General features: G+C 43.6%; 1 protein-coding gene across 1 annotated transcript; it reads right to left on the bottom strand.

The window, feature by feature from the left end:
• Positions 1-16291: 16291 nt before the first annotated feature.
• LOC148037041 (isopentenyl-diphosphate Delta-isomerase I-like) lies at positions 16292-71261 on the bottom strand. The gene is made up of 6 exons (XM_087675980.1): positions 70939-71261; positions 70708-70763; positions 17700-17791; positions 17398-17500; positions 17172-17309; positions 16292-17029 (listed from the first exon to the last, which is right to left on the bottom strand). Exons 1-6 carry the CDS (start codon positions 71154-71156, stop codon positions 16779-16781), a joined length of 858 nt encoding a protein of 285 aa, XP_087532106.1. The 5' UTR covers positions 71157-71261; the 3' UTR covers positions 16292-16778.
• Between the last annotated feature and the right edge of the window lie 828 nt (positions 71262-72089).

Below are 72089 nucleotides of genomic sequence, written 5' to 3'. Positions count from 1 at the left end.
GAGCGAAGTCGAGGAGGATCCGGCACGCTTCTCTTTGGCAAGTTCGAATGGCGGCCGACGGCTTTACTGAAGGTGGTACTGGCCGACAGTGCAGCTGGAGACGAGCGACTGTTTGATAGCCTGATCATTGACACTGAAGAGTCTGTGATGTTTGTAGATGCGGGTGATTCAGACAATTTGGTTGTTTGCAATATAACAAACTCAAGACCTTTCAGATTTGGTTGCAGGTGGTTGCTAATTATGCTCTAGCTGATTGTGAGTATTTGGGACTATAAGAGGCCGCTGATGTTATTTCGTGGTCAGTTCGCTCGTCTTTTGCTATGGATTGTGGAGTTTCCAGTTTTGTGTATAGCGCATTGTCAAAGGATCTTTGTGGGTTAGAACTTACACTTGTTTGGGCCAAGCATCCAGCCACAAACCTAAAGATGGTGCTTGCAAAGGAATAGACAAACCTTTGTTTCACATTTCATATGCCATCAACACTTTAAATCAAGAATTTTGAAAATTCTCATGAGAAAAAACATGCTAGTATAGTCTTCTCAAATGAGATTTGTTGGCTCGGAAAAGATGAAAGGACAACAAAGAATCAAAGAGTCGAGGCCCATACCTTTGTGTTTGCCAAATTTGATGCTTTGAAGAAGCAACCAATACACTTTGTGTAGGTGGATTTGTTCTGGATGCAATGGAGAAGTTTGTTTGCCTTCAAATGAGCCTTAGAAGTCATAAAATGGTCCTTAACTCAAAAAATTGGAATAAAATGCTGAATTTTATCTTGAGTTTAAAGAAAAGAGCATTGAGAATATCTATAAAAGTGCCATTTAATTGCATATGTGGTGATGTAACTCCCTCCTTATGCCTTAAAAATAGCCCCACATATGAGGGAATGCTTCAAGGAGCCTCAAAAAAGGGGGAAAGAAAAGGGAGATCCCTTTTCGGGTGAGTAAACAACCTTTTCAGCACAAGTTCCGAAAAATAGTAGCTCTATTATTGATTTATTTTTTTTAAGTCAATAGTAGGATCTCACATAAGCTTACTATTTTCATGCCCAATATTCTTGTATCCCCACCAAGCTTTAACATAACCCTCCCATTTCATGGTGCATATTCGATATCTCTATGCACCATTCCAGTAAAAAGCAGAGCATCATAGCATCTAGTCCTCCACAATATCAACATATCAAAACACATAACAAACCAAATTTTTTAACTCTATTTTTTTGTTTTGTCTTGTGAAATGTGAGTTTCTTTCTAAGGAATCATCTTTCTATCCTCAAATTTCATGTTTCATCCAATAAGGGGCATAATAAAGAACTTTAATGCCTTTGTCTTATAAAACGTGAGTCTAGGTGTACGTTTTTCTTTTTCTTGTGTTGTATCTCACATTTCACTCCGCAAGGAGATTGTAGCTTTGTTCTTATCAGTTAAAACATGATTTTCCATTAAGTTGGAAGGTTTCCACCATCTTGTTTTTGCATTTCATAAGACTAGGTAGTGTTCTTCTTTCTCAATTCGATTTTTGTGTTTTTGCAATTGCAAGTTGTTGCAAGATTAGAATGGAAAAGGAAGAATTGGAGGACACAAGCAATTATAGACTCTTTGATTTTCTTCACAAGACAAGGCACTCATCCAAGTTTGTCTACATTAGGGATACGCTAAATGTTCATTTTGACTAGGAAGAGCTCTTGGGAGATCTTGAAGATAAACTAAACTTCAGGTGTACAAGAAATATTATGCTAGACATGCAAAGTCTTACAATTGATAATTATTTCATTTACGCAACCAATGCTCCTAGGACACTTTGCTTACCAAGTGGAATCTTATTGATGAGGAATTATAAAGCATAAAACAACTGAAAGGTGAGAAGGATCGAAGCTTGCACGCGAGCTATGGCGGGAGAGCAAGAGCAAGAAAGAGAGAGACAAGAAATGGGAACTCCAACAGTCACAATGTGTGACCGGGCCTTCCTTTATTCAAACTGTCACTAAAAGAATAAAGAATAAAGTGACGTGACGGGCGCCCGCCACCTGCAGTGTGCAGTGGCGGGTACTGTCAGTGTAGTAATACACGGGGCGGCACGGCGGAGGCGCCTTTACCCCCAACAACCTCCCACTTAAAGGCGAATCTGCCCTAGTGAGAGAGAAAAGAAAAAGAAAAGACAGTACAAATGTACATAGGTGAGGAAAGGTGACATCTCATCCAACGCCCATCAACCTCCTGAGGAAGGCAAAGCGCTCAGTAGTGAGGCTCTTCGTGAGCAAATCTGCAGGATTCTCGTCAGTGGAGATCTTGACAAGGTCAACAAACCTGTCCTCCACGACACCACGTATGAAGTGATACCTCACCTCAATGTGTTTCGTCTTCGCATGGAAGACCGGATTCTTAGCCAACTGAATGGCACTCATAGAATCCGAATGCAGTGTAGGTGTAGCATCAATCCCAAGGTCAGCAACTAGACGGCCTAACCATATGGCCTCCTTGCAAGCCTCAGTGGCTGCAACATACTCGGCCTCAGTGGTAGACAAAGCCGTACACTTCTGAACCCTGGACATCCAAGAGATAGCCCCTCCAGCATAGGTGAATACATAGCCAGAAGTGGACTTCCTACTATCTGCATGTCCTGCATAATCGGAGTCAGTGTACCCCACGACCCCTGTATCCTGGCTGCCATAGCAAATACACATATCTGCTGTGCCCTTCAGGTACCTCATGATACCCTTCACGGCATCCCAATGTCTGCTGCCAGGTGTAGCCATATAGCGTGCCACAACACCAACTGCATGTGCAATATCTGGACGAGTGGCTATCATGGCATACATCAAACTGCCCACGGCTGATGCATAAGGGATCTTGGCCATCTCGGCCCTCTGCTCATCTGTCTGCGGACAATCGGCCTGTGATACCTTTACATAAGAAGGTAATGGACAGCCAATAGGCTTTACGTCCTGCATGCGGAAGCGCTCAAGGACTTTATGAATGTACTCCCACTGTGAGAGATACAAAAGTCCCTGATGCCTATCGCGCTTAATGCGCATCCCAAGTATATGTGAGGCCTGTCCCAAATCCTTCATCTCAAAGCTCTTCTTTAGCTGAGATTTAAGAGCATCTAGCTCATCATGAGCTTTCCCTACTATCAGCATATCATCAACATAGAGTACCAAGATAAGCAAACTGCCATCACGGGCTTTCTTCGTGTAAAGACACGGATCCATAGCACTCCTGCTGTAGCCCTGTGACTGCATAAAGGCATCAAACTTATGATACCATTCCCTAGGTGCCTGCTTCAAGCCATACAAGCTCTTCTTCAACTTGCACACTAGGTGCTCCCTGCCAGGTTCTGCAAAGCCCTTAGGCTGATCCATATAGATCTCATCATGCAAGTCCCCATGTAGAAAAGCCGTCTTGACATCCATCTGATATAGATCTAAGTCAAGCTGTGCAACCAAAGCCAAGACTAAGCGCAGGGTGGTCATCTTAACCACAAGAGAGAAGACCTCATCAAAGTCCACACCATGTTCCTGCTTAAAACCCTTTGCTACCAATCTAGCCTTGTATGCCGGCTTGGGGTGTCCAGGGGTACTTTTCAGCTTGTACACCCACTTGCATGGCAAAGCCTTCTTGCCCTTAGGCAAGGCAACCAAATCCCAAGTCTCATTCTTATGCAGGGAGTCTATCTCAGACTGCATAGCCCTCTCCCAGGAGTGACTGTCACCCCTGCGCATAGCCTCATCATAAGTGAAAGGCTCTCCTGCATCTGTAACCAAAACATAATGCATAGAGGGCTGAAATCTGTCAGGTGGACGTCTATCTCTAGCAGACCGTCTCACCGCAGGCTCTGCTGCCTGTCTAACTACTTGTCCAACATCCTGGCCCTGTGGAGGAACTACTGCAGGCTGTACTACTGGCTGTGCTGGAGCTTTAGGCTCCTCCTGAAAGATCACTCTGCGGATCTCAACCACCTTCTCAGGCTGCCTGTGCATCTTGTCTTCATGGAAGACGACATCATGGCTGCGTACTATTTTCCGCGCCTGCGGATCCCATAGGCGATAGCCCATCTCTCCTGACTCACCATAGCCAAGGAATATGCATTTAATGCTCTTTGGATCCAATTTACTCCTCTTGTCCTTGGGCACATGGCAGAATGCCTCACATCCAAAGACACGGAGATGCGCATAAGAGGGTGGCTTACCAGCCCAAACTTCCTCTGCAACCTGGAAATCCAATCCACTGGAAGGCGATCGGTTTATGACATGCACTGACGTACTAACTGCCTCAGCCCAAAAACTCGGGGGTAGGCCTGCATGGCTAAGCATAGAGCGCACACGCTCCTGAATAGTCTTGTTCATGCGCTCAGCCAAACCATTCTGGGGTGGGGTGTAAGGGGCGGTCAACTGACGCTTAATACCCCTGTCATCACAAAACTGCTCAAAAGCATGCGAGACATATTCTCCCCCATTATCTGTCCTAAGGCATTTCAGCCTATACCCAGTCTGGTTCTCAACAAGAGCAAGCCATCTCTGAAAAACTGCCAAGACATCGGACTTCTGCTTTATGGGATAAGCCCACACTTTCCTAGAAAAATCATCAATGAAGGTAACGAAGTACTTCGCGCCACCCATAGACATGCAAGGCATAGGCCCACAAACATCGGAATGCACCAATGCCAAGGGCTCACTCATGCGTGGCCTACCCGATTTCTTATACGTAGACCTATTCTGCTTACCATAAAGACAATGATCACACGAGTCAAAACATGCATAATCCAAAGGTGGAAGATACTGCAAACCAGATAACATTTTCATTCCTTTCAAAGACATATGCCCCAAACGGGCATGCCAAAGTGATACATGTGGGATAGAGCCCACTACCAAAACATGGTCTACAGAAGACCCAGATACAACAAGAGGATAGAGGCTGCCAGCCTTGGCGCCTCTAGCAAGCACAAGTCTGCCTTTGGTAATCTTCCAGGTAGAATCCCCAAAACAGACATGAAATCCTGCATCATCCAACTGTCCTGCAGACATAAGACTACGCGTAAGCGCAGGTACATGACGTACATCCCTGAGCAAAAAGGAACTGCCAGTGGAAAACTGCAACTGAATATCTCCACAGCCCACAATATCAAGAGACCTGTCATCTCCAAGTTTGACTGATCCAGATACAGTACGGTAAGAGTGAAACCACTCACGGTAAGGCGTCACATGGAAGGACGCACCTGAATCCAATAACCAGCACTGTGCATACATACTAGGTGTCTCAGTCAAGTGTGAAGCATCAGAAGAACTAGTTGCAAGTATAAACTCATCACCACCATCGGACTCTTCAGTCTGCGTGACATTAATTTTCTCAATCTTGACGTTGGACTTCGCAGGTACTATGCTGCGATCAGAGGACTTCTCCTGCACTTTATCTTTCCCCTTATCCTTGCGCTTCTCATTGCGCAACTCATGACACTGTGGTCTAATATGGCCCTTTTTCCCACAATGATGACAAGTGACACTTGCATTGCGTCCACGCGACTTACTACGCGACTTGCCACCACGAGATTTAGACCGACCCTTCTGCGAGTCACGGCCTCGGCCATTACCACGGTCATACATGTCATTCCTGCCTCTAACTGTCAAAGCATGACTACCACGAGAGGCATCCAAGTTTTTGCGATTCACCTCTTCCTGAAGAAGAGCACTCTCAACATCTGCCAATTTTAGAGTAGCACTAGAGGCACAAAGAGCAGTGCGGAATACATCCCATGACTCATTCAGAGTTCCAAGCAAGAAAAGAGGAGTTACTTCCTCTCCAAAGGTGATATCCTGCGAAGTCAGGTTCTTCAGTATAGCATGGAACTGGCTCAAGTGAGCAGACATAGTCGCATTATCCTTCATGCGCAGATCCATAAGCTGCTTCAACCAGTACATCTGACTCGCCGGACTTTTCTTATCATAAAGATTCTTGATCTTATTCCATAGATCCCATGCACTCTGTGCTTCCTCAAATACATTATAATGTACCTGTTCAGTGAGAGACAATACAATCGTGGACTTGCATAGCTCATCAAGTTCAAGCCAGTCGTCAATGTCCATAGTTTCAGGCTGCTCCCCACTCAACCGAAGTGGCTTAATCTGAGATTTCTGCACCAAAACCTGCCATATTTGACTTTTCCAGTAAGAGTAGTTGGTACCATCCAACTTTGTAATGTTAAAGATGGCACTATCATGCGAAGATGACGCCATTATGCAGGCTGGAAATGCCCAAACAGTCCAAAACTGCTTGCTATTTTACTGCAGAAACTGCCCAAAAATGACCAAAACGGGGTCCAAAGGGTGAGCAAAGTGTGCCAAAAGTTGCTGCCCACTTAGTACTAGGTGCGGTACACCAAATCAGGATATTTCAGTATGAAAAGTACACCTCAGTCCACCAATAACTGCTTGCTGTAATAAATTGCAAGTATGCAGTCTAGAGAGCAAACTGTCCCAAAATAGGATCCAATGTCAAGCAAACAATGCTAGGTCCAAAGCCGGCATGAAACGGACATAAGCAAGGCCAATGACAGTGAAAAGAACATGAGCTCAACACCAAGCATGTCAAAATAACATCTGCCAGTGAAAGGCACACCCCCAGACACTCTAGGCAAAGTGTTCCTGTAACTGCCAAAACCTGACACAAATAGGTATCTGCTCAAAGAGAAAGATCCAAATATGAGACTCAGCTCATAAGCATCCCGTGAACCAAGAGTACATCAATGCATATCCATAAAGATCGGAGTATGATCCCAAAGTCTCAATGTGTATGTAGCTGCTCAAGACATAAACTGCTTCAAATACATGTAAGTGCTCCAATAGCATGCAACTGTCAAAGGTCAAGAAAGCATGTAAAATGCTCCCACTGGCACAAAAGGCATACAAAGCGAGCTCAGAAGCTCAAACAACCCAAGAGAAAGCACCAGTGATAAGTGACCCTGTCAATGCATCAAGCGCATCCGAGAGAGCATGACATACATGAAGCACCGGTCGTATTAACCATGAAGCAATACATAAGCCCAAATAAGCTCTCGGTCAACTCAATGACATCCAAATAGCAACCAAGATCAGTGATCAAGTAAGCCGGGAATGCTCAAATACATCCAAATCCAAGCTCCAAATGTCGGTATGGCATACACGAACCAAATAGCATATGTCACGAACCAAAGCATGTAATGCAAAAGCCTAACTGTCAAGCAGAGACATGAGGCATAGGTGGTCCACGAGCATGCCGAGTCGGTCCAAATGCCAGTGAAGACGGAGCTAATGCGAAGCTCAAAAGCATCCCATAATCTCATACATATGCTCCAAGTCGTCCCCAAATGTCAGAGATATCATGCCAAAGCTCAAAGCATACATCCGGTATCGGTAGGTAAGTGCCAAAGCATGTAAAGTACCTTCAGCCCACTGTTATTCCAGCATGTATTTACTGTTCTAAACAGTAGATTTCAGCCCCAAATTCAAGCCAAAATCATGGTCAAACCAAATGCATACATCCCCAATACATCCGGGTAGGAAGTAGACCGCATACGGGCATCAAACAAGGTAACCGGAGTAGAGTATAAGCATTAAATGCCAATGCCAAGTGTGGCTGCCCTGTTTCCAGCACTGTATAACAGTAAATAACAGTCCCAAATCAGCCAATATTTCAAGCCAAAATCATGGCATAATCATGTGCATACATTCCCAAGGCACTAGGCATCATGTAGACCGCATACGGGCATCAAATAGCACAACCGGAATGGAGTATAAGCAACAAATGCTAATGCCAATGGTGCTGCCCTGTTTTCAGCCTGTTATGACAGTTTATGACAGTCCCAAATCTGAAGAAATCAGCCCCGAAAGATCAAGACCAATACCCAAAGCTTGAATGACATCAAACATGAAGTCTATAGCCCTCTTGATCAAGGTAGAGAGCAAGAAGCAATGGCCAAGTGTGGAGCTGAAGTAGATGAGTGCTCACAGCCTGGAAAAAAATGATGCAATCTGCCCTGTTGGTGCTGAACTTGCTGTTGCTCCACATGGGATGAAAAGGGGGTAATGGGGGGCTCAATGATGGCCCAAGGTAGGCACATACCAAGCCATGAAGGCCCAATGCAAAGGGGAGGGAAGATATGAGCTATGGAGCTCAAGAAGAGTGGCTGCCCTTTGTTCCTGCCCTGTTTCAATCTGAGAATACACTCAAATGCCTGCAAATGCTGAAGCAATACCTCAAGGGCAAGGCCCTGATGAAGCTCAAGAAGGCCAGGATGGAGCTCGGGAAGCCGGGGAGAGTCGGGAGCTCAAGAAGTCGGCTATGGCTGCCGGGATGGAGACCCAATGCGTGAAGCGAGTCGATGCGAAGGTCAGGAAGCACCGAGTCGAGCTCGAGCAAGAGAATGCCAAGCTCTAATACCAGTTGAAAGGTGAGAAGGATCGAAGCTTGCACGCGAGCTATGGCGGGAGAGCAAGAGCAAGAAAGAGAGAGACAAGAAATGGGAACTCCAACAGTCACAATGTGTGACCGGGCCTTCCTTTATTCAAACTGTCACTAAAAGAATAAAGAATAAAGTGACGTGACGGGCGCCCGCCACCTGCAGTGTGCAGTGGCGGGTACTGTCAGTGTAGTAATACACGGGGCGGCACGGCGGAGGCGCCTTTACCCCCAACAACAACCTGCCCTTATCATAGGAATCAACAATAATGTCTTTTGATTTAAAAAAAAAGACATTAGATTTCTTGTGTATCTTCAATATATGAAAGATTCTTCTTCAAATAAAGTGCAAAGAAAAAGGGAGAAGATGATGCATACATAGATGAAGAGATTAAAGAGAAAGTAGAGATGTTTCAAGAGAATGTTGAGAACCAAGTGCAAGGTTTTGATGATGTTGTATTTAAGAGAGAACATCACAAAGGTAGAAGAAAAAGAGATGGAATTGAGTGTGGAGACTGAGGAAGGCCCTTTCGATTGTGTCCTACATTTTCTACTTACCTCATTAACAAAAAAGGATATGTATTGCTCAATGCAATAATATTCAACACCTTTTTTATCTTAGAGAATATTATTGCTTAGCTATCCTTGTGGGGTGGACCTAGATTAACAAGGATTTCATAAGTTATGAACCATGTTCACTAGCAGCTCTTGATGTTGAGGGGGAGAATTTCCAAGATAGCTCCAAAGCATTGCATTCATGTATTGATCAGATTGGAATATGCAAAGAAGGGGTTATCCACCATAGAAGAAGAGTTCTTAGAGGTCCAAAAAAGACTTGAAATGAAGGTATGGGGTATGAAGACAAACTAAAGCCTCCATCAGAGGAGAAGCCAAAGAACTCAATAAATGTTTATGATGGGATCCTTCTTAAAGATGATGAAAATCCCAATGTATGAAAGATATTTCAAAGATTTTTATTAGGCTAATAGGTATGAGGTTATACGAGGAAAATACGTGATCACATTGATGGGTATCTAAAGTATTGAGATACTCAATTATGGCATCTGTCTATGAATAATCAAGTCTCGTCACCTTCCTTTTCAGCTTTCATGGTTTTCTCTCCTTTGTCTCTCCTATTCTCTCTCTTTCTCTTTTCTCTCTACAGTCTTCTCTCTCTTCCTTTCTCCCATCTAGTGCTCTTCACTATCATTAGTATCAAAGCACATTGCTTTGTTCATTTCTTTCCTTTTTTTCTTCAAATCTACTTTCCTTTTCAAGTTGTAAAACCCCATTTTACTCACATAGAGAGAGACTACTACAAGCAAGATGGCAACCTTATTGAAGAAGGAGCTGATCTATGGTAGGAGCTAGAGGCTTATTTGGAGGTAAGAGGACTAAATTAGCAATGTTGTCGGGTGGATCACCCCATTGATTTGGAGCCCTATTCAAAGCTTATGAATAAGCCACCCTATAGACTCTCCAAGGGTCGACACAAGAAGTTGCAAAGCACGTCAATGCATTACTTGAGATGGGGTTTATTGAGCCAAGTTCTTCTCCTTATGCATCCCTAGTCCTACTAGGCAAGCAAGAAGACAGATGGATCTTTCAAGGTGCATTGACTATAGAGACTTGAACAAAATTATGGTTAAGAACCAATATCCCATCCCTAGGATTGGTTACTTGCTTGATGAGCTAAAAGGGGCAAAGTACTTTATCAAGATAGATCTAAGATCTAGGCTACCATTAAATAAGCATAAGAGACAGTGATGAGATAAAAATAGTATTTCAAACTAATCAGGGGCTTTATCATTTCCTTGCAATGCCATTTGGGTTGATGAATGTCCCTATCACTTTTCATAGCCTCTTGAACAAGATCTTACACCCCTTTCTTTTTCAGTTTGTGCTTATATTCTTTGACAATATTCTTATTTATAATAGATCATTGAAAGAGCACTTACTACATATCAAGAGGGTGTTTGACATATTATGGGAACATAGAATGTTTACAAAGGAGAGCGGATGTATATTCTTGTAGACTGAGATAGAGTACTTGGTCACATTGTGAGTGAAAATGAGATACAAGCTGACCCCCAAAATAAGCAATGTATCAATGATTGGCGAACACCATCTACTACCACTTCTTTACATGGGTTTCTTAGTCTCTTCTCATTCTATCAGAGATTTATTCTCCATTATGCAATAATTGTAGCACTCTTGACTGATAGGCTAAAGAAGGAGGTATTCTTTTGGGATGCTCTAGTTGATTGCAACTTCAACCAACTAAATGAATAGCTTACTTCAGCCCCCATACTTATTTGCTCAAACTTCTTGAAAGAATTCACTATTCAGTGTGATGCTATAGTGGAAGGGGTATAGGTACTATCTTATTGCAAAAATATGGTGCTATTGCATTTGAAAGTCACAAACTTGATGAAAAAGAGAGGCAAATTCATGTTCATGACCAAGAAATATTGGCCATCCTTCATGCTATCAAGAAATGGCACCACTATCTCTATGGCAACCAATTTAGAGTGGAAATTGGCCATCGAGTGCTCAAACACTTTCTAATGCAATCAAATTTGACTCCTAAGCAATGAAGGTGGACACCAACCTTACAAAATAAGGATTTTGGGATACTCACACACTATGGGAAAGGATAATATTATGGCTAATTCACATCGAGGTACTAAGGAAGATAACTCCCAACCTCAACTCAAAAATGGCCTCATATGGTCATATGGCAAGATTATAATCCCTCACACCTGTCCTTTTATACAAAAGGTAATGAAAAATATACATTCTTTTCCTATTGCTAATCACTTGGGTGTCTTTAAGACCTATGATAGAATCTCAAAGAGTTTCCACTGGAAGGGCCTATGGAAGGATGTCAAGATATTTGTATCTACATGTGTACCATGCCAACAAGACAAGAATAGCACTCTTAAGCCATGGGGTTTATTGCAACCATTGCCTATCCTTGAGGGAGAATGGATACACATTATGATGGATTTCATCACTTGCTTGCCCTTGCCCATGACCAAGAAGGGTTGGAATAGCATCTATGTGGTAGTGGATTGGCTCAGCAATGCAGCCCACTTTATCCCCACCAAGATGCAAATATAAAACATCTCAATTAGCCATTTATGGAGCATGCCTTTAAGTTGCATGGACTTCCACATGTCATTGTGCATGATTAGGATACTAAATTTATGAGCCACTTTTGGTAGATAGTTTTCAACTCCATGGGGACAAAATTAGCTCCATCTATAGCATATTCTCCCTAGATTGCTGGCTAGACTGAGAGGGTCAACAAGTGGCTTGACACCTACTTTTGAGACATTTTAGTCATGATGTATAACATATGTGGGATTCATGGCTCCATTTGGCTAAGTTTACATATAATGACTCCACTAATGATAGCATTGGAGTGTACCACTTTGAGGCCATATACGGTTACAAAGTGCCCCTTTCTACAATCATATTTAGCGAGAATTTGAACCCTCATGGAAGAGAAGAATTGGATTGCATAAAAGCTCTACTTCAATAATGTAAGATGAATCTCAAGAAGGCCCAAGAATACATGAAGCTATATATTGATGAGAAAAGTCGCTCTCTTGAGTTTCAAAAATATGATTTGATATTTCGAAAAGTAACCAAGTCACAATACTCCACACTAAAGGATGGCTCTAGCAACACGTTGACACACCCACTATATCATGGGCCATACAAGATAGTCAGAAGAGTGGGTGATTTGGCTTATCGACTCCAACTCCCTCCCTCCACTAATATTCATGATGTTTTTCACTTGAGTTAACTAAAACCTTTTGTTGGGTCCCCTGAGGACTATGTGGAGGAGCTATCATCCATAGATGGAGAGGGCATTATTCAATACATTCTTGAGGCAATCATTGAACAAAGAGAAAAGCTTAGAACTCTGTCAATCCAAGAAAATTTGATTAAATGGCAAGGTTTATCCTTGAAAGATTCCTCTTTTAGACCAGTAACTATTTTGAAAGAGTTATTCTATCTCAAAGATGCAACCTTGGCTGAAGACTAGCTAATTTTGGCCCAATTTAAACTAGAGATAGTTTATAGACAACATTGTTTTGAAATTTTTATACCATTTATTAATCACGGCCAAGTGTAGCTTATATGGGCTGAAAATACACTTCAAGATCTCTATTTTGACACACATCTCATTCAAAGCTTCACATTGAAAGTTATGGCCAATTTCCTACAACATGCCTATTCTAGATAGTATATTGTTCAATATTTGTAAGACCCTAGCTGTCAAGAATTGGTGGCCAAACTCATATATTGCTAACTCTAATATGATGTACATATCATATACATATTTATATGTCCCAATTTCACGTGGATTTGAGCTTTTCGCATATATATTATCCTTTGTAATGCTAAATAGAGTACTACACTCTACAGCCCCACTGTTGAGCCACACCAATAAGTTCTCTTTTTGTTTTTAAAGGCAAAAAGAGTAGGGGTCATGATGAAATATAAAGAGTGGGATAGAGGAGATAAACATAAGGTAAGTACATGAAAAATATCCGATCACATCGACGGGGTATATAAAGTGTTAAGAGACTCAATTAGGACATCAGTTTATGAATAATCAAGTCTCTTCACCTTCCTTTCCAACTTTCATGGCTTCCTCTCCTTTCTCTCTCTTCCTGTCTTTCTCTCTCTTTCTCTAGTCTCTCTCTCTCTCTTTCTCTCTCCTCTATACAGTCTTCTCTTTTTCTTTCTTTCTCTCTAGTCCTCTTAATTACAACTTAATGCTAGAATGACTTTTAGATTTTCATCTATTTTCAAAGGAAACTTTTATGGTTGCTACGCAGATTGAAATTGAAGACCTTGATAACTTTCTTCAAAGCGCCAAGGGCTCCATGCCACTAAAGCTTGCGAAAAGTCAAGCAACCCACTTTATTGGAAGTTTAAATAATTAAACTATTGCAATTTTATCATAGCTAATTGTCAAGCTCTCCAAGTTTACCAATGATAGGTTTAAAAGCTATTTCCAAAGTCATTAGATCTCACATTTTTAACAAAGGAGTAGATTATGTAAGTTTGGTGGAGAACAAACAAGGTATAAGAGTTTTTTGCTCCATGTCTGGTTATAGTGGATCTAGAGCTAGATCTTTGAAGTTCTCAGCTCATATTTATTCTCCCATGTTGACGATTGAAAAGATTTGAAGCTCATCCTAGGTTTTAAAAAACAAGAGCTTTTAAAATGTAGAGGCCTTATTCAGTGGAATGAAACCAAAGATTCATCCACAACAAATTCAAACTAAAAGATATCAAAGAGTTGTTGAGATATCAAGCTCAACATGAGCCAACACTCACACACTTAGATGACCATTTTTGCATTTATATCACTGACCTGGTTGGTACCTACATTGACATATCATTCCAGTGATACTTTACAATTGGACATTAGTTCACCTACCTGAGTCACAGGATATCTATCTAGTTATCTTTCTAGAAAGTGTGCTCACACTATGGACCACTCGCATATTATGTATTTGCACTCTCTTTTATTCTTGGTAGACTTATATAGTAAAGAAGAAGAAAAATGAGAAAAAGAAAGACTAGGGTTTCAGCTTACTATCTTGTGTGCATTCTCTCTCTCTCTCTCTCTCTCTCTCTCTCTCTCTCTCTCTCTCTCTCTCTCTCTCTCTCCATGGTATCAAAGCGGTGTTCAAGCAAGGAGCTATGAGCTGTAAGCACAAAAGTCTACAAAGAAACTCTACTATGGAGTACAACTGTGGAGATCTCTCTCATACAATCTTCAATTGGCGAGCCATCTTCAACTTAGTTAGCCACTTGGAAAATCCCACGATAAGAATAAAGGGAAGCACATATACACATACGTGCACGCGCACACACACAGCATGTTTCTAAATGATACAAAAAGTTATTAAGATTAGTGGGAATAACTTTATTTAGAATCTTCAAATGACTTAATTCAGTTTTCAATGTAAGTCATCCTTTGGAAAATTTCTTTTGAATTATTAAATATTAATGGCAAGTATCTTGAAAATTTTCTTATTAATCACATCATATACATAAAACATGGAATAATGATGTCAAAAATGTAACTTTGCCTTAGATCTAGATTTAGATTTAGATTTTTTGCATATTGCTCTCTTATTCATCTATTCACTAGTCTTGTGATTAGTGAAATTTAAAGCTTTGAAAATGTGTTGTGTTTTTCACAATGATGTGTGCAAAAGGAAAAGTTTTATCAAGCTATAAGCGCCATGCACAAACAACTAAATAGCAATATCAACAAAAATTTTGTATTAAAACACACAAGAATTTATCATAAATCAACTATAAAGCTTCTTTAGTGGCTAGTGACCACAGATTTTCACTTCCATAAATCACTACCACATAACTACACTAAACCCTATATTATCTTAATAGACACATATTATGAACTATTGGAGTTTGTTCTAGGACCATTACTTAGCATATGATGGGCAATGCTATTTATAAAAAAACCATGGTTTTATGCTTTCTCTATAAAGGTAAAATGAAGTATCTACAGTATCATGCATGCAACAAGCACCCAAGACAAGCAACTTGATGCTACTAATGATTTTCCTTGTGCACAATGTTTCGTAACATGCACCAACCTATGCATATGTCCATTCTCTTCAACTAACATTTCAAAAACTTCTTCCATATTTGTCACATTCAAGGTGTGCTTCGACTAACATTTCACAAATTTCTTCCAAATGGGCCACACATTCAAGGTGTGCAATGGGATGTTCGTTGGCAAGCACTACCAAAAAGCACTAATCATGCTACAAGCAACAATCACAATGATGAATAATAAAAACCAAAAAGTACTACAAAACAAGGTGCTTCATTAGCAATGATCCCAATAATAATCGAAAAAATGAAAAGGAAGATCCAAGACCAAATTCATTATGAGAGCTTACATAGGAAAATTTACTTATTAATTAGAGCACAAATTGAATCTAGGCTCTCCACAAAAATTTCTTATGAGAATATAGTCTTCAAACATTTTAGTAAAACCCAAAAGCCAACAATGCCTATTGTCTCACACAAACATCGAAGCTATTTCCAACATATTAAAGCCATGTAACAATCTAACCATGCATTCACCATGCCAATGCATTGAATCGATTGAAAAGAACGCGTTCTTAAAAAACAACATAACAATGTCCAAAGGCTTTCTCGCCAAACTAACTATCATTAAACCCAATGTACAATAATATTTTTCTCCCTGTAGGAATATAGGCCACTCGCAAGGTTGCTCTATGGCAATCAAAATATATTTAGCATGGTACACTACCCCTAGCAATTGCACACTAATGTGCCCATGGCACTTTGTACTACACAATGAAGCCAATGCCAAAATGGAAACACAACACTACAACTCAGTCACTCATCAAAAACTACCTAGTTCCCAGCATTCCTACATTTTGGACCTTTTCATCCAGCAAATAATTATCTAGATGATCATAGGATGAAGTGCATCACCATAGAGTCTCTATGAAATCAATTTCAAGCTGTGCTCCCAATGCCTGTATTGATTGTGAGACTTGTGTGTATTCTCGTGGAACCTCCATAACCAGTTTGGCATCTGTGGCATTCTGTTCTCTATGCCATTGAACCAGTACTTAGCGATATTGGATTTATTATTCAAAGCATTCAACCTAATTTTATGTAAGCCTGTCAGGCTTGGCCACTGTAGAAGCTTGCACTGCTTGCTCTGATTGCTTACATGACAGTGTAAGCATTATAATGATGTTCAACTGTGTATTGTGTGAGTCAAGAGGCCGCCAAGCAAATTACTGGACATTGGGGACACTTAGTATACGCATGGTTATTTCACCATAGGTCTGAGCTCCTTATCTCTGCTGTTCATCTCAACACATTTCTGACATGTCATTTCTAAGCATCAGGGATACTTTTCATCTCTCATCTGTATGTGTTGCACATGAGTACACACATGTCCATTCGGGCACATGCTGCTGGCACTTGTGAGAGAGATCATTGGCATTATTATATTTGACATTTTGTCCTGGGCTAACAGTATTATAAACCAAAGCAACAATATATCCATTTGCACGTATTTACATTGTGGGGAAACTGTGTGGCAAATCACAGTGAGCCTGTAATTTCATTCATCAAACTTTATGGGAGCGCAAAGAGTCTCAGATATTTATCAGTACAAGGGTTCTTGTGAAACCTTGCTTTCCCACTGTTCAAATTGAGTAAGAAAGCATATCCAGCCACATCAGGTCAATAAGATTTTCATAATGCTTGTGAATGCATAAAATGGATTTCTTTGGTCATCCTTCAAGATAACTTGTGGATATTCAAATTGACAGCATCAGTAAGTGTGTTGTTGTCAAGTTTGTTCCACCAGTCAAAAAGATAGTTGTCCACCACAAGCCTAAACCATGGTGAGAGTTTGACTCCATCAAGGCCAGTATCAGCTTTCTTGACGAGTTCTTTAAGCTGCATTCTGTTCACATACATTACGTCTGCCACTTCATCTGGATTTGGCTTTAGTTTCACATCCCCAACAAGAAAGAGTAAATAGTCCACTGCACATGAAGCTTTGCCAAGTTAGTTTTTCCTAATGAAGACTCCTTAAAAAGATATCATAAGGCCAATCACCATTGCAACAAAAAACATCAAGTATTATCATAGTACAAACAAAACAGAAAATTTTCAGTCAACAGTTACATTCATGTTCTCCCCATTTTCCATCTGATGGAGCCTTGTATAATATGCGACCAAGAGAAGTGAACTGATCCACAGGTGCATCTTCCGCTAAAATGCCAAGTTCATCATAGAGCTTCCTTTGAGCAGCATTCTTAACGCCTGGAAAGGAAAACTAAGTGATTTAAACAGTTGCCCTCATGGAATGATCAAACAAATCTTGTCTATGGCTAGAGCCATCAGGTCATACCCAAAAAGTTTTCTTGAATCAGTTCAGAATCTCTGTACAGAGGATGACTACAGCATGTATTTGTCCATACCAATGGAAAAGTAACTTTTGTCGCTGAGCGTTTCTGTTCCCCATTTCAGAATACACTTTCAGTGACTGCACCAGACAAGCATTCTAGGTGCATGCATTGTATGCACACATGTGTGTGTACATGGGCACGTGCACACACACGTGTGCACATGCACGTGCGCACGCGCACAGAGAGAGAGAGAGACAGAGAGAGAGAGAGAGAGAGAGAGAGAGAGAGAGAGAGAGAGAGAGACCTGAAGTAGCAACTCATGCTTTGTGTTGAACAAGAAAACACTAAAAGCTCTGTGAAGGGCTTTTCCTGCATTGATGTTCTCCATCAGGTGGCCTGCATACAGTCACAGCTGTGTGCATTATAATTAAAGAATGTGTGACCTCTAGTACTCAAAGTCCAAAAATCTTATGTTCAGGCTTTTGTACAAATCACAAGAATTTGTAACCTCTTAAAGAGCCCAAATAAATTGGCTTGAGGCTCAATGTACACAATTTTATTATGCAATTGTTACCACAAATACCCAACAAGGAGAAATATCACTGTTGTACCTTACTGGCCTTGGATTTAAGAGTTGCTGCCTGGAATCAAACATACCACTTTTCCATGACGGTTAAGTATATAAGAGAACTCTGAAATGGAAGACCTCTGACCACCTAGGAGGGGATTATCAAATGTTGTGATTCGTGAAAGAGCTGTATAAACCATGAATTATCTGTGGAGACCATCATTGAAGGAATGGTTTCAAAGTGAATTGCAAGAAAACCATCATCTCTAGCATATTGGGCCTTAATATTTGCTTATGTATCGTATTCCACGCAAGAACATCAAATTTTCTTTATAGGTTTTCTAAGCCAAGGGAGGTGTGTTGTATATGGTCTTGATTCAATTAGCATCGAGTTTCTGGATTTTACACATACTGACAAGTATCTCAATTTGACAAGATCTGTTCTGCATGTAAAAGATATGAATTGTCCATCTCTCCATAGTTGAAAAGAGTGAAAGTTGAGTCAAGAACTCTCGCCAATCAAACATGAGAGTCAAGATGAAACTTGCTGCACCCACAACTGTGTGGTGCCCTTAACATAGAGAGGGTATGGTATAATGGTTAGAAGTGCAACACATAGCAGAATAATGAAAAAGAGAGTGCTCAAATTGTAAATGCAGAAAACCAACATACATGGATAGGAATACGCTATGTGAGTCAATCATAAGTATACACAATGATAGTCAAAACTTCAACAATATGCCAATCTATAGTACAGGTTGGGGTCATCTCTGACCACCAGAAGCCATTTTAAAGAAAGAAACCATCAATTACTGACACCAAGCTCAAGATGCTTGCTTCTAAGCCATAGTACCAAACCCAGGGTGCTCTTTTCAAGCCATGAGAACCTCCCACAAGCAATAAACACAATCCAGCGGTACTAGGACAGTGAATCTTGGTGGCTGCTCAACATACATATCCCCTTAAATAAACACATTCAAGAATGATGGCTTCACATCCATCTGATAAATGGGCCAATTATGATGTCCAGTCAGCCCTTCACTTCATCAGATAGACCCATCCACAAGATGGATGCTCTTCTCTCACCTTAAGACTTTGTGCAGAGTTGCTGCAATGCTTCTGACTTACACCTCATTGAGACATGCGGGTTAGGAAATGACATCCAAACATATTTCATGATCTTGCTTAGGGGAAGAAAGAGAGAAATCCAACTTCTCCTGCATGACACACTACTGTGAGAGTGCTGCAATGCTTCTGACTTACACGTCATTGAGACATGCGGGTTGGGAAATGACATCCAAATATATTTCACGAACTTGCTTAGGGGAAGAAAGAGAGAAATCCAACTTCTCCTGCATGACACACTACTATGAGAGTGCACAATGAAAGAGAATCGTGAACATGGAGAGAAAAGGAGAGAAGAAGAGAAAGCAAGAAGAGAAGAATGATCTGCACTGAACAAAGAAGAAAGCTGAACACCATGAGGACTGATCAGTCCCTGCACACAGCCCAAGGCATCAGTGAAGGTACCGGATCAGGTTGAATAATGATGACAGCACTTGTGAGGGTGATGGAGACAGAGTATGCAGCCAGTAGTCCTCACCAGAGATGGAGAAGAATGCAGCAATCTGACTGTGTGCATACCTACCAAAAAGAAGAATGACCACTCAAATAGGAGGGGCAGCGATATATAGCTAAAAATCCCCAAAACTGGCTGACTGCTGAAATAGGAGACCATAAATGCTGGCTAACCTGCAATAAATTCTGCATAAAATGCAATTGCTAATAAAAAATGCAGATCATCCTCATCTTGTGGTGTGAACGCAGCCAAAGACTATTGGAAAAGAAATGCACTAAGCTGGAAAATAACTAGCTAGTGTGAACACACCCAAACCAACTGAAAAAGAAACGCATCCTCATGAATGAGTTGCCTCCTCCATCAAAACACGACAGACATGTCAAAGCTCCTAATGTCCCCGTCTGCCTTAGACTAAGGCTCACATGCAAGAGATGACACTACATGATAAACATGAGTGCTAACACCCCCTCTCAAATCCTGGATGTGGCTGAAGGCTGAAGATGATGCAGATCCGAGGGTGACAGGAGGGGTGCCAAGGCTGATAAAGTTCATTGAGGTAGCCTACCGATGAAGAGCTCACGATCCTAGGAATCCCCCTCTAAAACACTAGGAACCAAGTAATCCACAACCGCATCACCAATATTGTCCCCCTCTAAAGGTGATGGGCGTATACGAGGGGACCATTGAAGGACAGGGTGGGGGATGGAAAGGATGTTAGCAGTATGTGTGTCTTGTGAGGTCATCTCCTACCTGTGAGTCTCAATCTGAGTCAGACGAGGATACTAGGAGCCTCGACATTGTCTTTGTCTATAATTTTATGTGTTTTACACTTTAGATGGAGGGCACATTACTGCATTTCTTTTTGGGCACTTTTGGCCATTTTTAAGGTTTTGACCCTATTTTGGGTTTTGCCACTTTTTGCCTATATATATAGACAATCTATCCTCCCACTCTCATTATCCATCATTGATCCTTTGTGATCAGCCAACCCTCCTCATTCTCTCATCCCCCCTACTACCATCTAGTGCCCACATTGATGCATAGAGCTACATGTTGGGCCTAACTGTTGCAACCTTGTACCTTCAGCCATTGCAATCACATTGTTCCTTCTCTCACCTACATTATTTCTTTGTCTCCTCTCTATGTTCACTTTTCTTTTTCTATTGCGCACATGGTATTAGACCTATGCATGGGAGCTAGAGATCTTGAAGAGAAGCATGTTGTCCACAATGAAACTTGTTGGGCACCTTCCACACATGCTGTAGACCTTGCATTTGGAGTCAAACAAGGCAGGGCAGCCTGTTTCCAGCCTTTTACTGTCTGCATTTGATAGGAATTTGCTGTGTTCTGCTCCTGGGCAGTCTCTACCAGGTTGGGCAACACCATTACTGCACTCGGGCAGCACCATAGAGGCCTACATTTTCTGCCTACATTTTCTGCAAGCAGTCCCCCCTCAGCATTTGTGTTTTATAGCAATACACCCTCCGTCTAGGCGGCACCTATTCTCTGTTGGGCGGCCTGTTTACAAGTAGAAAATCTTCTTTCTTTGCTGCGTTTACATATTGGCTGTTCTTTTCTGACTAGGGCGACTTCTTTTCGGTGCTAGGCAGCCTCTTTGTCAGGCCTAACGTAGGGCAGATCTGCGTTTACTACACGCATTGTACTTTCAAGCACTCCTAGTATGATACCAGCACTTGGATAGGCTGCGTTTACATGTTGAGGACCACTATTTATCTGTGTTTATTGCTCCCTCCTTTTGCTCCGCATTGAGTTGTTTCTCTCACCTCGGATGCTCCCCATCTACAATGCTGTCCATCAGTGCTTTCTAATCAGCAAGCCGATGGACCCCCTACATGTGGAGGATATCCTAGTTGCAACATCTTCTTTGTTTTCTTGCAAGTATTTCTTGAAGGACATCTATGGCTAACACGTATGCTACGGGGATTGTGCGGTTCGTCTAGGACGATTCGGACCGACCAGCATCCTATCTCTCTTTCCCGTAATATTCTTGCGAGGCTTCTAGTCCTTGACTCTTATTGATGGCATCTCCTGAGCAAGTGCCCATCCTACCCTCTCTACCCGCATTCAACAAGCTCAATGGGACAAACTACCTTCTATGGTCGTGCCACATGGAGCGTCTCCTTGCCTACTGTGACCTTTGGGAATTTGTTACTATCCATATACCCCGACTAAATTCGGTAACTTCTTGGGATTGCTTGAATGCTAGAGCTCACTCTTTTTCCTTTTTGAGTTATACAGATTTTGTGCTCGTGCATGTTTGACATATCCGCACCACTGCAAAGGTTTGGCAAAGATTGGCATCTCTCCACTGCATCCAAACCTTTGGACATCAATTTCTCTTGATTGAAGCTACGATAGTTTTCTATCGTCGGAGATTCCCCTACGATGAGGGATCACATCCATAGGATAAAGAGATTCTAGACAAGCTTACATCCCTTGGTACGGACATTTCTTCGCAGGACCTAGTTGTGACACCTCTCTCAGATCTTCCGTCACCGATGTATAATGTGTTCTGCACTATTCTTCTCATCTCATAGCACGGAGTCACCCACTTGGGAGGAGCTAAACCCCTTGGTGCTTCAGCAAGATGTGTGTCACAGTGAGATAGATTCTTGCGGGTCCCATACACATGGCCATGCTCATGCGGCCTTATCTCCAAGTACAAGATAAGCCAAGCATAAGATAGAGAAGAGGAAGAAGTTGGAGTCATCTTCCGACTCTAATACAAATTTTGTGGGAAAGCATAGAGGATATACCACGTGTCCTCATTGTGGGAAGACTTCACACCCCAAGGAGAAGTGCTAGAGGAAATACTCTCACCTTTGTCTAGGAGCAAAGGGTGGAACTGCACCAGAGCCTTTGTCTACCTCTACTTTATCACCCGCTATTACCACCAAGTTTGTGTTTCTACATATTTATCAAGTGGAGGAGCCTTCTTCGACTGTCTCATATTGTGCAAAACCTTGGCTCATTAACAATGGTGCGTCGAGTCATATGACTCCGCGATATGATTTATTTCAAGATCTCCGTTCTTCAAAGGATACCATCACTATTGGTGACCTCTCTTCGGTGCCTATTAGTGGTATTGGCACCTTGCCTCTATTTTCTAACCATCCATCGAGCTCTATTTCTTAGGTCCTACATGTTCCGAACTTGGGCTTTCCTTTTCTCTCAATTTATGGCATTTCTAGACTCAAGACCCACATTGTCTTTGTGACAAGTTGGTAGAAGACGAGGCTATCTATACTCCATTCCCCTTTCGCCGCTCCTATTCTCGATTGTGCATCATTTATCCCACAAGTTCTTTCCCATCCCCCACCCTCTCCTTAAGTGGTTAACTCATACCTCCCATCATTTTCAGAGAGGGACAATATTGATGATGCAGCTGTGGATTTCCTAGCCCTTTGTGTTTCAGAGGAAACTTCCCAAGATCGTAAGAAGCTTCAACAGGAATTTCAATCTACTTTGGGTCTTTCCTTTCTATGGCAACCTCTTTTCTTCGTCATCAAACCGCCATCCCCTATATCTTGGCCCTTGGTCCCTGTTATTTCTATGCAACTTATGGCGTCTTCGATAGTTCCTCTACTATTATCTCAAAGTTGGGTCAAAAGTTTGATTCACCCATTCCCGATCGGAATTTTTAGGAGTGATCTGTTTGAGAACTCTTCGTTTCTATTGCCCTTTGGTAGCCTTTTATTTATTCAATTTTTTATCTAGAGAGGGGTCTTGCTCTTTGGCTAGCTTTCTTCATCAACGGACTTCATCAGCATTGGCAATCTTCCTGCCAACCTCGATCTGCATCTCCTTTGGCCTTCCGTCACATCGAGGATGAAACCGACCTTTCTTCTCAAAGAGAGTGGTAACACATGATCAAGCACTAAATTACAACAATTAATAAATGAGCATAAATTGAAATGCACACATTATATTATCAATCTTGGACAATAGACACCCGGTTGGCCCCAAAACTAGTGCAACTTTCAGTATTTCTTTAACTTTAATTACTAATGGATTGAGTACAAGTTGAGATTCCACAATCTCCTTTGTTGATCCAAAAGCCCCTTGCTGTCAACAATCATCAAGCAATTTGGGCCAATGGCCCCTTGATTTTCACCCAAGGCTTGCACAAATGCAACCGTCAACTAGCAATGTTGCCCCCAATTCACAATGGATGGCCTGGCATCTAAAATCCTTGTCAATTCCATGAATTTCAGGTGTTGATTTCAATCTACAATGCCTTCTCCCATTGGCACGAGTCCTAAGGTGGCTGTTAAACCTTGATTTCTGCAAAAATTTAGGGCTTACAATAGAGATCCCTATGCTATCCACCAAATTTGGTTGAGATCTACTAAAAAATGACTAAGAAATACTGAGATATTCTAAGGAGTTGGAGGTGAGAGAAAGTCAAGATAAGAGAGAAATTTGATTTTCTTCATGAGAAAAACCTAAAATCTGCTTATTGCCTACTCTAGCCTGCATTTAATGCAATCACCTACTGCCAAGCACCTCCAAAATGTTGTCACCTGATCAACAATGCTATTGCTATCCCCTAGAAGGTGTCTTTCTACTATCTCTTGTCTATTGAGGCCCCCAAATGGCCGTCTTCTGCAACAAATTGTTGTTCTTTGATCAGAAAAGTGACCAGCAGCTCCCTCTCTCTCTCTCTCTCTCTCTCTCTCCCCCCCATGCTATAAACTGACTGAATGGCTAAGACCCAGCCCCAAAAACGTTTTCTCAATTTGCATGGACATTTTTGACAAGTGGCTGCCTTCTAAACCCATTTTTCAGCATTATCCAACCATTTAATAAATATTCAAAATTAAATAATCTTGAAAATTAATTTCAATCCTTCCGACCTTGCCCAACATTAAATGTGCCCATCCAAATCTAAGATGGAGTCTTGTGTGGTCATCTCATACTTGTTAGCGTCAGTTTGAGTCAGATGAGGACATTAGGAGCTCTAACATTGTTTGTCAGTCATTTTATGTGTTTTAAACACTTTAGATAAAGGGCACATTAGTGCATTTCTTTTTAGGCACTTTTAGCTATTTTTAGGATTTTGACCCTAATTAGGATTTTACCACTTTTTGCCTATATATAGGCGGCTTGCCCTCCCACTCTCATCATCCATCATTTATTCTTCGTGATCAACCATCCTTCCTCATTCTCTCATCCCCCTGTTACCATCTAGCACTCTCACTAACGCTTAGAGCTGTGTTGGGGCTAACTATTGCAACCATGTATCTTTAGCCATTGCAGTCACATTGTTCCTTCTCTCATCTGCATTATTTATTTATCTCCTCCTCTCCATATCCACTTTTCTCTTTTCGTTGCGCATATATGGTACACAAGCAGGAATGGGTGTAGCAATAGACAATTGACTCGAAGGACCCTGCATAAGAGAAGGGGAATGGAGCCGACAAAGCCTCCTCTCCTGCTAACCTATCGCTAAAACAACTCCTAAAGAAGAATCCTTAATAAACACAGCCTCCTCAATGAAAACAACCCAAGTACCAAGTCTAGTAAGACTGTAACCAGATAGGAGTGGAAAGCCCAAGGCTGAAACATGTAGGACTTCGAATCAGAACTCAAGGAATGGTTTGGTAATAACAACAAAATGCCAACACCACTAATAGGCACTGAACAAATGTCACCAACAATAACAAGACCCTCAAACAAACGAAGATGTTGTAGCATATCTTCTCATGGAGTCATATGACTGAAAGCACCACTATCAATAAGCCAAGGTCTCTCGGAAGAAAAAAGCATCCATTGAAGAAGGCTCCTTCGACACATGTATATAAAAGAACATAAACTTATGGGTGACAGTGTTAGAGATCACAGCCAGGCAGGTGCAGTCGGACAGGTACAGCAGTGTGCAGTCGGACTGCACAGTCGGACTGCCACGTGGCAGTCCGACCTGTGCAGGCAGTCGGCTGCAGCCGACAGGCAGTTTTCTGGCGCCTCATTTTTCCCCAGATTTCTAGCTATAAATAGCCGACATCTCCAGCAGTCTCCTACACTTCTTTGCTCGCAGATTACAGACCGGTGACATGCGCAGATTCCGTCTCTGTTCGCAGATTTCAGACAGGAGACAGTGCAGACTATAGCGGACTTCGAGGTGAACAGCAGGTTGCATCGTCGAGGTGGAGACACGCAGTCCAGCGCACTGCGCCCATGTATATATCTGCATATCTTTGTATTCAGCACACTTTATACAGCAGATTTTCATCTTCCACTGTCTCTTTCTCTCTCCTCTCTCTCTACGTTCTCTCTCTCTCAGTCCTACGCTTCCGCACCGCTGCACTCTGACATGGTATCAGAGCAGTGTTAGAGGGCTGACTGAGTGCAGAATCAACCTGAAGAGGATTTTCTATCGCGACACAAATTTGCGTTTTCAGCGTTTGAGGGCTGCGCCTCGGAACAAGGCTGAGGCAAGCGTGGGCGCACAGGAAGGGAGTCCAGGTGGTGGATTTGCTGCTGTTTACTGCTGTTTGACGTGGAGGAAGTTTGAGTTTTCAGCCTACAAGTGCAGGTTTTGCTTTTTCATCGCTTCCGGCGGGTGAAGAAGATTCAGGACGCGGAAGAGCCTTAGCAGGCTGAGTTTTCACAGTCAGAGGGGGCTGCTTTTGCGTTTGTGAAGGCATTACAGGTGAAGATGTCTACAGAGATTGACTTGGAGTTCCAATCGATTATGGACCGGAAGGTGCTTGTCTTACCGGCTCTTCCCGCAGATCAGAAGCTCGACGGCGACAACTACCGCATTTGGCGCGTTATGATGTTGGCCATCCTTGAGTCCTATGATTTGGAGTAGCTGGTACAGGAGGAGATCGACCGGCCCTCGGTAAGAGATGAGTCCAAACTCTCTTCCGATGCTTGTGCGGAGTTGGCCAAGGCTCAGTCTCATTGGGACAAACTGAATGCCAGGATTCGTTCCTTTCTTTTTCTATCATGTACTACAGCCGTGATCGCTCATATCGAGCACTTGACGGTGGCTCGGGAGAAGCTTGATCAGATGTACAATCGGATGACCCTTGTGAAGCGGGTTTCTTTGGAGGTACAAATGCGGATCTTGTCCGTAAACAAGTCTTCTTCGCTGCGGGAGCACATCAACAAGCTAAGGCAGCTTCAAATGCAGGTTCAGAATGCGGGGAAGCCGATTTCCTCCGAAGACATGGCGATCACACTATTGTCCCAGTTGCCGCCACGATTCGGTACATTCTACTCTGCCCTCATTGCTTCGGGGCAGGAGTCTACTCTTCAGTGGGAAGAGTTGGTTCCTATGGGTCTCGGACCAAGAGGAACAGCTAAAGGGACAGAATGCTTCCAAGAGGAACAGCTAAAGGGACAGAATGCTTCCAAGTCGGAGGCGCTGACAGGTCAAGCCTCTCAGAAGAAGGGGAAAGACCAAAAGAATAAGAAGGGAGATAACAAGTCAAAGAAGGACAAGTACAAGGACAAGGACAAAGAATCCACATGTCATATTTGTGGAAAGACTGGCCATTGGAAGAAGGATTGCCCTGACAAAGACAAGAAGGACACAAAGGATTCTGGAGCGGTGGCTGCACCCTCATCAACTGCATTTCTTCATCTAGCTATCATTGAGGACTCTTCACCGAATGCTTCTGATGCTGCGATAACGGCTCCCCAGGCTTGAGAGTGGATAGTTGATAGTGGTGCCTCCCGGCACATGACTCCTTCATCAGATGGTGTTGCCCAATTGCGACCCTCGCGTGGGCAAATTCTCATTGGAGATAGCTCTTCAGTATCTAATGCAGGTCGGGGTAAGATGCAGCTTATTCCAGATGGACAAGGTGGTATCCATACCTCAGAGGTTTTGCATGTACCAAACTTACGGTACCATCTCCTGTCAGTTCATAAGATTTGCTCCCTTGGCCTTTTGGTGGAGTTTGACAGTACTACGGTGCAAGTCCTTGATCGTGGATCGAGGAAGGTTCTATGATCCGGATATGAGGAGAACGGCATTTATAAGTTGAAGTCTTCCACCGCCCTCTCTACTCTTCTTCTTACCTCTCAGTCACAGTCAGAGTTATGGCATGCTCGGTTTGGTCACCTCAACTATGATTATCTTCGGAGGGCGTCACATGGACAGCTTGTTCGAGGGTTGCCGGATATAGTGGTGAGCCAGCAGCCATGTGTCTCCTGCATTCGGGGGAAGCAGCATAGGGATGCCATTCCCCACACAGCTTCGCGGCGGTCTACTACACCGATGGAGCTTGTATCTACGGATCTATGCGGCCCTATGAGGACTGAGTCCTTGCGTGGGAGCTCGTACTTCATGCTGATCGTAGATGACTACAGCAGGATGACATGGGCCTATTTTTTGGCATTAAAGTCAGAAGCTTTCTCACACTTCAAGGATTGGCTTCTCTTTGAGGAGAACCGATCGGGCCGGATGTTGAAGACCTTGCGATCCGACAAGGGCGGTGCATTTGTTTCTAATGAGTTTGCTCAGTTTTGTGCAGATAAAGGTATTCACCAGGAGTTTGCCAATACCAACACTCCTCAAGAAAATGGCATTCTTGAACGGAAAAACCGCAGTGTGATCGAGATGGCGCGCACCATGATAGAGCACCGACAAACCCCTCAGGTTCTGTGGGCCGAGGCTGTGGCTACTGCAGTCCACATCCTTAATCGATCCCCCACTTCGGCCGTTGAAGGGATGACCCCTTTTGAGGCTTACTTTGGAACCAAGCCCGATGTTTCTTACTTTAGGGTCTTTGGGTGTGATGCCTATGTTCACATTCCCAAGGCTCACCGTGATAAATTTGAAGCAGCTTCCCGAAGACAGGTATTTGTTGGCTACAGCTCCCAGTCCCAAGACTATCGCTTGTATGATCCCATCAAGCAGGATGTGTACACTAGTCGAGATATGCGGTTTGTGGAGGTTCCAGCTATATCAACGGGTGAGGAGCATCCCGTTCTTGGAAATCCAGGGGAGAGTTGGGCTCCTGCTACTGTTCCACTGGAGCCTGTGCCTTTTGATTATGATTCTGTTTCTGACACAGAGTCTACTGTTCCACCGGTCGCCCCTAAGGAGTTACCACCGGTGGATATTCCAGAGTCTTCTGCTGATGGAGAGAGTCGAGGGGAGGTTCGGCCTCCTCTTCAATGGGCCCGTGACACACTCCGAGATTCAGGGATCGAGGGGGTTCCTAAGGAGTGGGGACCGCAAGATGGTCCGCGGCAGTCACGGCGGCACCAGGCACATTCTACGGAGCTTGTTTGCTCTAACTATTGTTTGATGACCCATGTTATGCAGGATCGAGAGCCCACCTCCGTGAAGGAGGCTTTACAGTCCACACCATGGAAGAAAGCTATGGAAGCCGAGTTGAAGGCTATTGAGAGGAATGGCACTTGGTCACTCATGCCCCGCCCCCCGAATAAGAAGGTGATTGGCGTCAAGTGGGTCTTCAAGACCAAATACCTTAGCACTGGTTCTTTGGATAAGCACAAGGCTCGCCTTGTTGCTAAAGGTTTTGCACAGCGCCCAGGGATTGATTGTCATGATACTTTTGCCCCCACAGCTCGTATGGCAACCATTAGAGCTGTTCTTGCCTTGGCTGGCCATAGGAGATGGCCTGTTTACCAGTTGGATGTGAAGTCGGCCTTCCTTAATGGTGATTTGAAGGAGGAGATCTATGTTGAGCAGCCTCCTGGCATTGGATCTTCAGATGGGAAAGTCTACACGTTGAAGAAGGCCTTGTATGGCCTCAAGCAGGCTCCGCGTGCATGGAACGAGAAGATTGATTCGTTCCTCCAGTCTCAGTTGGGATATTGGCGTTCCAAGGCCGATCCGCAGCTTTATGTTCACACTTCCGAGGATGGTTGTGTGCTTTTTGTATTATATGTTGATGATTTGATTGTCACAGGTGATGATGCACAGCAGGTTCAAGAGACGAAGTCAGCTTTACATCGGACATTCGAGATGACGGACTTGGGTCTACTCCATTTCTTTTTGGGCCATGAGATTTATCAGTCTCAGAGGGGGATCTTCATCTCTCAACAGAGATATGTACAGGAGCTCTTGGTGTCTTTTGAGATGGAGGATTGTCGGACCCTTTCTACTCCTATGGATCCGAACTGGAAGGCCACTTCCCATTCAGCTTCTCCTATGGCGGATGCTTCCCGCTATCGTCAGTTGATTGGGTCCTTGATTTGGCTTCTCAACACTCGGGTTGATCTTTGTTTTGCTGTTGGGCTCTTGGCAGGGTTCATGAGTGAACCTAAGACGGTGCATTGGCAGGCTACTCAAAGGATACTTCGGTATTTGAAGGGGATGTCTGATTTAGGGATTCATTATCCCGCAGGGACAGATGGTTCAGATCTTGTACTTGCAGGTTGGAGCGACTCGGATTGGGCCGGTGATGTGGACCATAGGCGGTCTACTACAGGTTACTGTTTTACCTTGGGTGCAGGTGTTATCTCATGGAGTAGCAAGAAGCAGCCCACGGTAGCCCTTTCGTCTACTGAGGCGGAGTATCGGGCTGCGTCTTCCACCATATGTGAGGCTGTGTGGCTTCGGAGATTATTGGAGGAGCTTGGGTGCCCCCAGACTCGTCCTACTTTGCTGCAATGTGACAATGAGAGTTGCATTGCCTTGGCACGGAACCTTGTTTTTCATGCCCGGACGAAGCACATAGTGATCCAATACCACTTCATCAGAGAGAAGCTTCTGGATGAGACCATCACTGTGGAGTACTGCAAGACGGAGGACAATCTTGCGGATTTGTTTACGAAGGCACTTCCCCAAGCTCTACTTCGGAGACATTCCAGATCCCTCAGGATTCTACCCTGCCCAGGCTCTGAGAGGGGGTGTTAGAGATCACAGCCAGGCAGGTGCAGTCGGACAGGTACAGCAGTGTGCAGTCGGACTGCACAGTCGGACTGCCACGTGGCAGTCCGACCTGTGCAGGCAGTCGGCTGCATTTAATGCAGCCGACAGGCAGTTTTCTGGCGCCTCATTTTTCCCCAGATTTCTGGCTATAAATAGTCGACATCTCCAGCAGTCTCCTACACTTCTCTGCTCACAGATTACAGACAGTGACACGCGCAGATTCCGTCTCTATTCGCAGATTTCAGACAGGAGACAGTGCAGACTGTAGCGGACTTCGAGGTGAACAGCAGGTTGCATCGTCGAGGTGGAGACACGCAGTCCAGCGCACTGCGCCCATGTATATATCTGCATATCTTTGTATTCAGCACACTTTATACAACAGATTTTCATCTTCCACTGTCTCTTTCTCTCTCCTCTCTCTCTGCGTTCTCTCTCTCTTAGTCCTACGCTTCCGCACCGCTGCACTCTGACAGACAGTTAGTGTGGAGGCAAAGGAAGGCTTACATAATTTAGATGCATCCTTCACTCCGGAATGAAGATAAGGGTGCTTCTTTCAACATCTCTCCTCAAGATGTGTCCCCTTCCCATAATGTGGGCATCCTAGCGTCATTGAATCTGTATTAAAGCCTAAAGAATTCTCTTGTTTCTCCTTGTTGGGCGTGGCCTTTGTTTTTTTCCTCTTCATCTTCCCACCTAGGCCCTCCAATACCTACAATGAAAACTTTCATGGAGTTGGATCCACTCGCTACCTCTTTGAGATGCTCGTCATTGCTCTAAGACAAGCAGGGTCAGCTCCTCCTGTAGAAGTCTCTCTCGGATCCTCGATGTAAGAAGGCTGGTGTAGAAGACATCATACTGGGGGGATGGTTACTGAGTCAAAAGAACCATGCCCATATCCTCTAAACCTTGAAGATATCATCCTGCCAAGGGAGCAAAGCTCATCCCTCATGTCCTCCAGCCTATTGATGTGATTATTCATGAAAGGAGAGTCATCCATAGCAAGCATCCATAATTTCTTCTCAAAAGTAATCCAGTGGAAAAATGTCTTCTAATGGTACAAAGAAGCAAGCTTTGTTCACAATTCCATTGCTTGCCACAACTTGTGTTGGAAGAGAGGGGCACAGCTGAGAGAGATGGAGGTCGAGCAGGAGTGGGCGTGAGTGTGACGGTTGGAGAGAGTGAGCAGAATGAAAGTACGAGTCGATTAGAGTGAACCAACAATGTGTTGGTACACAAAGAATAAAATGTATTTATACTTAGGGCACGTAAAGGGTGTGTTCACATGTACAATGTGCATGTACTATACACGAAGGTTACCGGCCCTTTATATCCCAACAACCTCCCACTTAAAGGTCCAATATGAACCTCTAGCTAACCAACTCCCACTAGTCGAATGCAATGCTCGTGTTGAGCTTTGCTTAGACTTTTAGTGAGAACATTTGCAAGGTTATCTTGTGTTTTAATCTTGGTCAATGTCATTTGACCATCTTCCAGAATCTATCAGATGAAGTGATATCGCACATCTATATGCTTTATGCGTGTATGATACATGGCATTCTTAGCCAGATACACAACACTCTGGCTATCACATCCCAAAACTGCAATACCCATAGACATGCCAAGATCATCTGCAAGTCTGCTCAACCATATAGCTTCCTTAGAAGCTTCAGTAGCTGATATGTATTCAGCTTCAGTGGTACTCAGTGCAACAATGTTCTGCAACCTGGAACACCAAGAAACAGCCCCACTAGCAACTGTAAAGACGTACCCGTTGGTGGACCTACAAGTGTCCAAGTCACCTGCCATGTCTGCATTACAATAACCCTACAAACTAAGTGCACCCTGCCCATAGCAAATACTTTTTTTTTGTGTACCCTTAAGGTATCGAAGAATACACTTGACAACCTCCCAATGTGCTTTGCCAAGATTTGGCATAAACCTGCTAACAACTCCCACTGCATGAGCAATGTCTGGACGAGTAGCAACCATAACATACATAAGAGAGCCACAAGCTGATGCATAAGGAACTCCCTTCATAGCATTTGCTTCCACGTCATCTTTCGGGCTGTTGGCTTTGCTAAGCTTGAGATAAGGAGGTAAGGGTACCCCAAAAGGCTTAGCTTCAGCCATGTTAAATCTGTCCATTACCTTTCCAATGTACTTTTCTTGAGATAAAAACAGCAATTTCTGCATTCTATCTCTACAAATCCTCATGCCCAAAATATGCTCTGCATTCCCCAAATCTTTCATGGAGAAAGCTCATTTCAGCTGATTTTTGAGAGCATCCAAGCTAGTCTTTCTTTTCCAAGCTAGTAACATATCATCCACATACAAAACAAGTACGATGGGGCTGCCATCTGTATCCTTTTTCATGTACAAGCAATGATCTGTATGGCTGCGTGTAAACTCATGAGATAGCATAAAAGTGTCAATCTTTTTGTACCACTGCCGTGGTGCTTGCTTCAGCCCATACAGGCTGCGTTTTAGTTTACACACCATTTGCTCTTTTCCAGAAACTACAAAGCCTTCGGGCTGTTTCTTGTAGATTTCCTCATCAATGTCACTATGCAAGAAAGCTATTTTTACATCCATTTGATACAGCTCTAAATCCAAAACAGCATTAAGAGCAAAAAGCACACGTAAAGTGTTCATCTTCACAATAGGTGAGAAGACCTCTTGGAAGTCAATCCCTTTCTTTTGTGCATACCCTTTGGCAACTAGCCTTGCCTTGTACTTGGGTTCCCCATCAACTGTCTTTACTTTGTACACCCATTTGTTTGGAAGTGGCTTCCTTCCCTTGGGTAGTGACACAATATCCCAAGTATCATTTGCATATAGAGATTTAATCTTTTCCTGCATAGCTAGCTCCCACTTACTGTTGAACTCACATGACTTGGCCTCTTTGTATGTAAGAGGCTCACCCTCATTTGTAAGCATCACATAATGCAAGTGTAATATATTTTATATATATATATATATATATATATAAAATTCGCCTTCGCGGCAGCGCATCAAGCTGGAGCGGGAGAGGGCGGATAGAGGAGCCAGCAAGCTCCTCGCTGGAGCTTGCTCGGCTCCATCTTCATGCATAGGGACACGTCGAGGGGGGAGGATTCCCTCCCCTCCCCTATAAAATTAGGGATGGGCGGCTGAGACAGGGAGACCGGGAGAGAGTAGAAGGAAGCTTTGGCACTGCTGGTGCTGCTATCGAGGGAGGACGAAGACAAGGAGAAGCCGCCTGGTGTTGCCGAGCTGCCGCTGCCGCCTATCACCTCTAGCCTCTCTCCCCACGGCGCCATCGTCGGCCACCGGCAGATTTTTCCATCCCCATCGCCGCCAGATTGTTCCCCCCTCCTGCCACGTGGGATAAAGGAAGCTTCCTTGAGGAAGCTTCCTAAGGGGGGGCTAATTAAGCCTCCTTTCACCCCCTCATATCCCTTCTACTCCATAAATGCCCCCCTCCCTCCCCCCATGCCTAAATCTATAAGTCCCTTCATGTGTTGAAACCCCTTGTTTTTCTCCCCTCATATTCTTTTTTTCTTAACACAACCCCTAAGCCCTTTCTAACCCCGTGTTCCCTTTTTCTTACACACCCTTTTCTCTCTTCCCCCTACTATAAGCCTTCACCCTTCACCTTTCCCTCTCACTCCGGGTTAAAATCCCAAAAACCTTTACTACTCAAAAAATTCCCTTTCTATACCTTTTACTCCAAGCCCAAAGTTCCCCAAAGGTTCATGTGGTCGCGAAGCCACACTTACCCATAACCTTTTTGCCGTGTATATAACCTATAGGGCCTTCTTAGGCTTTATAAACCTTTCCCTCTCCGAAGAAGCTAAGACTTAAAAAGTCTTATTATCCCTCTCTCGTGGTCAATCTTTTGAACGGCTCCTTGCCTCGAAAGAGAGACGGTGGAAACCCGGAAAGGAGAGTAAAAGCTGCCTTCACATCCGAAGGATTACAACTGCGATGCCGCCTAAGAAAGTCCAAGGAGTAGCTGCGGGAGGGTCATTTCCCAGTATCCATGTGGATATCTCACCCCAATACCAGGTTTTTTCTTCTTGGTTTTATATCGGTTTTAAGTCAATCATGCAAAGATGAATTGTTAGGGATAAGATATATTTTTCCGAGTTATTTACGATGGAGGAGTTTAGTTTAATTGAACAAATGATATTGTATAGAACATAGTTTCCTTCGAATAGCATCATGCATTAAAACGAATTACGAGCAAGATTATCTACTTACTATAATAGTATATTTCGGTTAAATCTTGAAGGTATAAAAACTGCATCTTGCACCATTAACCCCTATTCTTTTTTTGACGAATCATCATAGAAGATGAAATTCATGAAAAGTTTCGTACGTTGCTTAAACTCTAAGAAGTTATCATTGCTAACTGCATATATTAGCAAGGAAAAGATTGTTATTTGGCATGAGTTTCGTTTGCAAGGAAAAAGGAGGATTAATTGAATTTACCTAACCTCAAAGCATTAAAGTTTAGGATTGAAAAATCAATTATCACAAGGATAACAAATCGTGTCGAGGTGATCTCAATATTACTTTCTAAAAGATAACCGAATTAATGTAAACTTCGAAATACCTATGCTGCGAAATATGCCTTGGGAATGATTTAAAGGCCAAGAAATGTTTATATCTTAAACACTTGACTATCTTCCCTGATTGTAGGGTCAATAAATTCGTAAATATAAAAGAACTAGGATTTGTCCCTGAGGTTCTTAAAAAGAGACCCTAGGTCCGACAAACATCAGCTTAAAGAAACTAAAACGGATTATTTCATTGTATATTACAATGGAGAACTTGCGCAGCAAGTACGAAGTCATATAGTCTTGTGATCGATTCACAAGAAGAAAGGTTAAATACCCTCAACAAGGATGGCGGATCCTTATGCAAGTTATCTTGAAAAAGGATGTATTCTTTGATATCCTTCTAAATAAGAAAGTTAAAAACCGGAAACTAAAGTATCCAATGAACTTTAGGGTTGACCAAGTTGGGTTAATAAGGTACGCCCTAACCCAGAATATAAGGGATCTTGCCAAGTTGCAAATCACCCTGGAACGAGTGCTGATGCATTCAAAAGGAAAGAATCACTCCTTAGCAGTTTGCCAACAACAAAGATCGATTAAATGGAAATGTTTGTACTTGCTAGAGATTTTAGAGCACTGTTTGATTTATGAATTACAAATTAAATAAATATCTATACTTCAGGTTGAAGGCCTAAAAGGAGAGGCAGCTTCAGTTACCCCCGACTGCCTGCCTGACCCTAACCAAGAGGGTTGTTGACCGCGCCGAGAACGTAGACCGAACCCGCTGCGAGAGGTCTTTCCGTTGAGCTCTACTTGGAGCAGGAGGACGCTTGGGTGCCAGGGGGAGCTCTGACCATAAATCCCTCACCTTCCGAATCCTGCACAAGAGGCTAATGTGACTCGGGATTGGATCTCAAGACCCGCATACTAGTTTACGGGTGGAAACTTGGAACAGTGATCCCTCTGAATTACTGGATAGCCTTCGGGCGGAATATGGACAAGCCTACGGGCGGAACTCCTTGTATTTCAAAGATAAAAATGATGATATGTTAATAAAGAACTTGTTTGATATTGTTTTTCTATGTCACGTGATAAGATTACGTGAAGGAACCAGTGCTTAACGGATTAATTAAAGAAGCTGATTGTTACATGTCAAATTAATGTGTTAGATAATTACATAACTAAAACAAACCGAGGAAAGTGCGGAGGATGGGCCATGGGTCTGTCCTACGGTTGGGTGGTCCCAGTTAGCCGGAAACTTTTCTCAAAATCTCAAAGAACAGCGGGATGATCGTCAAAGGAAACGAATAATGAAAGCGATGACCTAGAGTTATGTCTTAACCGATTTACGATGTTTTAGGGGAACGGAAAGAGACTATGCCTTATAGCAGAGAGGTTGAGCTTTGCATCCCTCTCGTTTCCCTTTCTCCTTGAACCAAGTGCAGTGTGAATCCGCTTCGGACCTAACGTTTCTGCGTAAAGTAGTTCGCTTGGGTCCGACGCTAGTTGCTGTTAGGTAATGACCAATCAAGAAAACCCTAATTCCGGTCGATCCTAAGTGGGAATGGTGAGGATACTTCCGCTACGTGGCAGACACGGGAAGACCTAGATCGCAAATCCCGTAACATTCCATGGGAGTGCCCGGCGGAGCTTTCTAGACATTCTTTCCGTTATGAAATCTCAAAGAAATAAAGTAAAGCAATTGTTACTGTCCAAACATTTTCTTACCTTCAATGCTGTCTTGCAGAATTATGAAGCGTGCAACAAGTTTTTGGTATTTCGAGTCATGTTTATGACTGCAATGCATTCTCCGCTTTATAGACAAAGAATTGGGATGATGAACATCCTGGAGCAAATTTATAATCCATCACCTTTATACATGGAACGAAGATGGACGGGTGCTTCAGGAATCTACTATATAGCCGCCCACCAGTTTGCTTATCTACAGACCAACCTAAAGAGGATCAAGTGGTTGGAAGACTTGAAAGTCGTGAAGCTGTTCGTTTTTGTGAAAGCTCACGTAAATTCGACTTTACATATTCAAGGTCGGAGGGTTGAGATGAACTCATATGTATATGAGGAAGTAACCCGTGTAATCATAGCCGACAGGATTAAAGTGTTGGGCCGCCATGAGAAGTATGGATTCCAACGGAAAGGATATCCTCAACTTTCAATAACTTATCGATTCCTGAAAATCCATGACCCAAAACCCTACTATTACTCAGTTCTTGTAGATAAATGCAATACAACGTTGTTCTCCCCAAACTAAATGTAACAACTGACTTATCATCACACGGAACGTTGTATTCAAAAGGGCTATGCCCATGTAAATACAAATAAAGACTTCTTTTTATCAATGTCTGGCTGTGCATAAGAGTTGATAAAAAGTTAAGTAGCTACATTGTTTACGAGATAGCTGAATTAAAGATAAGATAACGTCGATTATCGTATAATAACGTTAAGAAAACCTTTATTCAGGCACAACCCCAGGTACAGGTTCCAAACTCGCCTCCTACATCAAGTACTGCTGTGATCCAGGAGAAAAAGTTCCTCCTCAAGCAAATTAAGCCACCCGAGTTTGACGGGAGAGACAAATTCGTTCAGGCTGATGCTGAAATTTGGATTGAATCCATGGAGGATTACTTCGAAGCAGTTGGTACTACACCCACCAATCTGGCTATGCTCGCCAAGTTAAAACTCACTGGCGAAGCCAGACTTTGGTGGAAGCAATGGTACAGGGATCAAGGGATCGCAGAGGGATCCGTTACCTGGGAGAAGCTGAAGAAAGCCGTGCAGGGAAGATACTTACCACCTGCATATCGCACGCAGAAAATGAACGAGTTCTACGAGCTAAAACAGCTAGGACTCACTCTTAACGCATACTACTCTAAATTTGTCTTACTTTTAAAGTATGCGCCACAGATGGACATGACACAGCAGATGTCCAAATTTTGTGCGGGCTTAAATCCACCAGTAAATACCCGTCTCGAATCTATGCGTCCATCAGATCTTTAGGATGCACTCATTCGAGCGGTGCCTATAATTCAAGAGGTGCAAGCTAGACCAAGGGGTAACAAAACTTGGTTTTATAGTGACCCGAACAGAGAAGCATTCAGACCTCAAATAAAGAGAGTTCAAGGTCATAATTAGGGACAAAGAAAGAAAGCAAGGATGAATAACGTCAACAACTTTGTTCTTACTCAAAGTAATGCCCGAAACCTCCGTTGCTTCCACTGCAACGAACCCGGTCATTTCAAGAGGCAATGTCCCAAGCTCGGCGGAGGACATCGCCAAGCGCCTTTCCAAGGAACAGGCCGTGGTCAAGGAGTCGCTATCCGTGGAAGAGGAAGAACCGTCTGCATTGCCAATAGGCAAATGTGCGAAGAAGGGAAAGAAGAAGATTCGACCATGGAAGCAAAGCCGAATCGCCAGTTCTCGGTGATTCAGATACTATCAGACTATCAAGGTAAAGGTTTCAAGACCTTGATTGATTGTGGTAGTACACATTCCTTTATCTCACCAGCATGTGCAAAAAGATTAGGAATAGCCACAGTAGAAGCACCTACCCTGCTTGTGGAATTGGCAAATGGTCGTGAAGTAACTTGTATCAGGCAAACTGCTAAGGTGGAATTCTTTCTGGGAGAAAAGAAGACTTCAGTTAAATTCAAAGTTATGAATTTAGGTATCCATGAGTGTCTACTCGGAATGGATTGGCTTAAGCCCAACGATGCCCACATTCACTATGGAAAGGGTCAAGTTTCCTTTCGAAACTCTGAAAGGGAATTTGTCACAACTCAAGGTGAGGCAGGAGTGCCAAAAATCCAATTGGCCAAAGTATCTCGGATCATAAAAGGAGTCAGAAAAGGATTACCCGTTTACTTGATCAAACTCAACAAGTTAGATCAAAAGCAAGAGTCTCATGAAGGACCTTCTTGGCTAAAGGAATACGCTGACGTATTCCCTGAAGAATTGACCGAACTTCCGCCTCAAAGAGAAGTAGATCATGAGATTAGGTTAGTGCCTGGAGCTGCACCAATTGCAAAGAGACCTTATAGAATGTCCATACCAGAAGCAATTGAGCTGAAGGAACAACTCAAGCAACTCTTAGATCAGGGCTACATCCGGCCTAGCAATTCACCGTGGGGAGCTCCAGTACTATTCCAGAAAAAGAAAGATGGGACACTTCGACTATGTATTGATTACCGAGGGTTGAACCAATCAACAGTCAAGAATAAGTATCCCATTCCTAGAATAGATGAGCTTCTTGATCGTTTTCAGGGTGCAAAGATCTTTTCCAAGATTGATCTCAGGTCAGGTTACTATCAGATAAGGATCAAGGAAGAAGATATCCCAAAGACGGCCTTCAATACAAAATATGGACACTTTGAGTTCCTGGTTATGTCATTCGGGCTTACGAATGCACCTGCCACCTTCAATAGATTAATGCAGAATATCTTTAGGCCATATCTTCTTCGATGATACTTTAGTCTATTCTAAACAGGAAGAAGATCATGAACTTCAACTTCGGATTGTCCTTGAGACAATGAGGTCACATAAGCTGTATGCAAAAATGAAAAAGTGTGCATTCTTCAAGCGTCAAATCGAATATCTGGGATTCATAATATCATCAGAATGAATTTTAGTAGACCCAGCCAAGGTCAGAGATGTGCTTGAATAGCCAACACCAGTATCTGTCAAAGAAATACGCAGCTTTCTTGGATTGACAGGATGGTATAGGGTCTTCATCAAAAACTATGCTTTGATTGCAGCACCTCTGACGGACTTACTAAAGAAGCAAACTTCCATTACATGGTCAACTTCAGAACAAAATAGCTTCGACAGATTGAAGCAAAGTTTGGTATCAGCACCTATTCTAAAACTTCCTGACCTCAATAAGGAGTTCGAGGTAGTAACTGATGCTAGCATTCTTGCCTTGGGGTGTGTACTTATGCATGAAGGTCATCTAGTAACATACTCTTCAAGGAAATTGAAGAGTCATGAAAAGAATTATGCCACGCATGATCTGGAATTACTAGCTGTCATCCATACTCTAAAGCTTTGGAGACACTACCTGTTATGTAACAAGTTTACTCTAACCGATCATAAGAGCCTCAAATGGATCTTTACCCAGAACGAGCTCAACATGAGGCAACGGCAGTGGATTGAAGTATTGCAGGAATATGACTTTGAAATCAAGTACCGACCAGGGAAAGAAAATGTAGTTGCCGATGCACTTAGTCGCAAGGCATTCCTAAATTCCCTAATCTTGCAGAATCCATCAACGGCTAGATCTCTGGCTACAAAAGTATCTATGCCAAACAACCCTATACTTGAATTAGCTAGAGAGGAAGCATGCTATGATTTGGCCTACCAAACAATGCTAAAGGAAATATCTACCAAGGAGCAAAATCAAAAGTTGCAAGCTAAGTATCAGGAATTTTCCATTGATAATAGACTTGTCTACTACAGAACAAAGCTATGTATACCAGCAAGCCAGTCACTTAAGCAGAAGATAATGTGGGAGGCTCATGATTCCCCCTTCGCAGGACATCTTGGCTATGCTAAGACTCTTAATGCAGTTAGGAAGAGCTACCATTGGGAGAGGCTCAAGGGTGACGTTCTCAAATATGTCACTGAGTGTTTGTCTTGCCAACGTATCAAAGCCGAACATGTCATGATACCAGGGAAACTGCAACCGCTTGACATCCCCCAAATGAAGTGGGAATTCATCAGTATGGATTTTGTTGTAGGCTTACCCCAAGTCCAGGGAGGATACAACTCCATCATGGTTGTGGTTGACATGCTTACCAAGGTTGCACACCTGATTCCAGTAAAAACAAACTATAAAGCCTCCGACATTGCAAGATTGTTTATCAAGGAGATATTCAAGCTACATGGTTTACCTAGAAGAATCATTAGTAATCGAGATTCTCTTTTCACATCACACTTCTGGAGAGCTATCTTTGAAGCTATTGGGACTCAACTCTGTTTTAGTACCGCCTACCATCCCCAAACGGATGGCCAAACAGAGCGAGTAAATCAAGTCATCGAGGATATGCTTAGGGCATACTGCTGTCAAGAGCCGAAAAGGTGGATTCAATACTTGTCATTGGTTAAATTTGCCTACAATGCTTCTTACCAGCAGAGCATTCAGATGACTCCTTTCCAAGCATTGTATGGTCATGATTGTCGAAGTCCCCTAAACTTTTTTTATCCAACCCTAAGGGTTGAAGCGACAAGACAGATGTTGAAAGACATGGATGATCAAATAAAGTCAATAAGACAAGACATACAAGCGGCCAAGGATAGACAGAAGGCATACGCGGATTTGAAGCGTCAAGAAAAAGTCTTCGAAGAAGGAGACATGGTCTTCATTCGCGTACGCCCTAAAAAGAGTTCTCTATCCCTTGGAGATTGCAAGAAGCTAAGTCCAAGGTATTGTGGGCTGTACAAAATCCTCAAATGCCTAGGACCCAATGCTTATAGATTGCAACTCCCTAAGAACCTAAAGGTTCACAATGTATTCCATATCAGCCTATTGAAAAAATATGTACCCAACCCTAACCATGTACTTGATGACCAACAAATTGTAATGCCTAGTCAAGGAGTCGTTGAACTAAGGCCGGATAGGATCTTAGATGTTAGAGAGAGACAGTTAAGATCCAGAACCTTGAGAGAATGCCTCGTCCAGTGGAAAGATTATCCCGAAGAGGATGCCACTTGGGTAGATGAAGGCACTCTCAACCATCAATATCCCCAATTTATCTCGAGATGAGGACATCTCGATTCTTCTAAGAGGGAGAGAATGTAATATATTAAATATATATATATTAAAAAATTCGCCTTCCCAGCGGCGCATCGAGCTGGAGCGGGAGAGGGGGGATAGAGGAGCCAACAAGCTCCTCGTTGGAGCTTGCTCGGCTCCATCTTCATGCATAGGGACACATCAAGAGGGGAGGATTCCCTCCCCTCCCCTATAAAATCAAGGGTGGGTGGCTGAGACAGGGAGGCCGGGAGAGAGTAGAAGGAAGCTTTGGCGCTGCTAGTGCTGCTATCGAGGGAGGACGAAGACAAGGAGAAGCCGCCTGGTGCTGCCGGGCTGCCACTGCCGCCTATCACCTCTAGCCTCTCTTCCCACGGTACCATCGTCGGCCACTGACAGATTTTTCCACCCCCATCGCCGCCAGATTGTTCCCCCCTCCTGCCACGTGGGATAAAGGAAACTTCCTTGAGGAAGCTTCCTAAGGGGGGGCTAATTAAGCCCCCTTTCACCCCCTCATATCCCTTCTACTCCATAAATTCCCCCCCCCCCCCCTCCCCCGGGTTTTTAAAACCCTCAAGTTCCCCTTACTATACCCTTCCTTTATCCTTTCACCCCCTCCCGATTCTAACCCTTAGAAATCCTTTTCACACCCGCAACGGTCTTAAGGCCTTAAACCCTTCCCGAGGGCCGTTAAACCCCACAAACCTTGGCCTCATAACCCATAAATCCCCCCCCCCCCCCCCCCATGCCTAAATCTATAAGTCCCTTCATGTGTTGAAACCCCTTGTTTTTCTCCCCTCATATTCTTTTTTTCTTAACACAACCCCTAAGCCCTTTCTAACCCTGTGTTCCCTTTTTCTTACGCACCCTTTTCTCTCTTTCCCCTACTATAAGCCTTCACCCTTCACCTTTCCCTCTCACTCCGGGTTAAAATCCCAAAAACCTTTACTACTCAAAAAATTCCCTTTCTATACCTTTTACTCCAAGCCCAAAGTTCCCCAAAGGTTCATGTGGTCGCGAAGCCACACTTACCCATAACCTTTTTGCCGTGTATATAACCTATAGGGCCTTCTTAGGCTTTATAAACCTTTCCCTCTCCGAAGAAGCTAAGACTTAAAAAGTCTTATTATCCCTCTCTCGTGGTCAATCTTTTGAATGGCTCCTTGCCTCGAAAGAGAGATGGTGGAAATCCGGAAAGGAGAGTAAAAGCTGCCTTCACATCCGAAGGATTACAACTGCGATGCCGCCTAAGAAAGTCCAAGGAGTAGCTGCGGGAGGGTCATCTCCCGGTATCCATGTGGATATCTCACCCCAAAACCAGGTTTTTTCTTCTTGGTTTTATATCGGTTTTAAGTCAATCATGCAAAGATGAATTGTTAGGGATAAGATATATTTTTCCGAGTTATTTATGATGAAGGAGTTTAGTTTAATTGAACAAATAATATTGTATAGAACATAGTTTCCTTCGAATAGCATCATGCATTAAAACGAATTACGAGCAAGATTATCTACTTACTATAATAGTATATTTCGGTTAAATCTTGAAGGTATAAAAACTGCATCTTGCACCATTAACCCCTATTCTTTTTTTGCAACGAATCATCATAGAAGATGAAATTCATGAAAAGTTTCGTACGTTGCTTGAACTCTAAGAAGTTATCATTGCTAACTGCATATCTTAGCAAGGAAAAGATTGTTATTTGGCATGAGTTTCGTTTGCAAGGAAAAAGGAGGATTAATTGAATTTACCTAACCTCAAAGCATTAAAGTTTAGGACTGAAAAATCAATTGTCACAAGGATAACAAATCGTGTCGAGGTGATCTTAATATTACCTTCTAAAAGATAACCGAATTAATGTAAACTTAGAAATACCTATGCTGTGAAATATGCCTTGGGAATGATTTAAAGGCCAAGAAACGTTTATACCTTAAACACTTAACTATCTTCCCTGATTGTAGGGTCAATAAATTCGTAAATATAAAAGAACTAGGGTTTGTCCCTGAGGTTCTTAAAAAGAGACCCTAGGTCCGACAAACGTCAGCTTAAAGAAACTAAAACGGATTATTTCATTGTATATTACGATGCAAGACTTGCACAGCAAGTACGAAGTCATATAGTCTTGTGATTGATTCACAAGAAGAAAGGTTAAATACCCTCAACAAGGATGGCGAATCCTTACGCAAGTTATCTTGAAAAATGATGTATTCTTTGATATCCTTCTAAATAAGGAAAGTTAAAAACCGGAAACTAAAGTATCCAATGAACTTTAGGGTTGACCAAGTTGGGTTAATAAGGTACGCCCTAACCCAGAATATAAGGGATCTTGCCAAGTTGCAAGACACCCTGGAACGAGTGTTGATGCATTCGAAAGGAAAGAATCATTCCTTAGCAGTTTGCCAACAACAAAGATCGATTAAATGGAAATGTTTATGCTTGCTAGAGATTTTAGAGCATTGTTTGATTTATGAATTATAAATTAAATGAATATCTATACTTCAGGTTGAAGGCCTGAAAGGAGAGGCAGCTTCAGTTACCTCCGACTGCTTGCCTGACCCTAACCAAGGGGGTTGTTGACCGCGCCGGGAACGTAGACCGAATCCGCCGCGAGAGCAGGAGGACGCTTAGGTGCCAGGGGGGGCTCTGACCGTAAATCCCTTACCTTTCGGGTCCTGCACAAGAGGCTAATGTGACTCGGGATTGGATCTCAAGGCCCGCATACTAGTTTACAGGCGGAAACTTGGAACAGTGATCCCTGTGAATTACTGGATAGTCTTCGAGCGGAATATGGACAAGCCTATGGGCGGAACTCCTTGTATTTCAAAGATAAAAATGATGATATGTTAATAAAGAACTTGTTTGATATTGTTTTTCTATGTCACGTGATAAGATTACGTGAAGGAACCAGTGCTTAACGGATTAATTAAAGAAGCTGATTGTTACATGTCAAATTAATGTGTTAGATAATTACATAACTAAAACAAACCGAGGAAAGTGCAGAGGATGGGCCATGGGTCTGTCCTACGGTTGGGTGGTCCCGGTTAGCCGGAAACTTTTCTCAAAATCTCGAAGAACAGCGGGATGATCGTCAAAGGAAACGAATAACGAAAGCGATGACCTAGAGTTATATCTTAACCGATTTACGCTGTTTTAGGGGAACGGAATGGGACTATGCCTTATGGCAGAGAGGTTGAACCAAGTGTAGTGTGAATCCGCTTCGGACCTGGCGTTTCTGCGTAAAGTAGTTCGCTTGGGTCCGACGCTAGTTGCTGTTAGGTAATGACCAATCAAGAAAACCCTAATTCCGGTCGATCCTAAGTAGGAACGGCCAGGATACTTCCGCTACGTGGCAGACGCGGGAAGACCTAGATCGCAAATCCCCTAACATTCCATGGGAGTGCCGGGCGGAGCTTTCTAGACATTCTTTCCGATGGACTGCTAAGACGTGTCGTGGATGATACTAGTAGACACGTCACAGCAAGGAGGGGTCAAACCTATGTGATATTATTTTCAACATTTATTGGCTGCTGTAAGCTATTTTCAGCATGCTGTTCATGCTGTACAGCACCTTCATTTTTATTTCCAGCACCTACATTTTCATAATCAGCAAGCCTATCTTGCTGTCCATGACCTCCTTGTGCTTCTATTGGCTGTCCATCACCATCTAGCTCAAAAATAACTGGCCGGTCATCAGTTTCAGCCTGTGGTACAGCACCATGAGGTTCATTTTCTGCAGTAATAGGTGGCTGCAAACTCTGAAACTTCACCTTTTTCAAATCTTCATTAGAGGCTAAAGTGCCTTTCAGCAATTTTGCCTCATTAAACACAACATTACAGCTGCGAATAATTTTCTTGGACTGAGGTAACCACACTGTGTAGCCAAATTCAACCTCATCACCATAGCCCATGAAAGTGTCTTTGGTGGATTTTGGGTCAAGTTTGTTCCTCGGCTCATCCCTAACATGCACAAAAGCATCACAACCAAATATACGTAAATGGTCATATGAGGCCAATTTGCCAGACCAAACCTCCTCAAGGATGCCATTATTTAAGGACCTATTTGGAGAGCGGTTGCAAATGTGAACCGCGGTTTTGAGTGCCTCTTCCCAAAATGCATAAGGGAGATTAGCAGTGGACAGCATGCACCGCACTCTTTCACATAAAGTCTTGTTATATCTTTCAACCACCCCATTTGAAGAAGGGCTGTAAGGGGCTGTAAGCTCCCTCTTAATACCATGCAAGTCACAAAAGAACTTGAATTCAGTGGATGTAAACTCACCCCCATTATCAGTTCTCAAGCATTTCAGCTTTCTACATGTCTGAGTGGTCACAAATGCATAAAAAGTTTTAAAAACAGCAAACACTTCACTTTTCTTTTTCAACAAGTATATCCAAATCTTCTTGGAATAGTCATCAATAAAGGAGATAAAAGATGCAGCACCACCCAACGATTTCACGGGCATACTACATACGTCAGAATGGACTAAGTCCAAGACATTAGACTTAGGAGAGACACTGGAGTAATAGGAATTTTTTATTTGCTTTCCAAACTAACACTCATTACAAAAATCAAGTTTAGAGCCAATTCCATCAACCCTCTTCAGAGAGGTAAGGACATCAAGTCCTTTTTGGCTCATATGGCCTAATCTCTTATGCCATAACTCCAAGTGGTTGCAAATCTCAGCAACTGCAAGAAACTTGCCATTTAAGGCTTTACAGTGCAAGCAATACAAAGTGCCCTTCTTGATTCCTTTTGCAATCAGCATGGAACCCTTTTTCACTTTCCACAAACCACCACCAAACAGTGTGGTGTAGCCATGCAAATCAAGCTGACCCACAGATAGTAAACTCTTTTTAATGTCAGGCACATATCTGACATCTTTCAACACAAGCTCTTGTCCATTGTCTAAAGACAAGTGTACAGTGTCAATCCCATCAATGTTGTAAGTATGGTTATTTCCAAGATACACCTTTCCATAACTACCTGCATTGAGCATAGCAAAACACTCCAAGCAAGGAGTCACATGGAAAGAGACACCAGAGTCTACAATCCAAGTCTGAGTGATGCCATCATCAACTAACAAGAGTGCATCAATCACATCAACCTTAGTAATCTACATATCCTGCATGTGACATACAAGGGCATCATAATCAATTGCACATAATACATCAACCTCTGTATCTGAAAGCTTTTCTATGACCATACTAGAGGCCACATTGGCCTTTTCTTTGCCTTTGGCTGTCTCCGATGCATCTGTCTTTTCTTCCTTCTTCTTTTTATCTCCTGCATTCTTCTTTCTCTCTTGTTCCTTCTTGTAAAGCCTGCAATCAGATTTCTTGTGGCCCTTCCGACCACAATGATAGCAAGTAATGTCAGACTTTTCCTTTCCTTTGCTCTTGCTCCTGTTTCTCTGCCCTGCATTTGTATTTTTCTTTTCAGCCCTGCCTCTCACATTACAAGCTGAGTTGCTGCCATTTCCACTAGACATACGTCTAATTTCTTCATTCAAGATAAAACCCCTCACCCCATCATATGAGAGATTAGGGTTATTGCTTAGTGAAACCACCAAGGTCTCTCAAGAGTCACGTAGTGTCATGATCAAAAAGATCGCCCTCAACTTGTCATCAAAGTCCAAATTTGCATCTTTGAGCTGGTTTAGAATCCCTGTAAATGCACTCAAGTGCTCAGCTACAGGCTTTGACTCATCCAGACGCATATTCACCAACTTTCGCATTAAATGCACCTGATTAACAGGTGTGGTGATCTCATAAGTAGTTTTCAGCTTCTCCCATATTGCATAACCTGTGTCTAAACCCTTAATGTCTATCAGAATGTCATCAGTGACACCATCTTTATGTAAGCCATAGCCTTTTTATTCACTCTGGCTCAATCTGCATCAGACATTAGTGTGGGTTTATCTTCTTGCAAAGCATCCTCACAATCCTTTAGGAACAAAATGCCCTGCATACAATCTTTCCAAAGGTCAAAGCCATGACCATCAAACCGTTTAATCTCCATCAAACTCTTGATGTCTGAACTGGAAGAAGTTGCAGCCATTTTATCACGAACACAGGAGTAAATGCACTAATCTGCGAAAGCACAAGCTGAACCAGCAAAATACACTACTGTTCTTCCTCAACCAGAAATAAATCTCTGCTGTTTGTACATGAACCAGCCACCACACGGGTAAAAGATGCAGAAATCTACCAAAATCTGTGCAAATCCCCAAAATTTCAAGTCCAAAATTGCATAAATGTTAGTCATTCTAGCCCAGCTGAGCAAAACTTTGCCAATACATGAAAAGCCCCAAATTTCTTGAATCCAATGTCAAGAAATTTTGCTCAAAGGGGCAAAATTTTGACAAAATTGGCAAAATCCCCAATTTAATTTGGGTCACTGCTGGCAATGCCTGCAATTTCAGACACGAAATTTACTGACATGCATAAATGATGTCGAATCTGGGAAAAGCCCCAAATTTCTGGCTTGATTCCTCACAGATTTGTGATCTGTACTTCCGACGTGTGAACTCTCATCAAAAAGGAGAGTAATTGAAGAGATTAAAGGAAAATTTTTTATTTTAAAAAACAAAGGAACTAACCGGCTCCGGGGGGGGGGAATGGGTGGTGGTCCGTTGACCCTGCCCCGTCACGTTGCATCCGTGTACCCGTTGCTTGCCTACCGGTGGCATCACGGGACCCCGTCAACACGCAACGGCCTCCACGCTGGTCCTCACGTGTGCCTACAGCCTGCATCTCCTATCACATGGTCCCCCCGTTGACTTGCCGCTAGCTACCAGCTGGTCTTCTACACGACACCCGCGTTGGTCTTCTGCCCGACACTTCTTCCTACGACTATAGCCCGTCAATTGCCAGTTGTATCGCTAGTCCCGTTAGGTCATGCCTAACTTGCTCTCGTTGCCTAGTCCTACTGCTACACGCCTGTTGGTCACCTCAAGCAGTGTTCTGCTCCTCTTCTGCTCGACCGCTCAGCTGCTCGTCTTCTTCACAGGAAGCGTGCACAAAAGTCAGCTCTAATACCAGTTGTTGGAAGAGAGGGGCACAATTGAGAGAGATGGAGGGAGCAGGAGTGAGCGTGAGTGTGACGGCTAGAGAGAGAGTGAGCAGAGTGAAAGTACGAGTCGATTAGAGTATACCAACAATGTGTTGGTACACGAAGAATAAAATGTATTTATACTTGGGGCACGTAAAGGGTGCGTTCACATGTACAATGTGCATGCACTATACACGAAGCCCCGAAGGTTACTGGGCCTTTATATCCCAACAACTTGTACACATGCACCAGGACAGAAACCAGTAAACTCATAAAGAGGAAAGATCAAGCTCTAGAATTCAGCCGATCCCAAAGAGTTGTATAATCTCGCTCTAGCATCCTCCACCGAATGGGAAATAGAATAGATAACTCCCTCCAAAACATTGAAGGTATCAAGAATACATTCCACCCTACAAGACCAAAGCAAATAATTTGATCCATCCAAACGGTCTTCTTTGGGAAAAGAAAGGAGAACAAGCACATGTACGAACGATGTCAACATAGGCATCCTAGGGCCAGAAGGACAAGCCCTTTGAAAGACATGAAGAGAGGGGGAGGGAGATGGCTGCTCCAACTTAGCAAGAGAGGGTTCCCATTTAGAACGGGGTTGGGACCTCTGATCTTCACATTGATCATATTCTCCCAAAGAGAGTAGGAATAGACTCCTCATTTGAGTCATCAAAGCCTTAAACTTCTTTGTATAACGTGCAAACACACAAAGGCTGCTGCGTTTTGCTGTAGAAGAGGCCCAAGGGAGGTAAATTCAGCAACACTTGCAAAAGAAGAGCTATGGATGTCCCACCTTGTTGAGCTAAAATATGCATTACTTGCTGATTAGCCTCTTAAACAGCCCCAAAACACACTAAAAATGCTATTTTAGAGTAAAACCCTAAAACGGGGAGCAGTTCAAGAGAGTTCAGTGGGAACCCTAAAACGGGGAGCGGTTCGAGAGAGTTCAGTGGAAACCCTAATTTTTGGGGCGCCCTTCCACATCTATAAATAGACAGGCTGCACCCATTCAGTAATCATCCTTGTTTTGCAGGTTACACCAGCCCACACACCCTTTGCTGCTGTTGGCGCCCAATTTCCAGCCTGCAGCCCGCCTCCATCTGCTGTCCAGCCATCATCAACTGCAGCCACATCATCTTCACCCTGTCCATTGCTGTAGGCGACAACTCTCAGCTGCTGACGATTGCTCCAAACTGTCCCAGACTGCTGTTCAGCCTGCTGTCCATCATCTCCAGGGTCAGCCAGCCTGCGTTTTCAGCATTGCAGGCCCTGACACTCTGAGACACTGTTTCAGCCTGCTGTTTACAGCAAACTGTGCACAATTTCCAGCCCCTGATCGGTGGTACACTACTGCGTTTACCAGTTTTCAGCCTCCAGACTGCTGTGTTTTGGTGACCAACTTGCTGACATTCACTATTCAGCACTCCTACACTCCGACTAGTGGTCACAGACTTGGGATCCGTCTTCGGTGGACGTCACACTCCGACATTGCTCTGCCCTTGAGCACACTGTACACTCTTACATTCATTTACAGCATTCATTCACTTCAGAGTTGAGTTCTCGCTCTCCCTTCTTCTGTTTGTGTTTGAGTTTTTGTGTTTGAGTTTTGAGTTTTGCATTTAGGGTTTGAGTTTTTCCCTTTGTGCCTGTGTCTGTGTCTTTGTGTTTCTGTCGTGGTCGTACACTCTGTGTGTCCTCAGTTCAAACCCTAGCAATCTTCTTAACATGGTATCAGAGCCGGTGCTCTTGTAAAGAGTATCCTGCAGATATTGTTGAGAGCTAATCTTTGTGCAAGGCACACAATACGACTCGTAACCGAATCGCAATGTCCCAGACACCTTCTCCAGTTCCTATGATGTCTTATCAGGCTTCTCCATCATTGGAGGCCCTGAGACGGCATTATGGACTCGGTGAGGAGGACGACACTCCACCTTCACCAGATTTCACTAACACGATAGAGGAGGACTTTGAGGAGTACTATCGCAACAAGTACGGTGATGTTTACACCCCTCCTACCAGTTTTGCTATCACATTCGAATCAGTTAGTGAGGCTGGCCACCTCTTCGATCATGGAGGACATACAGCATTCGGAATGTCTGGCAATCCATCTTCATCATCTTCGCCAGGTCCAATATCAGGTTTGTACAATTCTTTTATGTTGCATGAATCAAAACCCTCGTCTGTTTCTTCTTTTGAGGTACAAGATCCGGATGGCTTTGCATATGTGAACTTCAATAGAGGGGGCTCACGAAGCAAACGAAATTCAGGTACATCTACAGCTTCTGTTTCATTTGAGCATATTACACACACTTCTCACTTCCCTCCCATCCCACCCTCTTCTATATCACACCTTGATCATCTCTCATCATCTTTCCAAAATCTTGGATTATACTCCACATCTGCATCACACACCCTAGGGGTTGGATCTACCATCTCCGCTCCTAGCACCTTTTCCTTCTCCACCCCATTCTCTACCTCTTTGCACCATGGTACTTCGTTAGGGGGAATGCCATCCTTTAACACAGTGCCTCTCACCTTTCAGCAAATGAGCACACCCATCACTCCTGGGTCGACTGTGATGGGCATCCCCCTCACTATCCCCAGCTTCACATCTCCCATGACTACTCATACGCAGGGGTTTCCATCCTCAGCTTATGGTGCATCTTCACACTCTCCTTGGGTTACACCTACGCAGGGATTCCCATCTTTTGCTCCCCGTGTTCCCATCCCACCTCCTCGGGTTCCTCATGTGGCTACCATGCCCATGCCTAGTCAGCCCATCCCTACCTATGGATCCACCTTGCACACTACCCGCATGCCTGGTGGGCACTCTGGGGCCCATTCCCAAGTGTACTCCACTCCCCCATCCTACCCCCACTACACTTTTTCACACTATCCATCTTCGAGCACTACCACTCCTGTTGCAAGGCCAAGAATGTCTTCACGGATAAGACACGTTTTAATGGGTCAAATTTCACTACTTGGTCGAATTTCATACAGGGGTCTTTGGGACCTCGTCATTGGTCTAGAACCTATGCCGGACCCTCGACTAGCTCACCCTGACTACATCCGTCAATGGAGAGTCCGCAATGCTACAGCCAATGTTAAGCTGATGCAGGGATTGCTTCCAAAGTTTCACTCTCAGTTGCAGCACTTCCTGCTCGCGTTAGAGCGTTGGAGTCACCTTCTCGACCGCTATGCGGCTTGTGATCATACTCGGCGCATCAATCTCGACTTTGAGCTTCAAGAGTTCTCTCTTAAGGAAGGGGATGATCTGAAAGTCAAGCTGACTAACTATAGGCAGTTACTTGCCGAGTTCGCCACTACTGGCTCTCCAAAGTCAGATAACAATCAGGTTACATTCTTATTGAATAAGTTGCCCGTAATATACTTCAATTTCATTCAACACATCATCTCCCAACCTCGATTGCCAACCTTCTAGGAGTTTGAGTGCCAGTTCTTGTGTTACGCAAGGCTACATGATCAAGTCCACAAGAAATCCTCATCACAGCCTTATTCAGAGCAGAGGGGGTTGGTTGCTTCTTCTTTGGGAGGGAAAACCACCAATGGCAAGACCTCGCTAGATGCGAAGGCAAGCCAATCAAAGGGTGACTCCTCTTCCTCCGATAAAACCAAAGAATCAAGACCTATCTAGCAGCAACTCCTAAGAAAAACCAGTTTTGCACACTGCCAGAGAGTAGGCCATGTGGACGAGGAGTGTCGCTCCAAGGCCCAAGGTCTTCCACCTAAAAAGCCTCAGCAGACCGCTGCGACTTCATAGTCCAGTGGGGCTACGCCTTCTGCTGTTGCCCCATCTGCTCCTCCAGCCCCCACAACGACTGCTGGACATGTGGCACCCGGACAGCCTCAGCGGCCATCCTTCTCTACTCCTGAAGGATTGGTTGATTGGTCTGCAAGTTCCGAACCCGTTGCACTTCATGCATCTATCTCACCTTCCTCCCCACCTCGTCAGGCGTTCCCTTGGCAGAGCCCTACTACTGGACATACGCAATGGTGGCCACCTTCTTAGACTAGCATGTCTCTAAGTCCTTTCGGATACCCTAGGTCAGTCTAGCATTCATGTTTCGCACTCTTAGAGTCGGGCCCATAGGATTTTTTTCTCTACATTTTAAGTCTTCCGCTGCATTTACTCACACGCACACATACATATTTGCATCTTTGCACTTGTTCCTTCAGTTAGCTTTTCATTTTAGTGTTGTTTTTTTTTTAGCATCTAACTTCTGACCTCTGTGATTGTAGACTTTGATCTCCTTTGCAGGTTTTGTTTTCAGTGTAGGACTAACTTGCAGGTTTGCCCAGTCCTACCTGGGCTGGAGACTTGGGATGTGCGCCATTCCTTCATGGTTTCATCATCCTTGGAGTTTTTCTCTTCTACCAGCATGGAGGCTTCCCCTCCCAAGGCGGATCGTGCAGCATCTCTCTTGATGCTATAATGGCGGTGACTTCTACCTAGCTCTTCCAGCTAGGATGCTTTCTCCTCCTCTTCATTCCTTATGGTTCTCGGCACCACACGAAGACCGACATCAGGCTCCTCCTTCTTCGGCATCTACATCCAGGTTGAGAGGGGGTTCCTGCCCTTCTTGGTATTCTATAGGCTTCAGCACTTTGTCTTCGACATCAGCTTCTCCCCCCTGTTGTACCTTACCCTTTGCATTGCATGATTTCATCATCTTTGTACTAGGGCGCTTGGGCAAGTGAACAATTTCCCCATGAGGGACACTGTCCAAGTGGCACCTGTTGCATGAGCATTCTTCAGCATGTAGCATACTTTGCATCTCATTGTGCAGAGCACCACTTGAGCAGATCCTAAGCTATTTCCACCGGCGGCTGTTGTTACCACACCACCATCCTTCTTCATCACATGGATACCTCATCACCTACTTTTCCTCGTCATCGATACCCTGAGTGGATGGATTAGCTTGTACTGTTTTGTGATGTGCTGGGTGTACCCTCCTGTCAGAGTGCAACGGTGCGGAAGCATAGGACTGAGAGAGAGAGAACGCAGAGAGAGAAGGGAGAGAAAGAGACAGTGTACAATGAAGATCTGCTGTATAAAGAATGCTGAATACAAAGATATACACGGGCGCAGTGCGCTGGACTGCGTGTCTCCACCTCGACGATGCGACCTGCTGTCCACCTCGAAGTCTGCTGCAGTTTGCACTGTCTGCTGTCTGAAATCTGTGAACAGAGACAGAAAACTGCACAGCACCGGTCTGTAATCTGCGACAGAGAAGAATGGGCAGACTGCTGGAAACGTCGGCAATATATAGCCGAAAAACTGCCTGAAATGGGGCGCCAGAAAATAGGGCAGGTCGGCTGCATTAAATGCAGCCGACTGGGCTGCAGGCAGTCGGACTGCCACGTGGCAGTCCGACTGCACAGTCCGACTGTGCAGCCCAGGCAATCCTGCCTGCTTGGCAATGATCTCTAACACCCCCTCTCAGAGCCGGGGCAGGGCAGAAGCCTGAGGGATCTAGAATGTTGCCGAAGTAGAGCCTGAGGAAGCGCCTTCGTAAACAAATCTGCAAGATTGTCCTCCGTCTTGCAATACTCCACAGTGATGGTCTCATCCAGAAGCTTTTCTCGGATGAAGTTGTACTGAATCTCAATGTGCTTCGTCCGGGCATGAAAAACAGGGTTCCTCGCCAAGGCAATGCAACTCTCATTGTCACATCGCAGCAATGTAGGACGAGTCTGGGGGCACCCAAGCTCCTCCAACAATCTCCGAAGCCACACAACCTCGCATGTGGTGGAAGACGCGGCCCAATACTCCGCCTCAGTAGACGAAAGGGCTACCGTGGGCTGCTTCTTGCTACTCCATGAAATAACACCTGCACCCAAAGTAAAGCAGTAACCTGTTGTAGACCGCCTGTGGTCCACGTCACCGGCCCAATCCGAGTCGCTCCAACCTGCAAGTACAAGATCTGACCCATCTGTCCCTGCGGGGTAATGAATCCCGAAATCAGACGTCCCCCTGAGATACCGAAGTATCCTCTGAGCAGCCTGCCAATGCACCGTCTTAGGTTCACTCGTGAACCCTGCCAAGAGCCCAACAGCAAAACATAGATCAACCCTCGTGTTGAGAAGCCAAATCAAGGACCCTATCAACTGTCGATAGCGGGACGCATCCGCCAAAGGAGAAGCTGAATGGGAAGTGGCCTTCCAGTTCGGATCCATAGGAGTAGAGAGGGCCCGACAATCTTCCATCTCAAAAGACACCAAGAGCTCCTGTACATATCTCTGTTGGGAGAGAAAGATCCCCCTCTGAGACTGATAAATCTCATGGCCTAAAAAAAAATGGAGTAGCCCCAAATCCGTCATCTCGAACGTTCGATGTAAAGCTGACTTTGTCTCCTGGACCTGCTGTGCATCATCACCTGTGACAATCAAATCATCAACATATAATACAAACAGCACACAACCATCCTCGGAAGTGTGAACATACAGCTGCGGATCGGCCTTGGACCGCCGAAATCCCAACTGAGACTGGAGGAACGAATCAATCTTCTCGTCCCAAGCTCGCGGGGCCTGCTTGAGACCATACAGGGCCTTCTTCAACCTGTAGACTTTCCCATTTGAAGAACCAAAGCCTGGAGGCTGCTCAACGTAGATCTCCTCCTTCAAATCACCATTCAGGAAGGCCGACTTCACATCCAACTGATAAACAGGCCATCTCCTATGGCCAGCCAAAGCAAGAACAGCTCTAATGGTTGCCATACGAGCTGTGGGGGCAAAGGTGTCATGACAGTCAATCCCTGGGCGCTGGGCAAAACCCTTTGCAACAAGGCGAGCCTTGTGCTTATCCAAAGTACCATCACTGAGATATTTGGTCTTGAAGACCCACTTGACTCCAATCACCTTCTTCTTCGGGGGGCGTGGCACAAGTGACCAAGTGCCATTCCTCTCAATAGCCTCCAACTCAGCTTCCATAGCTTTCTTCCATGGGGCGGACTGTAAAGCCTCCTTCACGGAGGTGGACTCTCGATCCTGCATAACACGGGACATCAAACAATAATTGGAGCAAACAAGCTCCGAAGAATGCGCCTGGTGCCTCCGTGACCGCCGCAGACCATCCTGCGGTCCCCACTCCTCAGGAACCCCCTCGATCCCTGAATCACGGAGTGTGTCACGGGCCCAGCGAGGAGAAGGGGATCGATTAAGGATGTGGACTGCAGTAGCCACAGCCTCGGCCCACAGAACCTGAGGGATCTGTCGGTGCTCCATCATGGTGCGCGCCATCTCGATCACACTGCGGTTCTTCCGTTCTAGAATACCATTTTCTTGAGGAGTATTGGTATTGGCAAACTCCTGGTGAATTCCTCTATCTGCACAAAACCGAGCAAATTCATTAGACACAAATTCACCTCCCTTGTCGGATCGCAAGGTCTTCAACTTCCGGCCTGATCGGTTCTCCTCAAAGAGAAGCCAATCCTTAAAGTGCGAGAAAGCTTCTGACTTTAGTGCCAAAAAGTAGGCCCATGTCATCCTGCTGTAGTCATCCACAATCAGCATGAAGTACGAGCTCCCACGCAGGGACTCATTCCTCATAGGGCCACATAGATCCGTAGATACTAACTCCATCGGTGAAGTAGACCGCCGCGAAGCGGTGTGGGGAATGGCATCCCGATGCTGCTTCCCCCGTATGCAGGAGACACATGGCTGCTGGCTCACCACTATATCCGGCAACCCTCGAACAAGCTGTCCACGTGACGCCCTCCGAAGATAGTCATAATTCAGGTGACCAAACCGAGCATGCCATAGTTCAGACTGTGACTGTGAGGTAAGAAGAAGAGTAGAGAGGGCAGTGGAAGACTTCAGTTTGTAAATGCCGTTCTCCTCATATCCAGATGATAGAACCTTCCTCGATTCACGATCAAGGACTCGCACAGTAAAACTGTCAAACTCCACCAAAAGACCAAGGGAGCAAATCTTATGAACTGAAAGGAGATGGTACCCTAATCCTGGTACATGCAAAACCTCTGAGGTATGGGTGCCACCTCGTCCATCCGGAATAAGCTGTATCTTACCCCGACCTGAAATAGAAACTGAAGAGCTGTCTCCAATGAGAACCTGCCCACGCGAAGGTCGCAGCTGGGCAACACCATCTGATGAAGGAGTCATGTGCCGTGAGGCACCACTATCAACAATCCACTCTCGAGCTTGGGGAGCCGTCATCGCAGCATCATAAGCATTTGGTGAAGCGTCCTCAATGACAACTAAATGTAGGAATGTAGCTGATGAGGGTGCAGCCACCGCTCCAGAATCCTTGGTTTCCTTCTTCTTGGTGTCCTTCAAGTCTTTGTCAGAGCAATCCTTCTTCCAATGGCCAGTCTTTCCACAAATATGGCATGTGGAGTCTTTATCCTTGTCCTTCTCCTTGTCCTTCTTGGACTTGTTATCCCCCTTCTTCTTCTTTTGGTCCTTCCCCTTCTTCTGAGAGGCTTGACCTGTCAACGCCTCCGTCTTGGAAGCATTCTGTCCCTTTAACTGTTCCTCTTGGTCCAAGACCATAGGAACCAACTCTTCCCACCGAAGAGTAGACTCTCGCCCTGAAGCAATAAGGGCAGAGTAAAATGTACCGAATCGTGGCGACAACTGGGACAAGAGTGTAATCGCCATGTCTTCGGAGGAAATCGGCTTCCCCGCATTCTGAACCTACATCTGTAGCTGCCTTAGCTTGTTAATGTGTTCCCTTAGCGAAGAAGACTTATTGACGGACAAAGTCCGCATCTGGACCTCCAAAGAAACCCTCTTCATCAGGGTCATCCGATTGTACATTTGATCAAGCTCCAGCCATATCTCACGAGCCACCGTCAAGTGCTCGATGTGAGCGATCACGGCTGTAGTGCATGATAGAAAGAGAAAGGATCGAATCTTGGCATTCAGTTTGTCCCAATGAGACTGGGCCCTGGCCAACTCCGCACGAGCATCGGAAGAGAGTTTGGACTCATCTCTTACCGAAGGCCGGTCAATATCTTCCTGTACCAACTCCGCCAAATCATAGGACTCAAGGATGGCCAACATCATAACGCGCCAAATGCGGTAGTTGTCGCCGTCGAGCTTCTGATCTGTAGGAAGAGCCGGTAAGACAGGCACCTTCCGGTCCATAATCGCCTGGAACTCCAAGTCCATCTCTGTAGACATCTTCACCTGCAATGCCCTCTCAAACGCAAAAGCAGCCCCCTCTGACTGGGTAAACTCAGCCTGCTAAGGCTCTTCTGCGTCCCGAAGCTTCTTCACGCGCCGGAGGCGATGAAAAAGCAAAACCTGCACTTTTAGGTTGAAAACTCAAAACTTCCTCCGCGTCAAACAGCAGTAAACAGCAGCAAATCCACCACCTGTACTCCTTTCCTGTGCGCCCACACTCGTTTCAGCCTTGTTCCAAGGCGCAGCCCTCCTGACTGCCCTTAAACGCAAAAAACGCAAATTTGTGTCGCGATGGAAACTCCACTTCAAGTTGATTCTGCGCTCAGTCAGCCCTCAAACACTGCTCTGATACCATGTCAGAGTGCAGCGGTGCGGAAGCGTAGGACTGAGAGAGAGAGAACGCAGAGAGAGAAGGGAGAGAAAGAGACAGTGTACAATGAAGATCTGCTGTATAAAGAATGCTGAATACAAAGATATACACGGGCGCAGTGCGCTGGACTGCGTGTCTCCACCTCGACGATGCGACTTGCTGTCCACCTCGAAGTCTGCTGCAGTCTGCACTGTCTACTGTCTGAAATCTGTGAACAGAGACAGAAAACTGCACAGCACCGGTCTGTAATCTGCGACAGAGAAGAATGGGCAGACTGCTGGAAACGTTGGAAACGTCGGCAATATATAGCCGAAAAACTGCCTGAAATGGGGCGCCAGAAAATAGGGCAGGTCGGCTGCATTAAATGCAGCCGACTGGGCTGCAGGCAGTCGGACTGCCACGTGGCAGTCCGACTGCACAGTCCGACTGTGTAGCCCAGGCAATCCTGCCTGCCTAGCAATGATCTCTAACACCTCCCTACTCCCGTCTTCTGGGTCACTATTCCTCAATCAGCCGCATCCCATAAAATTTACCACACTTATTCAACAAAAAAAAAAAACAACACGCAAAAGTTCCATGTAGTTCCATCCGCCTTTGTAGGGCTTGGTAGGCCACTGCACAGCCGATATGCACCCTTTGTCCGATGCCCTATCTTCTCTGGGGTGACTACTTGGATTCCCTTGGTAAGATAACCATCGCCTCTTTAGTCTTGGTAGGCCACTGGGCAGCTAACGTGCAACCTTTGTCCGATGCCTTGGTTGCTTTGGGGTGGGACGCTTTGGGGCACATCAATATCACAATGGCTAGCCTAATCTTTCAGCTCAATTTTGGGCCTGAGAGAGGGTGTTGAGCTAAAATATACATTACTTGCTAATTAGCCTCTTAAACAGCCCCAAAACACACTAAAAATGCTCTTTTAGAGTAAAACCCTAAAACGGGGAGCGGTTCGAGAGAGTTCAGTGGAAACCCTAAGACGGGGAGCGGTTCAAGAAAGTTTAGTGGAAACCCTAATTTTTGGGGTACCCTTCCACATCTATAAATAGACAGGCTGCTCCCATTCAGTAATCATCCTTGTTTTGCGGGTTACACTAGCCCACACACCCTCTGCTGCTGTTAGCGCCCAGTTTCCAACCTGCAGCCCGCCTCCATCTGCAGTCCAGCCATCATCGACTACAGCCACATCATCTTCAGCCTGTTCATTGCTGTAGGCGACAGCTCTCAGCTGCTGGCGACTGCTCCAAATTGTCCCAGACTGTTGTTCAATCTGTTGTCCATCATCTCCAGGGTCAGCCAGCCTGCATTTTCAGCATTGCAGGTCCTGACACGCTTAGACACTGTTTCAGCCTGTTGTTTACAACAAACTGTGCACAGTTTCCAGCCCCCAAACGGTGGTACATTGCTGCGTTTACCAGTTTTCAACCTCCAGATCTACCATTCACTATTCAGCACTCCTACACTTCGACTGGTGGTCACAGACTAGGGATCCATCTTCAGTGGATGTCACACTCTGACATTGCTGTGCCCTTGAGCACATTGTACACTCTTACATTCATTTACAGCATTCATTCACTTCAGAGTTGTGTTCTCTCTCTCCCTTCTTTTGTTTGTGCTTGAGTTTTTGTGTTTGAATTTTGAGTTTTGCCCTCTGTGTCTGTGTCTATGTCTGTGTCTTTGTGTTTCTGTCGTAGTCGTACACTCTGCGTGTCCTTAGTGCAAACCCTAGCAGTCTTCTTAACACGCCTTTGTCGAATCTCACCTATAAAACACAAAAAAATTTGTGTTTTTTGCAGCGAACAGCAGGCTGAAATTTAAGTTTTCAGCAACAATGTGGTCTCCTCTTTGGCTGGAAACTCTCTATCCTCGCGTGGGCAAAAAAGAAATGCATACTCTAGAATGAGCTGCCTCCTTCATCAAAACACATGACAGGTATGTCAGAGCTCCTAATGTCCCTATCTAACTCAGATTGAGGCTCACAGGCAAGAGATGACATTGCATGATAAACATGACTGCTAACAGCTACCAACTAGCCAATATCATCCAACAAAATAGGCTCTCTATCTTCCTTGGTGGGAGGTGTAGATCCTATAAAAAAGGGATTGTGCCTCTAGATAAGCACCATTGGGAGTAGAAGAGGGAATGCTTGATTGAGTAGTGCATTGGACAAACTCCTCAAGGAAGACCACATCCATATTTGTTAAATACTATGTATTCCTTTGAATTGTTTGGGTGTGAACAAACCCGTTTGCCCATGTGGAAGGACTTTTTTCTAGTGTTAACATCAATTTGGATGTAGGTTACAGAGCTTAGGGTTTGTAATTTCCAAACAGTGTTACATTACTAAAAGTTCGCATATATGCAAACTAGAGCCCTCCCTCCTAAACCTCCACACCTCCCCCCCAAAACACAAACCTTCTCTCTTTCTCTCTCTGTATCATGGTGAAGATGGCAAGACTGCTACTGAGGGTGGGTAGGTATCCTTTGTGGACATGGTAGCAAAGGTGACATCATGGAAGGAATAGATCCTATGAAGACAAGGATTGTACCTCTGCATAAGCACCATTAGGAGTAGAAGAGGAACAGATTGATCGAGTAGTGCATTGGACAAACTCCTCAAAAAAGACCACATCCATACTTATTAAGTTTTTGTCTCCTTCGAGACTCAAGTAGTTTGGATGTGAACACACCCTTTCCCCCTCTTGCGTTACTCATGTTAACACCAATTTTGATATAGATTATAAACCTTAGGGTTTGTAATTTCCAAACAATCTTACATTATTGAAAATCCACATATATGCAAACTAGAGCCCTCCCTTTGAAATTGGCCTCCCTTCTCAGAAAGAGTGGTTAATGACCTAATTTAACAATAATTATAGCAAGTATTAGATGCATAAATCTAAAAACGATACTTTACCACTTTGATCTTGGACAACCAACACCCAATTGGCCCCACAACTAGAGCCCCTTGTGGTATTTCTTTAACTTGTATTGCTCAAATTTGTGGTGCACTAAGATGTACTCCTTGGGCTGTCACAAATGACCAGCAGCATCAGGATTCAATTTGCCCCTTGCTTTGGGTACAAATTGGGCACAAATTGAGCCAAGAACACTTGCATGAGGACCAATTTCAATGTAAGTGAGCAATCCCCTTCACATCTGCTGTAATTCCGTCAATTGCCGCAGCCGCTCTGATCATTAGGCTTCCAATTTATGAGCACACTTCCTAAGCTAGCTGAGAAGCCCTAAATTCTACAAAAAATTAGGGTTTTGATAGCATACATGCTGCTGTCCACATCAGACCTGCTGCAAACTGCTGAGAGAATTGTCAAAGGAGAGAGAAGAATGGCAAAGGAGAGAGAAATTTGTGAGATAGGAGCTGCCTTGTCTGTGCAGCCGTCACGTGCTGTTGGAGGACACACAAGTGGCTGGAAACTCCAGCAACAGCTGTCACAAACTCACACACATTTTAAGGCAATCTCTCCCTCTAGACTTTGTTTTCCAGGAAAAAAAAGTTAATTGTGGAAATGAAAATTCCTCATGTTCTTGCCCATAGATTGGCCACTATCCATCCATACTTAATGTGCTAAGCCCTTTGAACTTGAAAGTTGTTCTAGCTTTCATTAACCTTAGTCTTGGCATTAAATGTTTATCTTTTCTTAGCCCAAATGACACAACAGTCATTTCTAAGGGCCCAATTAATGTCTGAGACCAAGAATGTCACCATGCACCCAAAAGTACGTGTCCAACCTAACTTGTGACAAGTTTTGCCAATGTCCCCCACTACACAACTCAAGTTTTGAACTGTCACCATGCCCAAATTTAGTTGCACTTCAGCAAAGCAATAAAAATGCATGTCCCCATCACACACACACACATTCTCTCTCTTTTTTTTTCGTGAAGATAATTGAATCAAGTAGTAAATATTTACATCAGACCATCAGGTCAGCATCCTCTCTATATCTCTTACTTTCTGTTACATCAGACCATCAGGTCATCAAAGAAACTCACAAAAGACCATCAAGACTTGAATACAAAGGAAAAATCACACAGAAAGGACAGCTGGAGTAGAGCAAACAATATCCAACCAGGGAGAAGCAATGTCAAGAAGAACCAGGTCAGCTGATATCATAGAAGACATCTGCCATAGCACTAAACCTCGAACACGGGCCACATGACCATGGATGCTTGAAGCCAAATCAAAAATAAAGGCATTCCGAGTACGCCAAATATGCCACAAGGCAGTCCATCTAAGGAAATGGAAGAGGCAAGAACAATCAGAATGCAAAGAAGGCACAAAGGGGAGCTTTCCCATGATCCATGAGCAGGCTGTTATCCAAAGCTGAGTTGCCGAGAACCACACTCGAGAGATAAAACTCCAGATCTGTCATGCAACCGGACAAGAGACAAAAAGATGAAGCAATGTTTCATCACATGTAGTGCAGAATACACAGCGACCAGCAGAGATCTTTCGGGCACGCAACACCTCTCCAATTGGAAGACCACCAATCAACAATCTCCACAAGAAAACTTTACCCTACTAGGGAACCTTAGACTTCCAAAGCTGAATGAATCTTTCCTGCCACTTCTTTTGCCATCCCTAATATGCCATAATTTATTCACTTTTGTAGTGACCCATCTCTTGGCCTCCACCATCTGATGATATATCTGGTTAGAAGACCTCTTCTCGAAATCATCCGGAAGCACAAACATCCAGTCACGCCATGGATACAAAGGCTGTAGCAATGGCAAAGGAGAGAACCTCTGAAGTCTGAGCTGCATGGATGACCAAATGTCACAATATCCACGGGGTACCCGAAAGTACTGACAAATACACCAAAAAGAATAGAGGCGAGACTGCCTAGGAATAACACCACCAAAAACTATCTGTAACTCCAAACGTGCCATCCAATTAAACATAACTCTCTGCAAATCTTTATCCGGCCAATCCAACAATCTGAAGGATGCCAATACTTCTTGCAACAAATTCACCTCTTTATGAATATCAAGGGGCCGCCAAACTGAAAAACATAAGATCTCGTGCCAGGATGCAATTAAATGTGAAAGGAGAAAAGACTGGGAGATCTTAATAGGCCTTAAGGAATTAAGCACATGCCACCAGGAAGCATGAATAACCGTGTTACCATAAGAGATGCCTGTCTTTTCAATGAAAAATTTAGCAATCTCTAACCAAGGATGACTCTGTACACATTGCAAAAGGTCCAACCTCAAGGCTATCATCTGCAAATTAACATCCAACAAAGCTCCACCCCCCATCCGTTTAGGCGTAGTCACATACTGCCATGAAATCCAGACCTATCCCAAACGATTGCTTTTCTTTTTCCACAACATGAATCTGATAGGCTAAACCAATTCCAAGAGGGACTTCTTAGTCCAGGGAAGCAGTGGCAAAAAGAACGACACACATTCTCTCTCTCTCTCTCTCTCTCTCTCTCTCTCTCTCTCTCTCTCCATACATTACATACATACATATATGCATGCACATACATTACATGCATACATACATGCATGCACATACATACATGTATGCATGCATGCATATGTCTACATAAAAGCATACATATATATGCATACATAGATACGCGCGTGCGTGTGTGTGTGTGTGTGTAAAATAGTGAATGGAGATCAATGGAAAGGCCCTTGGTATGCATGATTTCAAGGATGATCAGATGTAAGGCTTTGGCCCCACATAAGATCATCAAAGTGAGTGAGGGGTTGTATACAACTTATGTAAATTGTGGTAAAGGCTCTTACACTGAGAGTGCACAACAAAAAGGAAAGTAAACAAGCAACAAATAAAGGAGACTAAATGAACTACAACACACACACACACACACACAGAATAAACAGACTGATGATTGAATGATACAAGGCTGCAATGGTTAGCCCCAGCATGCATCATTGACCATCAATGTGGGCACCAGACAAAAGCAAGGGGATAAGAGAAGAATGAGGAGGGCTAGCTAAATAATGGATGAATGAGTAAATGAAGTGAGCCTTGAGGGGGCAACTTGCCTATAAATAGGCAAACCGAGACCACAACTAGCATACAAACTGGCCACAACTAAAATGTGGGCACCCAAGTCACCCCACCCAAGGTTGTTTTGGTGCAGATGATAGCATACAGGAGAGGGAGCAGTCTTTTTGGTGGTCCTAAGCTATAGATGATAGCTTCCATGGTTGTAGGGTAGCAGTAGCTTTTCAATATTTCTCGCGATGAAATTGTGAAATTTCTCTCTCGACAACATTCTTTCATCCCCAACCATTTCTCAAGTTATCTCAATATTTTTCAGCAGTTTGAGCCATTAGAGAACATGGTTTTAGTCAATCTCTACTGTAAACCCTATTTTACAGTAGAAATCAGGGTTTTTACAATTGGCTCAGGATATGTGCTCAGAATGGAGGGCCTAGGACTTGAATTCTAGCAGTTAAAATTGAGGAATTTAAGGGAGATTCAAGAGGCCATGAGCTGAATTTGTCTTTCAAAGAGTAGGGTGAAGGCCAATCCCCAAGCAAACCAAGGGGCAAATTAGCTTGGAGACTTGTTGGTCAGTTTTGACAAGAGGCACTTGGATTACCAGAGGAGATTAGAGGATCTAAGTTGCACTCCTTCCGTTTGCAATATAAGATAAAGAAATACATCAAGGGGTACCAATTTTGGGGCCAACAAGATGTCCAATGTCCAAGATTAAAATGGCAAAGTGCTTATTTTCAGTTTACGTGAATTTTATGCTTGCTATAATTAGTGCTTATTTAGGTTATTTACCACCCAATCTAAGGAGGAAGGCTGGTTGCATGGTTTCATTGTTGGGATTCCATCAATCCCCTCGAATTGGCGGGCCAGAGGTACCTAATTAAAGGTGAGAAGCTTTGCTCTAGTGCTGAAATTCTGTTCAGTTGAGCATTACAGCAAGAATGTCTTTAGCAAGTGAAATGGGATCAAGTAGGGATGATGCCTCTCAATTTGAAAATTCACAAAGTGTTGGGAAATATGCAATGCTTGATCTTGGACAAGGCATGCAACATGGACAATAAGCTGGTAATGTTTGTTTAGACTACAATATGGGTCTTTCTAGGTCTTTGGAAGCTAATGATCAGTAAGAGGAAGAGGAATTTGATGACTAGTTTAAATATCAGCTAAGAACAACAACTGAAATGTTTATGTAATTGGCAAATGATCCTCAGTTCATGAACCCTTAAAGGAGGACAGCAACGGCAAGAAAAGGAAATTGGGAGCAGCTAGGGTACTTTGGTGGTGGCACTAGTTTCCATGCTATGGTGGGCTTAGGGCATACATATAGGGATGTGTGGCACAACTCCTTATGGTATGCAACAACCAATGTGTGGTGTGCAATGCCTAGTGTATCCAGGTATGGCTGGTAATATGCGTAATCCCATGTATAACAATGTTGGTATGATGCTAAGACACAAACTGGCAAGTTTGGCAATGTATATATGCAGCCCATTGTGTTGGGACTCATCGTATTAATGCTGGTCATGCAAATGCTTGGTATAGTGTTGGCTATGAGGAAAAATGCTGCTAGTAAAATGCTCGCAATGTATGGGAAAATGTATCTCGGTATGACTAGTAGTGTGAAATTCCCCATGTAGATTCACATTGTAATGGTGCAAAGTATACAAATAAGAATGATATCTAATGGATTTGGTGCTCGTAGTATGTCAGATACACATGAGGGGTCAGTCAACTTGATATAATGTTCCATATTAGTTAAGTTGGAATTATAGCAGTGTGAAAGTATAAAGCATCACAATGCTTGAGGGAAAGAAAGGCCTACAACCTAGTAGAGGTTTTGAGGCAAGTAAAGTTAGAGGTAAAGTTTCCATATGTTTCTTGGTGAAGCTTCAACATTGCTTCACCAATAGATGCAAAGTGGATGGACGAGGATGACTTGGCGGACCATCCTTAGTTATTGCAACTTTACCGAGATGCCTTTTGATTGTTGACTTTGGCTTGGGCTCTGTTAGGTTGAGCAGAGTGGGGGTCCAACAAGAGTATTACCTAATGCTCAAGGGAAAGATAGCACTTTCACTCCGCCAATTGTGGTCAGCTCTCGTATATAGTGGATCTTAGATGTATTCAGCATGCATCCAAGGTACTATGTTGATAGTATGTCTGCCATGGGGTTACTACTCAGTGTACTAGTCATTGTGAGATGTATGCAAATGTGTATGGTTGTTAATGCGGCTTTGAAACTATACTTTTGTATGAGTTTGGGATTAGTTCATGATTAGTTGGGCATGGGCTTTTACCTCAGTTTTGAGATCTATTTTTTATCAATTGCAACTTAATTTTTAATTAGTTTGAGAACCAGTTTATGGTCACTTTTGGGATCAATGTTGCATCAATAGTAGATTAGTAATTAATTAATTAATGCCAATCTAAGGGTCAATAACCATTGAGGAATACTTGGAAGACAAATTGGCCTAGTCAATTTAATTATTGGTTGGTGAAATTAAATTTTGAGTACTAGAAGAATTATTAAATTAATTTTTAAAATACTAATATTTAAAAAATTAATTTAATAAGCTAGATAATGTTGAAAAATGGGATTAGAAGGCTATCACTTGGCAAAACTTGCCCCTGCAAGTGGAAAAAACGTTTTTAGGGGCTAGTGGAAGTCTATTCTAGCCATTATGAGAGAGAAGAAGGTTGTTAGAGAGTAATGAGAGGCTGTTGATGTAATTTGTAGCCACTAAGGATCAGTCCTAGAGCAAGTGACAACAATTTAGTGCCCTCTAGGAGTAAGTATGGAACTAGCATTCCTTTCGTGGATGGGTGGTAATTCTCTTATTACAACTTAGTTATAGCAGCAACATTTATTACAAAACTGAGAAATGCAAATTAACTCACAATCTTAGACAGTGGACACCCTATTGGCCCCAAAACTGACCCCCCTTTTGGTATTTCTTTAACTTAATTGAAGAAGAAGTTGATGTACATTGGGTATTTCCTAATCCCTTTCAGTATCCAACTCCCCTTGCTATCCAAAATGACCAACAAATCTTTAATTTGATTTGCCCCTTGATTCAGATAGTCAATTGGCCCTCACTGCTTTGATGGAGATGGAAAATGCCCCAAATTCATTGATTTGCTGGTCTCTTCATTTGAATTTGAGTGAAAACAGCTTCAGCCCCGTTCAATCCAAGTCTTAGAGCTTCCAATTTCTGGCATGTTTCTCGAGGTTGTTGCTAAACCCTAGTTTTTGTCGTAGACTAGGGTTTACAGTAGAGAAATTTGAAATTTCTCAACCTCTAGTGATCTCAATGGTGTAATTTTTTTAGCAAGGCTGTAGAAAGTTTGGGAGATAAGAGAAAATGCTGAGAAGAGAGAAAATTCAGACTTTCTTCGGGAAGAACGGAAGAAAATCAGTCATTTATTGCTACTGTCCTATCTTAACGATTTGTAGATGTTGTTGCCTACTGTTGATTGGTCTTCTCCTAACCTTGGTTGCCTCCAATGGTTGCAGATTAGGCTAGCAGCATCTCCTCTCTCTTTCTCTTGCTTGTGACTGGCATCGCCTCAGGTGTCATGGGGATATTATGAGTCACTTCACTTGGATCTACCCCTTTTACCTCATCGAGGAACCAAGAAAAGATGTCTATATACTCTCGTAAGAGAGTAATGAGACCGGTTTCCTCCTCCTTGATCAAGTCATTGGCTATAAAAACAGGCCGAGGCGTCTCCCCTTCCTTAGCTAGATTAACCTCCTTGACTTTGACTGGCCCTTCTATTGGTTCACTCGCTTGCCCTTGTCATTTTGCTCCTAGCAAGATCACTTCCCTATCGCCTTTCTTAAACTCATGAATCATTTTTGTAGGTCTTGTGGCTTTCTTTGCTCCTTAGCTTGCAATTCCTTAGGCTTCTTCTTTCGTTCTTCCTTCAACCTTCAGCGCCTTAAGTGGATTTGTAAGTCTCCTTTGGTGCATCTGGTCTTACGAGTCGAGGTATTTCAGGATCACTATCTGAGCTTACTTCTGACTCAAAATCAAACTCTCCGCCTTCGCTAAAAGAGGGGGTCTATCCTAGTAGTCGTAGCTCAGAGGGTGAATCTGTCCTAAATAATGGTGTGGCACTCGATTGGACCAAGCGTGCTTGCTCATAGTCAATTGCTCCTTGTTGTCACTTGTTCTTAGAGGGCTCCAAACTGTTGTCACATGCTCTAGGACTGATCCCTAGTGGCCGCAAATCACATCAGCAGATTCTTCCTGCTCTCTAACAGCCTTTTTCTCTCTCACAATGGTTGAAAGAGACTCCACCAGTTCCTAAAGACATTTTTCCCACTTGCATGGGCAAGTTTTACCCAGCCTACTTTGGTATACATAGACTCCCACATGAATTGACATATCCACTAACATCCTCTCTAGAATCACAAGTAATCTAGTACAATAGAAGGATACAATGATAAAAACCCATCATAGTCTATACGACAATAACCACCAGAAGAAAAACATAGATATCAAGGTAGGGAGTGGCCAATCCACCACCAAGATGCCTTGGAAAGGATTTGATATCAATGTCAATTGTACCAGCTTCTAAAAACAAAGAAGAATCATAGCAACTCTCAATATCTGTCAACAATGCCTCACAATAGCATACAAGACCATCCTATCAAAAAATGCCTCTAAACATATGTGACCATGGATTCCCTGCCTTTGGCCAAACTGCCAAAGTGTCCCCTCATGTGAACTCGAGCTAGGAGCCAATCCCGCTCTCTGTCAAATAGCTCATCATGAACCTAGATATCAATCCCATCTCCAAGATTTGTACCTGCCAGACTACGATCGATGCGTCAAGGACACCCCTCTCACAAACTTGCACACCTATATACTTATATAGATGAGGCACAACTGCCCACCTCACCACGCTCTCACACTCCCTCTGGCACTGGAGAGTTGTGAGGGATGACCAACCCACTGTGGCATGCACAAAAATATCTACAATTTGCCCAGCTCATTCTGGCATGCACAAACTCACACATGAACTAACATATCTACAATTTGCCTAGCCCACTTTGGCATACACACACTCACACATGAACTGACATATCTGCTAACACCTAGAACTTGCTCGCTACTTTGGCAGTCCCCACCCTATTTATGGCAACAGTCTTCAGCAACCTCTCATCACCATCAGCACACGTCTCCACTCCCTCCCATTCCACCTACTATTGCAACATTCCATTCCCGCTTCTGGCACACTCATTGATACACACCAGCAGTGTGCAGGAGCTGATCAGCAAAGACTTGTATTCAACCTTGTTTTTCAGATCAGTGCAGTTTCGTTCCTTCATTCTCTATATTCATCTTGCCTCTCTCTTCTCTTCTCTTCTCTCTCTGTGTTCGTGATCTTCTTCCATTGTGCACTCATAGTTATCTCTAGTACATAGTTCGAGTTGGACCACCATTTTCTTCATCTTGAGAGGTGGCTATTGTTTTTAACCCCCCCCCCCCCAAATTTTAAAAAAACAATTTTGCAATTTCTATGTAGGTGTACCATATACTATGAGATTTGCAGAAGATTTCACTTCCTCATACTACGAGAGTTGACTTTCAAACCATCATTGCATTGATCTCTTCCTATTGGTAATTTGGTGATTTAAAGCAGCCCACCTGAAGAAAAACCACTGGAGCAAGCAAGCTGAGGTGCCCTTCAGCTAGAAAACAACCAACATATTCTTATTAGATAAGTGGACAGCTACACCAACAGGAGACATAAAAGTTCACAACCATTGCTCTCCAACCCTCAAGTGGTTAGTAGAAGACATGCCCATGCACTCAAAATATCAACCTACCCTCCCGGCTTATAGCAAATAAATACTCTACGTGCCCCAAAATTGGACATATTGGAAAATATACTTGACTGATTCATAAATGCAGCAAGTTCAATTTCACTCAGCAAATTGTGCAACTTGCTTCCCTGTTTTAGCTGTTCCCTCTATTTGGGGCTCCAATAGATGTTAATATAGTACCCTCCACTCTCCATGCACAACAAAGGCCTCAAAGATCCATCATAAAATGAGGGACACCTAACTTCTACCACACGACTTAATGGAGTCAGGTCACTCCAGTTCTTGACATGCATGGATTTGCCTTTATGTCCCATGTGAAGGCATGCATCTTTCATTTATGTTTAGCTATGTCTGAGTAGCAATTTCTAATACAAATAGATTTTAAAAAGCTGCAGTATTCTTCTACTTGTTATACATATGTGAGCTCAAAATAGTGAGGCTAGTCCACTAACGTGATGTTTCGCTTCAATATGAACGTTTTCGGCATGGAACAAATAACCATGTAATAGCCACAGAGCAGAAATATATATTGAAAGGCCAAAAAAGAAAAGCGTTACTCACAATTGTACTTAGAGTCGTGACCAATAACAGCATCAGTCTCGTCCACCAAAATACATCTGGCAAATTTTTGGCACACAGAATCAACTGTGGGTTGAAACAATTATGCTCTCTGGAAAAAACCCCGATTGAAGAAGGGGATGGGGAGCTCACAAAAAAACATATGCATCAAATAAAACTCAATCTAACAAAAGCAGAACTACAAAGCTTTACCAAGTCAACGACAAAACATACTCATCTTCAAACATAAGGCGCTTTTGCACTGGATCCATGGTCTCTGTGACAGTCCCCATGGCTGCAGAAATGGATGATCGGCGAATTGAGGTGGCTTTCACTGCTGAGAAATCAGAAGAAATCAATGGCTTGCTGCCAAGTGAGCGAGCAAACAAGAGGGGGGGCCTGAGTCTCCAAAGGACTGCAAAAGGGGGAGGAAGGAAGGTGGTGCTGGACATGGAAGCTAAACTTTCTTTCTTTTTAGCAAATTGTAAACCGAAATGCCGTCAACTCTCCTCGGAAAACCAAGCGACTCTAAAAAATTTTAATGGTGCGTCTTCTTTGTTAGCATTGTCTTTTAGTTAAGGCATATATACGCATATACTAGGACGGTCACAAGGATGTGTAAGCTCTTCTCCAGCTTCTGAACCCACATGTGTTGTATCATTATTTACTTTGCTCAATATAACCCACATTAGAAAAGGTGAATTGCATGCGAAAATTTGCTGCAGATAGGAAAAGTTTGTAATGCGATAAAATTGCAATAATTCTTTTTAGTTTGAAGTGGTACACTGCTCAAACCCCCAAAAAGAGCTACATAGCTTGAGGGGATTCATAGCACTAATCATCTAGAATTCACACACCCTCCCTTACTAACTAAGCTACCACTAATTAATCGGGACAGCAAAGTTACCCTATATACTATTGGTATACTATATATTATTATTATTTACACTATAGCTTTGGTAATACCCAAAGCACCAAAATGATTTGGAGAGAGAGAGAGAGAGAGAGAGAGGAGATTTAAAAAATTAGAGAGAACAAAAGAAAAATTAGAGAGAGAGAAATTTAGAGGGAGAGAGGGGGAAAATATGGGGGAGAAAGGTAGAAGAAATAAAAAATTTTAGGGGAGAGAGGTAGAAAACTAAACATTTTAGATAGAGAGAGAGTGAGAGAGGGAAATGTTGGGGGAGAGGTAGAAGAAAGAAATATTTTAGAGAGAGAGAGAGAAGAAAACAAAATGTGCAAAGATTTAGAGGGAATTTTTCTTGAAGGAGAGGGACAAGGAGAAGAAAGAAAAGATTTAGAGAGAGAAAAAAAACAATTTAGAGAGAACAAGAAAAATTAGAAAAGAGAGTGAAGAAGAAAACTTAGAGAAAGAAATTTATAAA

This window comes from Lygodium microphyllum, chromosome 4 (genome assembly GCF_053477565.2).
Source record: "Lygodium microphyllum isolate KBCC chromosome 4, Lygodium_microphyllum_v1.1.10, whole genome shotgun sequence".
Classification (NCBI taxonomy): Eukaryota; Viridiplantae; Streptophyta; class Polypodiopsida; order Schizaeales; family Lygodiaceae; genus Lygodium; species Lygodium microphyllum.
This window is presented reverse-complemented; position numbering and strand designations above follow the sequence as displayed.

Bases quoted from the DNA above. Each gene is read 5' to 3' on its own strand.
- LOC148037041 (XM_087675980.1), bottom strand. From the start codon at position 71,156: ATGTCCAGCACCACCTTCCTTCCTCCCCCTTTTGCAGTCCTTTGGAGA. The intron at 17,310-17,397 runs GTATGACCTGAT...TTTCCTTTCCAG, and splicing joins GATTCAAGAAAACTTTTTGG to GCGTTAAGAATGCTGCTCAA. The intron at 17,030-17,171 runs GTAACTGTTGAC...CTTCATGTGCAG, and splicing joins AAAATGGGGAGAACATGAAT to TGGACTATTTACTCTTTCTT.